The sequence below is a fragment of the Camellia sinensis genome, chromosome 7 (genome assembly GCF_055761805.1).
Source record: "Camellia sinensis isolate YWXY chromosome 7, ASM5576180v1, whole genome shotgun sequence".
Taxonomy (NCBI): Eukaryota; Viridiplantae; Streptophyta; class Magnoliopsida; order Ericales; family Theaceae; genus Camellia; species Camellia sinensis.
In genome coordinates, this window is record NC_138967.1 from 148,984,097 (window position 1) to 149,056,185 (window position 72,089).

Genomic DNA, 72,089 nt, shown 5'->3' on the forward strand with positions numbered 1-72,089 from the left:
ATTGCATGCTGTAGTTCACTGCGAGCACACCCGCACCCGATATCTGTTTGAATCTGAACACGTGTACACACGCTGTATTTTCATTGAACCACCTAAATACACTGATACATCATATGCTGTAGTTCACTGCGAGCACACCCGCACCCGATATCTGTTTGAATCTAAATACGTGCACATACGCTGTATTTTCACTAATTCTGAGCGTATTCAACACTGTATTTGTAACACTGCTTCACTACTGTTTGTTTTGACCACAGGGAATTCCCATGCCTTCCGGGGGTATAGGAACGTTACTGCCCGAGGTTGGTACATGGAGCTGCCCGACGCGGTTCGTCGTGTTGTCGACCGAGCCGGCTTTGGGACCTTCTGCATAGGACTCTCGTGCCTCACTGCGCGCAGGCCCCTTCTTGCTGCTCTGGTGGAGAGGTGGTGGGATACCACCGACTCTTTCCACCTTTCTGCCACTAGGGAGATGACGATGACTCCCTTCGACTTCTCCATGCTCACAGGCATTGGAGTGGGGGGCGATCCGATCCCCTTTGATACAAACATGGTCGAGTGGGACGCCGCTCAGTTATATTTTCTCGACACTCAGCCACCTCTCGCTCGAGCAGGGTTTGTGCGGTACTTGTGGTTCAAGGATCATTTCAGGATCCAGGCACCGACTACCCCGGAGGAGAAGGAGCAGTACGCTCGTGGCTTCATTATGTTCTTGCTGGGGACCATGCTCTTCGCCAACCGGGCGAACACTGTCGCCCTCTACCTGCTGAGCGCATTAGTGGACGTGACACGGATCCGCCGTTATGACTGGGGTGGCGCAGGCTTGGCCACTCTTTACGGGTACATGAGCTCATCTTCCCGCCTCAACGGGCAGTTACTTGGAGGCTACTGGCGAGCCTGGGAGGTACATGTTTCCTTTTCTGTCTTTTCAGTTCTGTTTTTCATTATATGTGCATCACACACACTGTGCATGCGCAATCTGCTTTACACTGGTTGTACATTGCACACACTGCACATACTGCTTTCTGCTTTATCTGTATACTGTTTTATCTGTATACTGCTTACTCATATCTGCTCTGTTGCATCCTGTAGTTGTGGGTGTATGCCTACTTCTCGAGGCTTACCCCAGTGCCAAATGAGGAGATCACTCTCCATGTTCCATTTTCTCACCGCTTTGATGTGAGATGCGAGCGGAGGCCACGGGAGTCCTTCATGTTTTTCCGCCGCTATTTTGACACCATCACCGCAGCCGAGGTATGTCAAACATTACAGTTCATTTAAGTTCGCTTTATTTTATTCTCAACATCAGTAGATAACAAACAGTGTTTTATTTGCAGATCACCTAACAGCCATGGGCCCCGTTGCCTGACGCAGTTCGGGAGCGGTATGCCGGTGCTCTAGAGACTGCCCATTTCAGAGTTCTGCTAGAGGGTCCAATCTGCCGCGTTGGGTACTTGGGTGAGCGCTTCTTGCGATAGACCCTCGACTTACCGAAGCAGGTAGTTCCAGCACCTCCTTCTACGACCATGAGGCAGACAGAGATGTACACCCCACAGGAGATGGCCGATTATACGATCGGTTGGGACTCGGAGGGCTTTAGAGACGAGAGCGACTACACCGAGTTTGTCCAGGCCTATCTGATGCTGCCTCTGAGTAGTGCTCGTCGAGCTAAGAAGGAGAGGCCTGCGGCGCCAGCGGCCGGAGCAGGAGCATCGAGGACGGCTCGGGCCCGTGGCAGTAGTGGGTCCCAGAGGAGACAGGGAGCTGAGTGGCCAGCACTGCCTACGATGATCATATGCCGAGGGCAGGGTGGGGAGACCTATCAAATTCCTTTTGCCCCTCCTCCGGCTGATTCTGAGCTCGTTGGAGTCCATGGCTCGACCCCGGTATGCACTACTAAACTTTGCATTTTGTACAGTCATTTCAATTCCTTTAATATCCCGCAGAATACTATTGACTTCAATACTTTTGCAGGCTTCCGTTGAGTACACTCGCCAGTCCCTAGAGTTGACTGCCTCAGCGGTAGGGATGCTGCTGCGGTGCTTCGATTTGTTGACCATCTACAATATCCCAGTTCTTTCAACTGCAGTTTCAAACTTTGCCTAATCTGTTTCATACATAATCTGATGCATCACACTATTGACACGACACTTGAAACACATCACTCACGGCACTGATGCACTGCAACCCATATACTGCTCATAGCGTTGCTCACGACATTCATACACTGTATTCAAACACTGTATCCTGTTTTATCTGCAACTGATGCATTTGCCATTTGTCCTTTTCAGGCCCTGTTCAAGATTTCGGCCGCAGGAGGCGCGTCAGCTGGACCATCTGTTCCTGCTCGGGGAGAAGGGGGAGTCAGGCGGAGGATGACTATCCATAGCTGAGGCAGACATAGGCGCACTCATGCTGAGAGCAGTTCCCGAGAGCCCACTCCAGATGACGATGAGTCAGATGAGGAGGCGACGTCGTCGCAGGGCGAGGCTGGAGATAGCTCAGACTCTGATTTTGGAGATGGCGGTGGTGATCCTGGACCTTCGTCCAAGAAGAGGACCAAGACCGACCCCCGTACTTGAGATGACTGATTTTGATCCAGACTTTCTGCTGCCTTTTTTCTTCTTTGCTCTGTTCGGACATTTTGTTGCTTTTCTCTCTCTTTTTTTTTGCTTTATCCTCTTTTTTTTGCTGGTAGATTGAGCACATTGTACTGCCTGAGGCAGGTTTTACTTTCTCAAAACTATGTATTTGAAAAGATGATGGAATGAAACAAGCTTTTTGCTGAAAAAGTGTTGCATTTGTACATCGTATTGCATCATATGACATAACAATGTAATCGAATGGAAATTGAACATGCATGTATTACCAGGTCAGGTAGACCAGCGTAACAAATAAAACAAATTAACTCAATAAGCAACAATAAGACCTTGACAAGTTTACAACTCGATAAGCAAAGAGCAACAACTCGATAAACAAAATCGCAACAACTTGGTAATCAAATGAGCAACAACTCGATAAGCAAATGAGTAAAACCTCGATAAGCAAATGAGCAACAACTCGATAAGCAAATTGAAGTAACACAGGTGTGACTTTGCAAAATCAACACCGGAACGCACTGGAAGTGGAACTAATCGCAAGTTCCTAACATGTTCAACACATAGACTGCTCATTTTGAACACACAGCTTGCAACACAGTACTCTGTTTATTTTGAACATACGGCTCATGCAGGACACTGCTGATTCTAAACACACAGCCCATTCTGAATATTGCTCATTCTGAACTCACTACCTATAACACAGCATTCTATTCATTTTGAACACACAGGATGCAAAGACGGAATTTACAGAAGTCGAAACAAACTTAGATGCTCCGAATCTTTACTCTTTTCTTTTGCATCGCAGTCTGGAACCTATAGCTTCAGATAGGTCCTGGTTCTACTGTTCTCATATGACCTGGGTTAAACCCTGTGGCTTTATGAAAGAACAAATTCTGTTTTGCACAAATGTGAAGAATGACACAGCACTCTAAGCACAAAACAACTCATTTTTGAAATTAAGAAATGAATTCTTAACCGGGGTATTGAGCCTACGGCTGACCACAGTCAAAATGACTCAACAAAGACAAACAAAAGATAAACAACCTAAACACATCGAGTAACACTTGAAACGACTCAAAAAAAGAATTGAGACCAACAAAAAAAAAGACACGACACTCAGACGTGTTACAAAGACGAAAGACCTCTTAGATCATGAGGAGCCGGTTTCTCCAGGTATTGTTTCCCACCCTTTCTCATTTGTGATTCTCACATCACTCGGCCCTCAGGCTCTGTTTTTTTTTTTTTTTTTTCTCAAAAAGCCCTTTTCTCACTTTTTCTCTCATCGCACATCTCTCTATTCTTCAGTCTCTCATTTTTCATCCGTCCCCTGGGTGGTTGATGGATAATCAAGAAGTTATGGGTTCATGCCCAACATTATTAGCTCGCATCTATTTCTTCTAGTGACGTTTAGTCGATGCCCCGGATGAGGGAGTGAAATGTCTCGATCCATCCCAATTCGTGCTTCGCACTTGGCTTGATACCTCGCTGCTTGGAGGGTATAAGAGCTTTCAGCCCTTTGTTGTTAGCTTCAGTCGTGCCCTTTTCCGGTAGGTATGATGCCTTTCCTGGTAAACATGTTGACAATGGGGAAAAGACAGAACACCTGACTCAACTGTGCCCCTAGTTCATCATTTTGACCGTTTTTGCTTTGGTTTTCTACTAAAACAATTTTGACCAATATGAGAGTCAGATTAACATGCTTGTTCGATTTTATGATTCAAAATCATGCAAGTTAGATTGTGAGCACTGAAAATTTTCCTTGGTCTGGTTATTTAAAAAAATGGAATAATTTTTGAGATAATTAGTCAACTTCAGTTAAAAATTCTCAAAAACTGTTTTTGCAAACGACCACTGCTCAATGAGCACGGAACCTACTCTTAAGATGCGCAACCTCGAACCGGGAGCAATGAAAAATTGCCCCTTGTCTGAAGGACACTGCATGGCAACGGCAAGTTGTCCCTTGTTTGAAAAGTACCGCAGCGCACTGTATGGCAACGGAAAGTTGCCCCTTTTTTGGATAGCGCCACAGCACACTATAATCAGTCCTCAAAGTGACGATCACAACCGAATTTTCGGATACAGAGAAGATAACGATGATTAGAACCATTGCATGGACACAGTCGATTTGGAAGTGTTTATAGCTGGACTTCAGAATGAAGTTGCCTACGTATCCCAAACATGGGAATCAAGCCTTACGTGGTTCAGGGATTAAGGTACACTCGGGTATTAACCTCTCCTTTTGCGCTCTAACTTTTTCCAAGGCCGCCCTTCCGGGTTTTCAACCTTGCGAGCTATGTTTTTCTTTTCATTTCATTTCTTTTCAATTCTTTTGCTTTTTCTTCTTTTCATTTCTTCTTTTCTTTTTTTCTTGCTCTAACTTTTACCTGGGTCGCCCTTCTGGGCTTTCGGCCCAGCGAGCCTCTCAAGGGTAAAAGTGTAGCTGGTCCATGTCAAATGGTTTTGAGATCTCGAAGCCATCTGAATCCAGGAGAGTGGCTGTTGTTTGCTGATGATGCCGGAGTCCATCCAATGGGGGCTGAATTTGCCCCTAGTGTTGTGGATAGGAACTCGGCTGTTCTCCGGCAGTACTTTCTTCTTTCCTCCATTCTGGGAGTTGGCATTCTTGCCGATCTTCGTCTTGGACTCTTCGAGTGCATTATCTGACGTCTTTTGCCCCTTGTTCGAGGGGTGCTTCTGATCTGGCTATACAAGCCTCACCTTGTGGTTGACCGTTGAACATTCTGAATGCAAGTTCAATTGTTTGAAAGCAAAAGGGGTCAAGTCTCGAGGCTGAGAGCGATCCTAAGTTGCACAATCTCAAGAGCGATTCCACATAGGTCTTCGCAGGACCGCGCAAAACATTTTTTGAAATTTTTTTAAGAAAGCGACTAATCGCTCGCGTTGAAGACAGTGCGGAACCAATCTGGATCAAGCTAGGATCCTTCTCAATACTCATGTTAACAAACATGATCTCATTCATTAAGCGCTTAGCATGCCTTTCTTTCTCTCAATTGATTAAATTTTCATAAATCCCGAGGAATTCCTTCCTCTTCATTTTTTTCATCATAATGTTTGAAAAGTTTTGAAAAACTTAGGTCAAATACAATGATTTCAAGGCACAGAAGAGCAGGTGAGATGTACGACCGTTTCAATCGAGACTTATTGGCACAACAGGCTCAGAGTAATAATAAGCACAAAAACATGACAGCCACAGCTGTTTCGTTCAGATTTCCGGGTTGCAACTGGCTCCACAACAGAGACAGACCCAAAAGAAAGCAAAAGACAAACACAAAACAAAACAATGATATCCGAGGTAACAACCCCGGAATCACCCGACTTCTATACAACAGGACTGACTCGATATAACAAGACAAACCTTTAAGCAAAAAGAACTGACTCAAAACAAAGAGACAGGCTCAAAATAAAACCACAGAACTGACTCAATACCCAAGTCAGAGAGTACAAAAACTAGCATTCGTGCAAAATGCTCAAAATGGTGCGTGCCAAATGCCACATCTGAAATAAACCGAGCGCTGCCCGCTGGTGGACCAACCCCTGATCACATACTTGTATTATCTTCAAAGTCCACAAACTCAGTAGTGACAGACTTTGCTGAGCTAGGTGGGAGGATGACCTCATCATCGATCAAGTCTTGCACTTCGTGGCGAAGACGAAAGCAATTGTCGGTGGTCTGACCAGACTGTTGATGGTACGCACAGTACTGGGTAGCATCATGTGAGAGAGGGAGGTTACTCGAGAGAGGCCGAGGCTCAAGAGGCTTGAGATGACCTTTTTCAGTGAGGATTCAAAGAGCCTTGGACAAAGGCATGTAGAGGGCATGAAAGACCCTACGACCTCGGGGCAGATACTTCGAAGTTTGTGGACCTTTGCTAGACGCACTAGCAAAAGGATCAGCAGGTGCTGCCTTGGCTCTCTGATCTTTTCCAGGTGCAGGGTTAGGATTGGGAGGAACTGTTCTGGTACGATGGTCCCTATCCCAGTTTTTCCTTTGGCTTGTACTGCTCTCGGTCTGAACGGGGAAAATGTCATCCACAGTCTTAGCCACAACCGCAAGTACTTGTTGCTTATTAAACCCCCAGACTTTCAGAGCCTCAACAGCTTGCTGGAGTTATGCATAAGGATCTGCGTCCACTTTTATCTTGTTCTTTCCACTAGCCTCAGCTTGGTGGGTGGTTTGGGTTGCTACTTCAGTACGAAGCCCCGTTGTCATCGACGTGTCATTGCCGAAGCTTGAGACAGCTTCAGGTTGGCTGAGTTCAATTACAATTCGCCCCAGTAGCGGGGGCTCTTGTGGCATGAAGTTCCCAGCATACGATGCAGTTGGTGGCGGGGCTAACATTATATAGGCTAGATCAGCCACAGATCTCTGCAGGTCGCCAATCATTCCCATTAACTCAAACGTGGCGGGTTCACAACCTTGAAACAACTGGGATTCCCAGATCGGGCGCGCAGCAGGCGACCTGGGCGGGTGTGGTACCTCAACATCGGTCTCACCCTGCAAGATGATCCCTTGGTTTAATGCGGCTGCCATAACCACAATTTCCTCTGAATTTTGTGCCATCATAAATCCGCTGAACTGAACGGAGGTGATGCGACCGGTGACTGACGGATCAGATGTCTGCCTTGATTCGGCGAAGGAGAACACTGGCTATTCTGAACCAAATCTCTAAATCTCCCCCCTCCTCCCTGAAAGAGAAGACAGGCAACATCTCAGCCCAATTTTATCCAAACAATCGTGGGCACAACTGAATAACTGCATTCGATCACTGATCACTGTTCCCAAATTACTTATCTGAAAATTGAATCTGATACCCGCAGATATAACTGATTTTCAAAACACTGATGCCCGCAGGCCTGATACCCAGACTTGCAAACTGATATGTGTATTCCTGTAGAGGTCAACTCAAAAAGCACATAACAAGAAAGTATGAGCCAAAAACACCCCTATATTGGGGTAGGGTTTCCCTGTCCTATTGTCAGGAGCTAGGGTTTCACTACGCACACAGCGGTTTCAAACAACCTAAAATTGGGTAAGCATCCTGTCCTAGTTTGGAATAGTCACTACGGATTCCGATATGCACTAGGTTGAATGGTCAAAAAGGGTGCCCTGGTGAGAACCGGGGTTTGTGTTTCCATCGTGGCAAAGTCTGTAACCGATCAACCTTATGGCACACTTCTCAAAGCGAGCCTCCGAAAAATCATTCAGGAATAGCAGATGGCAAACACGGTGTCCTAGGCGCACCGATGCAAATGCAATGCAAAGAAACACATAAGTGTAATCAAAACAAGATATCATGAGTTCGAGTCAAGTTCTCTAATTCCCCAACGGAGTCGCCAGAAACTGTGGACGCGCCCTCGGGCCTTATGCTACCACAGCTCGGACTCATTTGTCGTGGTTTTTAATCTGATCTCGCAATGTGCAATGCAAGACCGATAAATCACCAAAGAGTCCAAATCTGGCACATCGTTTTGGAAAATAGATTTTTAAGAAAGAAGTGCCAAACATGGACTGCTTTGCCAGATACAGAGTCGCCACCTAAATATTTTATTTTGGGAGAATTTAGGAAACCCTGACTCGTTGCCTAAGGCCACGTGTTCGTCATCACCAAAGTTGCCTCGGCTCGGGAACTCGGGTACGATAAAGGAAGGTCATCTATGAACACCCCGCTCGCCCGATCCGAAGATCGACCTGTACTAAGCATGATATCGAGTTTTTGAAAACACATGCATTCTTATTCCGGTTAATTAGCTAAAATTTACTATGTGATGCTCACAACACACAAGTATAGACTAGATCTCCTAATTTGGAACAAAGCATCGCATATCCATTTGTATGGAAAATGGTTTGAGGTTTGCTACTCTCGAGTAGGCTAAAGCACGGATTTTGATGAATTGATCCAATTCAAGTAATCCAACCTTCACCCACAGGCATTCAGGCAATTATATCACATAAGCAATTAGCCTCATAGCAAGCATGCTGTCATGTTAACACTCACATACATGCAAGATGCTAAAGCATAAACACTCACAGTGTACTCCAAGCCAAAACAAAGAACATGTTAGTAATCAAATGCATGATCCAAGTCCATGTTAAGATGGCTAATGCATCGTAGGAAAAAATGCAACTAGAATAGGTTCGACTAATCTAAAATGGCACGTGAGATGCAACAATTCAATACATATATTCAACTTGGAATTTAAATACAATGCAGCTAGTAGGATGCGCTGAGCCCGGTGCATGCAATACAGATGAATGATGCAAACATGCATAGCATAAAGATGCTAATTGAAACGTGCCCTAGAACTAACCATCGTAAGCGGTTAAGTAAAAGGGAGAAAGAAGTGGAGGTTGGAAGACATGCGTTACACACACGCACGCTTATTACACAATTACCAAAAAAATAATACAAATTAATTAACTAACAAGCTAATTAAATATTACACAACACTTAACTAATTAAACAAATTAACTAAGTTACTAAAGTAGTAAAGAGGCCTCGGGAAGAGGGACAAATGCATGCATGCTCGGCTTCACTCGGAAATCCATCACATACTCATTTTGCCTCTGTTTACACTACTCTGCACCTCTGAGGACTGCAAAAGTCTCAAGGATGCTTCTGGATCACCTTCCGGGTGCTGTAAGATGCCACCGGCCAAGATATGAAGTCACCGGCCATGGGAAAATGGTCATCGACCATTGGTAAGGCTCTCGACCAACAATAATTAGCTAATCGGCACTGCGGATAGCCGGTCGGCCATCTTTTCCTGCAGAATGTTGTTTTTCCTGCAGCAGAGGGCAAATAGAGCATGGCAATGCAATTTCAAGGAAATATTTGCACAACCACCCTCCTCATCATGTTTGAGACTCAAAGGAGTATGGTTCTCGACTCTCGGACCATCAATCATGCATTCCAATGCATGATGACCCAAGGTGCCAAATATGCATTTTGATGTCAAATGAAATGCACACAAATACATAGAAGAGCCCCAACCTCTATCATGATTTATCAAGAGGCAAGGGATGCAAACATGCACAATGTTATGCACCCTAAACATGCAAGCAAACCAATGCAACATGAGCATGTGAACAAACATGCAAACATGTAACAACATATCAAACATATGGCAAAATGCAAGCTAACGAGGATGCAAAATGCAACTTAAGCATGCAGTAACATGTAATGAGCCGAGTATGCAACAACATACAAGGCGAGCATGCAACAACATGCAAATGATGGACTTATACCAAGATGGACAGCTCTCTAATAGGTCCAAAACAGTGGCCAAAGTGAAGAATTAGAGGCATTAAAATGCAAAACAATCATGCACATGTAAGTGGTCCAACACTTAGGCAACCATGCACACTCCTCAAGCATGAGCAAGATGCGATAAATATGAGAATATGGAAATGCATTAAGCTCTTAAAATATGTAAGGAATGATGCCAAATCAACCAAGTAAAGCAAGCAAAGCATGCAAGAAAGTCCAAGGCCTAAGGCTAACCAAGAGGTTCAAACCATGGCCATACAAGGCAAGTCCCAAAGGGTGAAAGGGACTCAAAACAGTCCCAACGCAGGTCGAGACAAGGCCAAAAACACACTTAGATAGCATCCAAATGGCCTAAGCATGGAAGCATATGCAATGATCCGTTCAAGAAGCATAAGACCACAACTCATTAAGGCATTAAAGGAGTGATAAGTGTAAGTTTATAAGCATGGAATATGGACTGAAATAACATTACAAGTAATGCCAAACCACTGAAACGATCCAAATAGGGCATGCTAGCAACTTGGACACTTAAAGCTAACAAGCTAGATTGCATGGTAGCTATACAAAACAATGCAAGCATGACCAAAACAATGAAAAAAAGAGCTTAAGCATGCTACAACAAGGCTAAAAGCTTCATGGAGTTGAGCCAAAATCATGCTAAAAACACATGTTACAACATGATGTATGTTAAGGCCAAATCATGGGATTACAAGACAAGTGTATGAAACATACAAGGCATGTCTAAACCAACTCAAAACAGAGGTGTATCATGGAAAAACAAAGCCTAATACATACTGAAATGAAGCTAAAACAAGTTAAACACACATGCTACCACATAAGCCATTTATGCAAGCATTAAAGACAACAAGGAGAGGGGATGACCCTCTCCTATTTAGGACCTCAAAACCACCTCTCCACCACTGAAAATCCTCTGGATTTCAGTCGTACAGAGGTCATGCAAAGACCAAAACAATGGCCAAAAGGTATGGCCTAAAACAAGGCCTAAGAAGGCCTTGGAGGGGGGGAGACAACCCCAAACCTCAAAGTGACCTTAAACAAAGTTCTAAAGCACACAAAATCAAAACTTTTATCAGTTATAGTCGAAGCTTAAAACAATAAGCAAGAATGGCTACAAGCCTAAGCCAAAATGGGGTAACTAAAGTAAGGAACTCACCCTTGTAGAACCTCTTCAAGAACACCACTCCAGCAGGTTTCTCTGATCAAAATCAACTCAAGAACCATAACAACGACCCTCTAATGCCTCAACAATGCAAGGGTGGTGTAATGCTAGGTGTTCAAGTGCAAAAGTAAGACAAAAACTCACTTTTGAGGCACAAAATAGGATCAAACAAAGGAGTATAGATATACAACTATATCTCACTCTCTAACCCTAATTTTTTGAACCTTGGAGGAGGGAGGAGGGGCTCCCTCTTTATAGAGGCTCAAATCCTCAAGCTTCCAAGAGAAGCTAAACAAGAGGCAAATCCCTCCATACACGTGTATGGAGGAGGTGAATAATGCGTGCCAAAATATCTGTATAAAGCAGATGAATAGGGTTCGGCCAGCAAAAATGGCGGATCGACCAACACAATGGTCGGTCGACCAAATATAGTGCCGATCGGCCAGGACTCTTGGCTGCTGGCAAGAAAAAAGGGCTGATGGCCTTATTCCATGGCCTGTGGGTTGAGGGGATGGCAAACAAGCCACCCTCTTCCCTTAGAAGAAAAAAACACAGTGTTTGGTCCAAGACCAGGCACAAAACAGACACGTTGAGAGATCTTGAGGCAAGGCGCGTAGCCGAGACCTCCGAGAACTCAAAACGAACACGAACACGGATGATCATCGAGTGTTCAAACGATGACGTCCAAGTCTTGAGGACGGTCAAAAATGGGGTGTCTACAATCGGCCGGATTATCTGCAGTACTAATCTTTTGAAGCAGAATATCCCCTTCATTCACAATTTCTCGGATGAAATGGAAACGGACATCAATGTGGTTGATGCGGGAATGATGAACCTGGTTCTTTGCCAAACAAATGGCACTCTGACTGTCACAGAACACCTCAACGTGCTTCTGAACAATACCCAAGTCCTCAATTAACCCATGTAATGAAATAGTTTCCTTAAAGTCTTCTGTCACTGCCATGTACTCTGCCTCTGTAGTAGACAAAGCCACCGTTGACTGAAGCGTTGACCTCCAACTCACCGGCCCTTTAGCAAGCGTAAATAAATACCCTGTTGTTGATCGCCGTTTGTCCAAGTCACCAGCATAATCTGAGTCCACATATCCAACCAGATTCTGTCCGAGTCAGTTATAACTCTCGAACTTCAATCCCAGATTAACCGTGCCATATATGTACCTTAGGATCCATTTCACTGCCTTCTAGTGATCTTTTCCTGGATCATGCATATACCTGCTTACCATACTCACAGCATGTGAGATGTCAGGCCTTGTACAAACCATAGCATACATGGAACTTGTGCCATATGCTTCTGTTCTTCTTTTGTACGTGGAGACATCGAAGCACTGAGCTTAAAATGAGGGGCCAATGGTGTACTCACAGCTTTTGTTTTCTCATTTATGCCAAATCTGTCTAACACCCTTTTTAGATACTAGGTTTGTGTCAGACAAACCGTGCCCTTCTTCCTCTCTCTCATGATCTCCATGCCAAGAATTTTCTTTGCTTCTCCCAAATCCTTCATTTCAAACTCTCTTGCCAACTGTGCCTTGAGTTTGTCAATCTCCACCTTGCTCTTAGATGCAATTAACATATCATCCACATATAAGAGAAAATAGATGAAGGAACCATCTGGAAGCTTACGGAAATATACACAATGATCAAATTGACTTCTTGTGTATTCTTTCTCTATCATGAACCGATCATATCTTTTGTACCACTGTCTCAGGGATTGCTTCAATCCATACAACGATTTGTTCAGCATACAGGCCCAATTCTCTTTTCCAGCAACTTTGAAACCATCTGGCTGGGACATGTATATCTCCTCTTCAAGATCTCCATGTAAAAAGGCATTTTTAACATCGAGTTGGGCGAGCTCGAGATCAAACTGTGCAACCAAAGCTAGCAAGATATGAATAGACGTATGCTTCACAACAGGTAAGAATACCTCATTGTAGTCTATTCCTTCCTTCTGAGCATAGACTTTAGCTACCTATTTAGCTTTGAATCTGATGTTGTCTTTGCCTAGGATGCCTTCTTTCTTGGTGTAAACCCATTGTAGACACCCCATTTTTGACCGTCCTCAAGACTTGGACGTCACTGTTTGAACACTCAGTGATCATCCATGTTTGTGTTCGTCTTGAGTTCTCGGAGGTCTCGGCCACGCACCTTGCCTCAAGACTTCTCGACTTGCCTGTTTTGTGTTTGGTTTTGCAACAAACACTTGTGTTTTGCTTTTGACGAGCAGGGAATGGCTTGTTGGCCATCCCCACATCTCACCGACCATGGCTTGAGGCCACCCGCCATTGTTTTGTTTCCATCGGCCAAATGTTTGGTCGGTCGATCATTTATTTGATCAATTTGGCATTTTTGGCTGGCCGCCCACTGTGCATCTTATAGCGATCCCGGTTGTCCCTTTACTGGTCTGTTGTATTCTGGACTCGATTCCGTGAGGTTGGTAGTGGTATCTATCTTGTTGTCGTCCTTTAATTCTACTTGATTGAGTTTTAGGATGTTTTGGGCAGGGTTGTTACAAGTTGGTTAGGCCTTGGTTTCAATTCCTTGTTGCCCAGGTTTTTGGTGTTACGCTCGAGCGGGTCATTCTGCGCTCGAGCAGAGTTTGGTTTCTAGTCTAGCGCTCGAGCGGGTGTTCTGGCGCTCGAGCAGATATTGCACACTCCCAGTATTTCGTGTTCCTGCAAAACTTCTGCAGATGTGATTTCTGTGCTCGAGCGGGTTTCTTTACGCTCGAGCGATGGCGCTCGAGCGGGTTTGTTGGCGCTCGAGCGAGTAGTACTTTCTGGGTGTAAGTTCTGGGAGGTGGAAATTTACGCTCGAGCGGACTGGTTTTCACGCTCGAGCGGGAGTGCTTTGTTCTTGTGTCTTGGCGCTCGAGCGGGCCTTATTGCGCTCGAGCGTGTCCAGAGTTTTGTTCTTGGCGCTCGAGCGTCGTGTTCTCCGCTCGAGCGGATCATACGTATATGAGTTATCCGCTGGGTGATTTCAAATCACTTTTTGCTTTTCTTTCTCTCTCCTACTTTTTCTAAAAACCATTTTTTGAGAGCCTCTCTCTCTAGATACTCCCTTCTCTCTAGGGTTTGATCTAGTTAGAGTGTCCTCCTTCTCTTCGGCCTTTGTAAAAGTTGTGTTGATCGTCGAGGGCATCGTTTTAATCTGAAAATCTTGGTCTTTGGAGCACGTTGGTTTTTGATCTCTTCTCCATCCGAGCTCTAACTTCGAGGTAGGGATATCCTACTCCTCTTTATGGGCTTTGTCTTTAAATTTTAGTATTTTGAGATGTTGGGGTTGGTTTGGTAATTTTGTAAGAGTTTGGGGGCTTTTGTGTAAATTCACAAGAGTTGGGATTTTAACTATATAAAACCTAGATGCATGTTTGGCATAGAAAATGTGAAATTAATGTTAAGACATTAATGAAGATGGAACCTAAGGGTTGTAATGTAAATTGTGGAAAATGCCCTAATTACATTGGTTAATTAATTTGCATAATTAATTATGAGAAATGAGGAATTGATTTGGGAAGTCATGGGATAAAAGGGTGTAGTTGGATTATTTATCACTCACCTAGTTGGAATGTTGATTATATATCCATTGTTGCATTTATTTTCCGTATAGAAATAACTGCTTTGGGCTATCGGTGAAGGATAGTCTTGATTGTTGTAGACAATGCATGATGATTAGGCAAACTGAAACTAATCACTGGAATATGTCATTGAGATTGACGATTGAAAGAATACATTAAATTTATGTATTGTGTGATGATGTGTATAATTGTTGTTTATATGCATTGTGTTGTGTTGGAGGAGATAGGGGATGTACTCCACGGTTTAGGGAAAGATAGGGGATGGACCTCTAAACCGGATGTGTTGGGAGGAGATAGGGGATGGACTCCATAGATAGAGCTCATATGCTTATCTATTAATGTGTTGACAGAGCTCATATGCTTGTCATTGGAAGTGTGATAGTGCTCATATGCATATCTGTGGAATTGATGATATAGCTTGTATGCTTATCTGTTGTTGTGTGATATAGCTAGTATGCTTATCTATTATGAAATGGGAAGTGTTTGATATGAGTTACTGTGCCTGTTTGGCAGAAATTATAATCAGCTTATTTCAGCTTTCAGCTTAATTTAAGCTATTTTAATGTGTTTGGTTTAGCTTATAGTTTATACCTTATAGCTTTTTGGAAGTCAGAAATCAGCTTATTCTTTGAGTGGGGCAGGAGATACTTTAAGAATAAATCAGAAATCAGCTTATGTTCATAGTTATAAGCTATAAGCTGTTTAGGCATAAGCTATAAGCACTTTCCCACAGCTCTACCAAACAGGGCTACTGTCTCATATGAGTTGTTGGCCAGGTTCTGAGCCATGGTTGTAAATTGAGAACTGAAAGGAATTGAAAAATGGACTGTAATATGGACTTGTATGTCATGAAACCGTAAAGTGTGATAAGGGAAAGTATCTGTGTTGGCCATCTATCAACTGCTAATCTTTTAGTCATTGTTCATATTTGGTTTAGTATATTTCTACTGGGCTGTGGCTCACCCTATATGGGAATATCATTTTCAGGTACAGGTAGCATGCCACCTCCAAGGACGTAGCTTGGGAGGTTAGAGGCGGACACACTTTTGTTGTCTTATTTCTTTTGATGTATTACATGTAAATTCAAGTCAAGGGCTTAATGTGTAAATGAGTTAGCACTCTTTTGTTGTAACCAAGTGTTAACTTGGAAAGCTGTAAGCCTCTAGGGCACTTGCTTTTATTGTTAACATGTAATACTTTTTGTAACGAAACTCTGATGAATAAAAGAATGTGGAACTTTTGTAAATCAATGCATGTCTATATTGATGGGTTTTATGTTATTATTTTGAGGGCGTTACAACTTGGTATCAGAGCGTACCGGGTTCGAATACTTTGGGTACGTAGGAAGTGATTAGGATCACTATGGGTTTGTCTCGCTTGATAGAGACTTAGATGTAGTGTCATATGCTATGTGCTTAATTGATAACATGCTTATATGACTATGTGGGTATGAGATTTAGTTTCTAGGATGTTGATTGGATCCTTGGGTTTCTATGAGTCTTGTTGGAAAGGCACTTGATCAATGCTGTTTCTAACCGGAACTCTAGTAACGCCTCGGGACTATCATCATCCGGAGATGAAATTCGTAAGTACTTATGTGTTTATGTGCTTACGTGGAGTGAATTACAGTTGTCTATGCATTAGGACGTGAGTGTTTAGTTTTGGCACATTTATGAATGTGCTAACGTTCTGTATTACCTTTATTAGGATGTCAGGACGAGGAAGAGGTGCTAGGCGTGGTAGGCCTGCGAGGCAGGAAGTACCGTTACCGGAGGAGGTTCCGGCAGTACAGGAGGGAGTTGGTCAGGCCAACGTGGCCGAGCCAGTGGGTCAGCAGGCTATGAGTGCCTTGGCACGAGAGATAGCAGGGGCTTTGGGTATTCTCAGAGCAGGGAATCAGGCAGCTGAGGCAGGGCCTTCTTTCTTGAAGAGGGAGTTCTTCCGGTCTAATCCAGACGAGTTTGTTGGAGATCCAAAGGAGCCATTGAAGGCTAACGAGTGGTTAGAACAGATGAGTAAGACGTTCGAGATGCTTGGCATCGAGGACGGGGCACTGAAAGTGACCTTGGCATCCTTCCAGCTGAAGGGAGATGCGGGTCAATGGTGGAAGTACGAGAAGGCTCGTGTTGGTGGAACATGGGAGGCGTTTGTGAATGCTTTCCAGGAGAGGTTTTTGTCTGCAGTGGCTAGGGAGAAGCTGAGGGATCAGTTTAGCCGGCTTAATTAGCAGGGTATGTCTGTGGCAGAGTTTGAGGCCACTTTCACTAGTTTGTCCAGGTTTGCACCTGAGTTGGTGGCGTCCGAAGAACGCTGTTGCTATGAGTTTGAGCGGAAGTTGAGGCGGGGCCTCAAGCTGAGAGTTGGTGGGTCTTACATCCGAGAGTATAGACACTTAGTGGATGTTGCAGCTCATATGGAGCTCATGATGCAGGAGGAGGATGAGGGGCAGAAAGGCTCCAAAAGGAGTCAAGATGGTCAGGGTGATGGCAGGAGACAGAGGAGTTCTAACCCTCAGCAGTCTCAAGGTGGTGTGGCTAGATCGACCTTTCCGGTGCCGAGTGCAGGCTCGGGGAGAGGTAGTCAGGGAGGCTTGACTTGTTTTGCATGTGGCCAGCTTGGTCACAAGTCTTCGGTTTGCCCGCAGAAGGGAGGGGGTCAGCGAGCTGCTTCTTCTTCAGCTAGACCTCAGGGCCAGAGTCAGGGCAGGGGCCAGCCTTTGTCTTGTTACCAGTGTGGTCAGCCTGGGCACCTGAAGAGGTATTGCCCGCAGTTGAGTGCTACTTCAGGAGCGTCTGGTTCTAGACAGACGCAGAGTTATCAGTCAGCTCAGTCTGTGCAGGCCTCGAGGGCCAATCCGGGAGCTTCGTCCTCCCAGTCTGTGCAGCAGTCTTTTGCTCCTAGAGGTGAGCAAGTGGATCAGGGGCCTACAGGGCGCGTGTATGCTGTTACCGCGCAGGATTTAGTACCGGCTCCATCAGTAGTGAGAGGTACTTTTCTGTTTTGCAACTCGGTTGCTAGTGTGTTGATTGACACGGGTGCATCTCATTCTTTTGTATCTGCTACATTTGCATCTGTTTTGGAATTGGAGTTGGCACAATTAGCATCTCCTATTTGTGTGGCATCGCCTATTGGTGGTGAGTTGATCTTGAAACAGGGTGTTAGAGGTTGTGATATAGAGGTCGCCGACCATAGGCTTCCTTTTCCTTTTGTGGTCATGCCTATGAAGGGCTTTGATGTTATTTTGGGTATGGATTGGCTATCGTCATACCGGGCTGTTATCGATTGCTACCGCCAGAGGGTCACGTTATGTACCTTGAACGGGGAGTGGTTCCATTTCTTGGGAGACCGGGTTGGTAGTGTTTTGCCACCGAGGTATGATTCGCGAGGGCGAAGTGAGGTTAGTGGTCTACTTGCTAGCTTTGAGAGTGGTGAGTGTGGTGAGACCCAGCTTGTGTTGCCGAGGGTGGTTTGTGAGTATTCGGATGTCTTTCCCGAGGACCTTGTTAGTTTGCCACATCATCGAGAGATAGAGTTCTCTATTGATTTAGTGCCCGGCACGGCACCGATTTCTATGGCACCTTATCGTTTTGCTCCAGCAGAGTTGGTTGAGTTGAAAGTTCAGCTCCAGGAATTGCTAGATAAGGGTTTTGTTCGCCCTAGTGTTTTGCCGTGGAGAGCACCGGCCCTCTTTGCTAAAAAGAAAGATGGTGCCTTGAGATTGTGTATAGACTACCGGAAGTTGAATCGGGCTACGGTCAAGAATAAGTACCCTATGACCCGTATAGATGATCTGTTTGACCAGTTGAAGGGTTCCCGTTGTTTCTCTAAGATAGACTTGAGATCGGGTTACCACCAGTTGAGGGTCAGGGAGGAGGATATTAAGGTGTTTTGTTCATAGTTTTGCACACAAACACCTAGAGTTACACTTTCCTTTAGCTACTGAGGTACTAAGGATTGATTTTCAGAGTTTTTGGGTGGATTCAAGTTTGAGGAAGCAGCTAGAGTTCAGTTCTTGAAAGGGGTCTTCAAGGGTAAGAACTTTGCTCTTTATTCCCTATTTTTGCATAGGCTTTTAGCCATCCTTGCATCTGTTTTTAAGTTTAACTTATAACATATAAAAGTTCTGATTTTAAGTGTTTAAAATAGTTGTTTAAGGTTGTTTTGGTGTTTGGGGTTGTTTGACCCCTCTTAGGCCTTGTTTGGTCCCCATTTTGTGCTATTTTGGTGAGCTCCGGGACCACCTTGTTTGGGCCTCCTCACCATTGAAATCTAGAGGGATTTCAGTGGTGGGGATGGTGCTTTAAGGTCCTAAGAAGGAGAGGGTCATCCCCTCTCTTTGTTGCTTTCAAAAGTTGTCATTTTAGCCTCATGTGTGAGCACCATTGTTGAGTTCATGTTGGCCATGTCTTAGCTAGTATTTGTGCTTATTTTTCCATGATATAGCACTGTTTTAAGTTGGTTTAGACACACCATGCATGCTTAGCATGCTTGTCTTGTAATGCCATGAAATTGCCTTAACATGCTTTGTGCTTTGAGCCTTGTTTCTAGCATGATTTTGGCCTAGTTTTGTGAAGCTTTTATGCATGTTTTGGTGTGATTGAGGTTATTTTTTAGTTGCTCAGGTCATCCATGCTTTGCTTTGTATAGCTACCATACAATCTCCCTTGTAGGCCTTGAGTGTCGACCCCTCTAGCATGCTTTACTTGCTTTGTTTTAGTTGTTTGGAACCACTTATCATGTCATTTCAGTCCTTGTGGCATGCTTGTATGTTTGCATTTGATGCTCCTTTAATGCTTCAAGAGGTTGGTGTTTCATGCTCCATGTTTGGACCCTTTTTGCATACCTTTAGACTTAGGCCATTTAGATGCCATCTAGGTGTGCCTTTGACCTTCTTTTGGTCTGCTTTGGGGTGGTTTTGAGTCCCCATGGCCCTTTGGGACTTGCTTCATATAGCCATGGTTTAAGCCCCTTGGCTTGCCTTGAGTTTTGGACATAGTTGCATGCCTTGTTTGTCTTGTTTAGTTGGTTTGGCACCATCCTTAACATGATTTTTAGAGCTTAGTATGCTTGCCATATGCCCTTGTTTGCCCCTTTTAAGTGTGCTTAAAAGTTGCTTTTTTATGCTTAAGTCTTGAACCATGTATCTATGCATGGTTGTATGTGCATTTGCCTTCATGTGCTTAGCATATTAGCCACTGTTTTGGGCTTAAAAGTTACTCCCTCATGCTGAAGTTTTGGACCATTGTGTGCATGAATGCTTATGTGTACATTTGCCTTGCATATTGTCGTATACTTGGCCCATATGCATGTTGTCACATACTTGGCCCATGGCATGTTGTTGCATGCTTAAAGTTGTGTTGCATTTGGCATGCATTCCCCTTGTAGTTACTTAACATGTTGTCACATATCATTTGCATGCTTGTTAGCTTGCATACTTGTTACATGCTTGTACCTTCATGTTACTTATCCTCATGCTCATATTGCATACTTAGCTCATATGCTTAGGTTGCATTTGGCATGCATGCCTTGTCTCTTGATCAAGTGATAGAGGTTGGGCCTTATGTGTTTATTTGGTTTGCATTTCATTTGACATCAAAATGCATAACTTGGCCTCTTTGGCCATCACGCATTGAAATGCGCGATTGGTGGCCCGAGGGTCGAGGACTATCCTCCTTTGAGTCATGAACATGATAAGGAGGGTGTTTGTGCAAACATTTGCTTGAAATGCATTGCCATGCCATGTTTGCCTTCTGCTGTTGTCAAAATAAGATTCTGCAGGTATACATGGTCGGCCGACCATCTCTATTGCCGACCGACCAAACATTTGAGGTCGAGAGCTGAATATTTGGTCGATGACCCTTCTACCATGATCGGTGATGTTTCTCCTTGGTCGGTGATGCTCCACAGTGTTCAGAGAGTGTTCCTTGGGACTTGTGCAATTTTCAGAAGAGCAGAGCAGGGTAAACAGAGGCAGCTTGTGCATGGTGACGAATTTCCAAGCAAACCCGAGCACGCATGCATTGGACCCTCTTCCCGAGGCTGTTTTATTGCTTTCTTAGCTTAGTTAATTTGCTTAACTAGTTAAGTGGTCTGTAATAATTAATTAGCTTGTAGGTTAATTAATTTGTATTATTCTTTTGGTCCCTCCGAGCGAGGGCGAATGTGTAATAAGTGTGGGTGTGGGTGTGTGTGTGCATGTCTTCCAACCCCCATTTCTTTCTCCCTTTTACTTACCTGCTTTTGATGGTTAGTACTAGGGCATATTTAATTTAGCACACCTTATGTTATGCATGCGTGCATTCATTCATCAGTATTACATGCACCAGGCTCGGCGCATCATGCTAACTGCATAGTATTTCAAATCTAACTTGAATACATGTTACTTGTTGCATTTCACATACCATCCTAGGATTAGCCGAGCCTATTCTAGATTGCATTTCGTCTGTGATGCATTAGCCATTTAACATGGACTTAGATCATACGTTTGATTGCTAACATGTTCTTTGTTTTGGCTCGGAGTACGCTGTAAGTATTTATGCTTTAGCATCTCGCATGAGTGTGAATGTTAACATGACAACATGCTCACTATGTGGCTATGTGCTTATGTGATATTACTGCCTGAATGCCTGTGGGTGAAGGTTAGATTGTTTGAGTTGGAACAACTTGTCGAAATCCATGTTTTAGCCTACTTGCGAGTAGCAAATTTCAAACCGATTTCCAAACAAACGGATATGCGATGCTTTGTTCCAAATTAGGCGATGTCTATACTTTTGTGTTGTGCGCATCACATAGTAAGATTAGCTAATTAATTGGAATAAGAACACATAACGTTTTCAAAACTAGATATCATGGTTAGTAGAGGCCGATCTTCGGATCGGGCGAGCGGGGGTGCTCATAGCTGACCTTCCCCAATCGTACCTAAGTTCCCAAGCCGAGGCAACTTTGATGATGACGGACACGTGGCCTTAAGCAAACGAGTCAGGGTTTCCTAAATTCCCCCATAAAAAAATATTTAGGTGGAGACTCTGTATCTGGCAAAGCAATGCATGTTTGGCACTTCTTTCTTAAAAATCTGTTTTCTCAAAACGATTGGCCGGATTTGGACTCTTTGGTTCAGATTTAGAACCGTGACAATTTGAGTCCTGAACTGTAGTCAACCCACAAACGAACCGAACGGCGGGGATTCATCCCTCCCGGGACGTTCGGGGGGACGTCTACACCCACTTACACCCAATTGCTTTCTTGCCTTTTGGAAGTTGCACCAACTCCCAAGTCTGGTTCTTGTGAAGTGACCCGATCTCTTTATCCATAGCCTCCTTCCAATTGACACTTTCTACATGCTGCACAACTTCTTTGAAAGTGCAAGGAACATTGTCTTTAATGATCGGAAGTGCATAGGCTACCATATCGGTCATCCAACCAGGTTGCTTAGTAACCCTTTTTCCTTTCCTGATTGCAATGGGTTCTAATTGTTGTGGGACCTCTGGATCTTCATTTTCATCTGAACTCTCTTCAGAGCTATCCACTGAGACTTCTTCAGGATGGTTGATTGGCTGACTAGTCTTTGCTGGAGTTTCAAACTCCACCTGCACTGACTTCTTCAATGCTTCATCATTTTCTTGAGGATTTGGTTGCTTCAGCATTGTAGACTCATCAAAAGTAACGTCTCTTCTAGTGACAACTTTCTTTGATTCAGGGCACCAGAGTCTGTATCCCTTGACACCGTCATTGAAGCCCAAGAAGATGGCTTTCTTGGCTCTTGGATCCAACTTAGATTCTGTAACATGAAAATAAGCTGGACATCTAAAGATACGTAGCTGATCATAATCAGTAGCTGACACTCCTGACCATACCTCCATGGGAGTCTTGCCATCTAGTGCTGCAGTAGGTAGCGTGTTGACAACATGACGAGCATAGTTCAATGCCTCGCCCCATAATGCCTTGCTCAATCCTGAATGTGACAGCATACACCGGACCTTCTCCACCAAAGTGCGGTTCATGCGTTCTGCAACTCCATTTGCTGCGGTGTTCCAGGAACTGTGAAATGTCTCACTATCCCTGCATTCTGGCAAACCTCTAAGAAGGGATCTGATGTGTATTCCCCACCATTGTCAGATCTGAGCTTCTTGATCTTTCTGCCAGTCTGGGTCTCAATCATTTTCTTCCACATAAGAAAGATGTCTAAGACTTCGTCTTTGTGCTTCATTGTGTAAATCCAAACTCTTCTTGAGAAATCATCAATGAACGACACAAAGTAGTGTTTACCTCCCAATGAAGCATTCTTGGAAGGACCCCATACGTCAGTGTGAACGTAGTCTAGAATCCCTTTGGTACAATGAATAGCAGTACCAAACTTGATTCTTGTTTGCTTGCCCAGTACACAATGCTCGCAGAACTCAAGCTTCCCTGTTTTGGCACCTTTCAACAGGCCTTGCTTTACTAACCCTTGTAAAGCCTTCTCACTGACATGCCCTAGGCGCATGTGCCAAAGTCTGGAAGTTTCTGATACATCATCTTCTGAGCTGGTGGAGACAACCACTGTCCCTGTGACTGTAAAGCTGTCTAGGAAATATAAATTTCCCTTTCGAGTACCCTTCATTGCAACAAATGCTCCTCGAACAACTTTGAGGACTCCACCTTCCATAGTTACTCTGTAACCTTTGGAGTCTAAAACTCCCACTGAGATGAGATTCTTTGTCAAAGCTGGTACATACCGAACATCTTTAAGAATTCTGATTGTTCCATCATGTATATTCAGTCGAATTGTTCCAATCCCCTTTGTCTGGCAAGCTTGGTCGTTGCCCATCAGCACAACTCCTCCATCGAACTCTCGTAAGCTCGAGAACCACTGCTTGTTCGGACACATGTGGTAGGAACATCCGGAATCTATAATCCATTCATCAGACTGGCCATATGATGAACTGTGAAGGCTGATCCTTCACCATTATCTCCATCTCGTGCAACGTTCACCTTTTCTTCTTTCTTGTCTTTATTGGGACAATCTTTTGCCCAATGCCCCTTCTGGCGACAAGCAGCACACTCGTCTTTTGCAAGACGTCTTCTATCCGATGATTTCCCTCTGGATTTTGAGCGAGACTTTTCTCGCCCTGTATACCTCCTGTTATTTGTTCTGCCTCTAACCGTCAATGCCTCGGATGCTGAGTCCCTGTTTGCAGATTTATCTTCCATTCTGAACACATTATTTACCAAGGTGTTTGCAACATCAACATACTTGATCTTTTCTTTACCCTACAGTAAAGTGGTAGTGAGATGATCATATGAGTTAGGCAAGGAATTCAACAATAACAGTGCTTTATCTTCATCACCAATATGATCATCCAAGTTCTTCTAATCTTGTTGAAATTGTTTAGGTGTTCGTTCATCGAAATGCCTTTCTTGTAATCGAAATGAAACAACCTCTTCTTCAAGTAGAGCCAGTTCTCAATGCTCGTCTTCTCCTCTTTTGCAAGGCAAAGTCGGATGGAACTGCAGGCCAAGAGATTCACCTTCTCCCATTCTATCTCGTCCAGGTCATCTGGTTTGTCTCCCAGAGTGAAGTGCAGGTTCATCTGGACAAGCATATCTTTAACTTCGCATCTCCACATGTCGAAGTTGCTGCTTCCATCAAACATTTCTACCTCGAACTTAGCATGGGACACCAGGGTCCAACGCCTAGAGTTTCTTGTAGTCGCTGGATTACTTATGGACTCGGTTGATCTGGTCTCTATAGATTCTGCCGTTAAAATTGTTTTTTTTAGAAACTCCGATTCAAAAAATGGACCATACAGATGTGTCCGGAATACTCCAAATAGTTTGAAAACATTATTGGATCGTCAAAAACGGATTCCGAATGACTTAGATCTGGCCAAAACAGTTTAGGCGGTTCAGATCTACAGAATCTAGTGCGTTTGAGATGCACCGGATAATTACTTCGGAACGGCGCGGTCAACGGCGGCTCAGCGGCACGGCTTGACTGGCTGGGTCAACGGCTCAGTCAACGGCTCTGGCGATGACGTGGCAATCTTGCTGACGTAGCTGATGACGTGTCAGCTGACGTGGCTGACGACGTAGCGGCTGACGTGACAACTGACGTGGCGCTGACGTGGCTCATCTTCTCCCTGGAGACGCGTGTGTGGCGCGTGGATGCGCGTGGTGTGACGCGCTGACAGTAATCGGCGCGTAAGGGTGCGTGGTGAGAGTGGGCTTCACTCTCTTTCTTCAGAGGGCGCGTGACTGGTCTTCTGGGGCTAGTCGTTGTTGTTCTGGACTCCTCTCTTGGAGTTCTTGCTCCTGGTGTGCTCAAAAGTTGATTTCGAGCACTTCAAAATCTGGGCACTTTCGGAAAAAATTCGATTTTTCACCACCCGAGCTCTGATACCAATTGTTGGAGATCGGGGGCACACCAGGAAACACACACAAGCAATAACACAAGAGATTTAACGTGGTTCGACAAGTTGCCTACGTCCACGGGCAGCGGATTTCACTATATGGAGAAATGGAAGAATTACACACTGATAGTCACTCTCTGTATTCTCTTTTTGAACTCACCACTCACCACATTTTCCTCTACTCTCTCTACCTCTATTTATACACTGAGAAGGGAGAGAGCTGACTGGCCTTGCACATGGCCAGCTGGTCATTCAACAAAGGTGGATTGTCTACCTTTGCAGCTTGTCGGTTGGCAGCCGCAATCGAGGACATTGTTGGAGCTGACTTCACATTAGAAGGAAATCACCCCTCGCATGGGGTGATATCAACATGAATGACTCAAGTGCAATCTAGATTTGCGTCTTCAATTATCTATCCATTGTTGGTTATACCAAATTAGTTAAGGATGTGTTTAAATTATGGATTTGAATAGGAATTTAGAAAGAAAAAAAAAAAAAAAGGCGAGGAAAAGATGAATGAAATATAATTTTTTTTTTTTTTTCATTCACTTTCCCCTCTTTTTTTTTTTTTCTCTCTCTCTTTTAAAATTTTTATTCGAATCCATAAACATAGAGTAAGTGGTCTTGGTTTAAAAAATTAGATGGATTGAATTGGAGTGATTTTATTTTTAGTAGCTTGACTTCACTCACTCGCGTTGGGTGTGGTGGGTGGAGAAACATGGCCTGTGGAATGCAATAGGTCATTTAATATTCATGATGCATGTTATATGTTAGATATAATTATGAGCGGTGGTATTATATGTACTAATTAGTATATTAACTAATGTATCAATGTTAGTTATGATATTATTATTGACTTCTCTTATTATACAAATTACAAATACTAAAAATTTCTTAAATTATGTCATATCATCAATTAATCTATTAATTGGTATAATAATTGGTACATATACTAAAAACCTCAACGAATCATTTGACTATTATAGATTATTGTGGTAGTGAGACAGTAATTCTCATATATAACTTGGTTACATTTTATTATGGTGTTTGGTTATTTTCAAAGTAATATTGATTATGATTTATTGTGGTGGGTTTATTCATATTACTTTTTTCATATCTAACAATTGAAAGTATGGATATATTTTATATGTGTTTCCTTAGGTTGCTTCTTTAGGTTGCGTAAAAGGCAAGGAAATTGGAAAATGTGGAGATTGTGAATGACATATAAGTTAAATTTTTTTATTATTATTATTATTATTTTTTTATAGATTTTTATCCAAATCCATAATCTAAATATAGCATTAAAGATGAATATTGTAAAATTTATAATGGAATTTGTTTGGTTTGATTTTTAAAAAACAAATTTTCGATGGGTTTTCGTTTATCTTTAGTGATTCCTTTTTTATGTATATTTTATTTTAATACTTGTAATAAAAATAAAAATGGCTAAAATATTTATTAAAAAAATTCATTAAAAAGAAACAGAAATTTAACTAAAAATATTTTTTTTTTAAATCAAACTAAAGAGACTCTATTTTTATAAGTCTATTTTTTGGACACAGTTCTAAATTCAGTGATGTATCAAAAAGATAATTGATTGATAATTAAATATTTTACATTTATTAATCAATTATTTTTTTGATACATTACAGAATTTAATATGTAAATTTAATTTTTAAACCATAATAGCAATACTCTTTTCAGGAGCTTTCCCATTGCCATTGATTGGGTAAGAAGTCAGTCTTTCCACCATTCGAAAAGAGCTCGGCGTGTGATTTGAGATACAAGTCAATTGTTAGGCCGATTAAATTATATGTTATCATTACATACATTAAATTGAAAATAGATTTTATTGTACCAATTATATATAATTGTTTTTGGATAAACACTCACTTTGATATTTGAACAAAATATAATATATCTTTTCTCTTAATAAGGCTAAATAAATCTAAATTAATACAGATAATATGAAAATTTAAAGATATGCCAAGTAAAATATATATTATTATGTAAAAAGATGATAATATCATTTTTTTCATCTATATAACTATCAAATTATTGATAAAAATGAGACCAAGTGGTATTCAAATTAAAAACTTAAAGAAAGTCAATGTAATTATGTTAAAATTGTGAATTTTTTTGTATTTTTTTTTTCAAACCTTAAAAGTGTTTAGTGTAATTTATTTTAATTTTTTATATAAAAGTTTAGTGAGTCACAATTTTAAGGTTTTTATTTTTTGATATTTCAGTGACACTTTAGGGAGTGTTTGGCATGAATTTAATATTTCAGTGACACTCGTTAAAATAAACTTTGTTGCTAAACTTACTTGCAAAATTTTAGGTTCATTTGGGATGTGGGTTGGCTTTTTTGGCTATTTTAGCCTGGAGCTAAAAAGTCTTGTTTGGAATAAGCTTTTTTGACTTTTGTGAGAGAAAAAATAACATAATTATGATTTAAATGTGACATTTTGTCCTATTAGGCTAAAAACTTATTTTGTTTTTTCTGTGACTATTTTAACCAAAAAAATTCATTTTAGCTTATGTCAAACGAATGCTCTTTAACTTGCTGGCACCAATTGTTTATAGAAGGGTAGCAAATATCGATGGAATCGATAAATCGGTTTGGATTTATTCGAATTGTACGATTTTGTTGTTTTTCTTTTTCTTTTTTTTTTTTCAGAAGGTGATTTGGTTATAATTTTAAATAATCAAGAACCATTGATTAAAGAATATATTCAACCGGACCAATTTGTTAAGGTCTTGAAAGAAGAGATCAAATCTCAGAGTTTTCAATTAGCCTCACATGCATTAGTTAATCGATTTGTTCCAAATTGATTGAGATTGTCACACTAATAAATTTATATAATCAATATTTCTATACAAACACATACACATACGTAAAGAAAAATGCCTAACACCCCCAGTGGGGGTCACTGGGGGTCGCCCCTGATAGGCTGAAATATTTTTTTTTTTTTTTTTTTTTTTGAATTCCACCCAACGGCAGTGTGCCACCTGCCACTGGGGGTCACTGGGGGTGCCCCCAGCTGGGGGTCTGTAGCATAGCCCCATACGTAAATAAGTAATTTTATCCTACATATATATAACCAATATTTGTGTAGCAATAATAATATTTAAGTTGTTTCTATGATCTATTGTAATTAATTGATCCTTTGTTGATTAATAATTATAATTTTTTTTAAATAAATAAAATAGCCTAAAATCATAGAAACAAATTGATTATTATTATTTGGTTTTGGTTTGGTTATGTAGCTTCAACAATTTGGTTCTGGTTCTGATTATTTTTATACCATTTGGTAATCTACCGTGAAATAACACCAATTTGGTCCCGAAACCCCTAATTGTCTACTAGTTTTGTACCCACTCAAGACCCCTACATTTTAAAAAGGGTTATTTCACTTAAAATTCACATATTTTTACTAAAATTTTATTTTGACCCCACTTTCAGTTGTAATGGTCATGGTAAGGAAAGTAATACCATTTTGTAGTAAAAAAATATATATATATATAATTTTTTATAGTGTTTTTATGATGGGCACCTTTTAATGTATACATCCTTTTAGTATATACATAGCAGCCTTTCTTTGAACTTGTTTGTGCCTAACTTGTACCATCATTCTTCAATTTGCAACTACATCATTTATAAAAAGAAATCTAATAATTATAATTACACGATTTAATTATATTTGTGTTAAGAAATATAAAAGGCTTCCTTTTTTTTTTCTTTTTTCAAGATAAATTTAATGAAATTATGTGTCCACGATTATTGAATCATTATGAGTTTTTATAAATAATCTGCAATAAAGGCCTAAAGATGAATGGATTGGACCATCAGAGTGAGACCCGTGATGAGCTCACAAACTAGAATTGCACGATCCATTTTAGTTTAGGGGACTAGAGAGAAACTTAATTTTATTATTATTATTATTATTATTATAATATTGATTTAGATGACAAGAAATTAAATTGATTTGACAAGAAGTCTAAATTTTAAAAATGATATTGATAAAATTAAATTATTACAATAATATGAAAAAGATATTTTAAAGAGAATAAAAGTGTATTATATGTATAAAACCAATGAGCATCAGGATCACACCATTGTATCCATCTACTAATCTACAAACACAGCTTTTTCTTAGTGGTGGAGTCCATTCTAATGATGCCAAACCTTCCTCAAATATATCCCACAATTTGTCACTTTTGCTTGGACAATTATGGGGTTGTCCAGCCAACAAATCTCATCATATGAAGGTCAGGTTGGAAGGAACATCAAATGTGAGAGTTCCATGAGAGTGCAAGGAACAGATCAATCTCTGAAAATCTGAAGGCAAAACCATAACCAAACCAGAGAAATTTCTCACAAGGCGAACAATATGTCGGACAATCTACCAGAAGAAGTGGTGTTTGATATCTTGGCAAGACTACCTGTCAAGTCCCTGTTACAAATGAGGTGTGTATGCAAATCATGGAACTCTCTAATCAATAGTCCCAATTTCATCACATCACACACAAACCAAACTCTTGCAAACAACAACAATGAATTAGTACTACTTAGGCACCACACTGATGGCAAAGATCAGTTCACAGTGCATTGCAATAACAACACATTCAATGAGTGTACAACATTTGATTGCCCATTTACAAACTGGACAAAGTATTATTTGAGGGTAGTGGGTTCGTGTGACGGGTTAGTGTGCTTGTCGTCTCATGATCAAACTACGATTTTATGGAACCCATCAATCAAGAGATGTTTGAATCTTCCAACGCCTCGCATTACATATAAGTCTCACGGTTCTTATACGTTTATCCTTGGATTCGGATTTGATCCCTTGACTAACGATTTTAAGGTGGTGAGACTTGTATATTTTCACAAGAACTTTGGTTACAGGCTTCCAGCTGAGGTCGATGTTTATATGCTTAGCATAGGGACTTGGAGAACTGTTAATACTATTGCCCCATCATATAATTTGATGGAATGCGTTTCCCATGCTTTTGTGAACCGGGCTTGCCACTGGATTGGGTTTGAGGCAATGACGAAGGAAATAAGGCGCTATTTGATACTGTCATTCAACATCAGTACTGAAGTGTTTCATGAGATAAAGCTCCCGGATTGTGTTGCTAATGTGTTCAGACTAATTGCATCGGTTGCAGTGTATGAGGAATCGATTTGTTTGTTCCATTATGATAGGGATTGGGGGTATCCAAGTAAGAATTGTGATATATGGGTGATGAAAGAGTATGGTGTGGTTGAGTCTTGGACTAAATTGTTCACAATTGATTTTGGTATAAGCAATGCTGTAGGTTTTAGGAAGAATGGTGAATTTTTGGCAGAGGATAGAGAGGGGAAGTTGGTTACATATGATTTCAAGACCGGGCAAATAGTGTATCTTGGAATCCATGGGTTGAAACAATCATTTCATTTGGAGAATTACATGGAAAGCCTAGTTTTACTTATAGAAGGAAATGAAGTTTTAGAGGAGAAGGCAAAATCTTGTAATGCCCTTGACAAAGGTATAGAAGAAACGTCGGAATTGGGGAGCAGCATTAATCAACAAGGAAGTGGGTCACGCGGTAGGTTCTTTTGTTGTGCAATGCCTGGCTCTCTCACAAAAACTGGACTTCCTCGACCCTCTTACAGAAACTTGATTGATCGTCCACTTCAATTGGAAAGAAGCCTATCCCAATCAACAATGCTAGAGGAAGCCGAGAATAATAGGAAGTTGTAAAGGTAATTTACTTCCATTTTCAGTTGGTGGTGGTCTCTCTTCCATTCTAAATGTAGAGATATAATTGTCTTTCGACTTGTGATATGCAGATATGTTTGGCTTTTGATATTCATGATCAATGTAAAACTGCAGATATGAGAAGATTTGTTTGTTAGATTGTGGTTATCGGATCTTTATTTAATGTGCTATGGCTCGATTTGAAAGTCTATAATCTGAGATAAGGTGTGGTTCCAATTTTAAACATTGTAAATTTCAATTTAGTTTCATACTTGCCATTGGAAGGCCACCTTAGACTACTAATTTGGTGTCACTTTAACCTCATTGTTGTATTTAAACACAAGTACGTGAATGAATTATTGATCTGCCCTGTTGTTCATTTAGGCAGGCTATCTTCAATTGCTAGTGTTTGACAGTGAGTTGTTACAAAGAGTAAAAGGAATAATAATTAAAAGGGGGAAAAAACCACAAATAAGTCCTAAAAATACACTAATCATTTTCATAATATAACGCCTCTTGCTTTTGGAAGTTGTATTATAGACATCTTATTTTATTAAATCACATACAACCTTTTGACATTCAACAAAAATATACTGACACTTCTTGACATTTGGCAAAAAGATCACATACATCCCATTAATTTGTATAAATACATCTGATAATATTAATTCACTTATTTTTAAATATTTTTATAAGTGCATATATATATTGTACTATTAGTTCTTGTAGTTTAAATGAAATGTCACTTTAGATCCTGTAATTTCTCAATTTGAACCATACATTTTTAATTTCGTTGTAATGTGATCTCTCTATCACTTTATCATCAGAATTTTGAACAGAGAAAGATCATGTACAAAACTAGAGGGACTAAAATAGAATTCAAAATTACACCAATAGTTCCTATAGTTTTTTTTTTTAGTCCCTCTAGTTTTAAGCGTGATCTTTTCCGTTCAAAACATTAACGACACATGATGGAGAGATCATATTACAATAAATTGAAAATGTAAGATTTAAATTGTTCAAATTGAAATTAAGAGAATCAAAATGAAATTTCACTCAAACTAAAAAACCAATGGTGTAATTTATCCAAAATTATTTTAAAAAAATGCTGTGATGTTTGCAATATAAAAAAAATAAATTTTAATCCTATCATACTATGAAAGTATAATTTAAATAAATTTACGTGATCATTTAAATTAATTTATTTGTGTGTATGTTATATATTCGGACATATAAATTATTTGTTAAAAAAAAAATTGTAATATATGTAGGACAATAATTTTAACTTTATCATGTTATAAAAATTTAATTTAAAAAGGAAAAAATTATAAATACATTATCTGAGTGTTACTTAAATACTAATTGTGTTTTGTGGTTTTACAAATTACATCCCAAATAACTCCTATCATTAATCAATCATTAAGTCAGTTTCTAATAATGTCAGTAATATATTTCAATTAACAATTTTGATAATTGCATTGTTGTATAGGACATTTAGGAATTTCTTTTTGTTTTCCAATTCTCTTAAATGGCAAAGTCTAACGGGAAGATATTTGTAATTTTGATAATCACAATGAACAATATGTATTTTAAACAGACTTCAAGGATAACTTTAAATAAATATATATAATCTTAACTTATACCTAAATGGCAAGAATGTATTTTTGCTAAATAACTTAGATTATATATGAAAGATATGACACATTTATTAATTTCTTAGTGTAATGATGCTCTTATTTAGTAATTCTTTCTCTGGGTGGCAATATACGTGGTCACCAAATAAGGTATCCTAAATATAAAAAATAAAAAAATTAATAATGGATGACGTGGCTAAGCCCATAGAGGCCATAGCTCACTATAAACAATCCAAACCCATCACTTGAAGCCCAGTACATAACCTAGCGGTGGAGTCCAGAACAGTTGGAATCCAGCATGGCACAAAGAGCCAATGACATTCAGACACATGGCAGGCAAAGGACAAGCCACGTCAGCAGACAAAGATCTGTAAAGTTATTGCTACTGCACATCACCATTAATGCAGCCCATCACAGCATTTATTACGACAACACCTCTCCGTCAGAACAGGACCCCCTTATCCTGAACAAGGTAAGCTACAGTATAGACTTTCGGCGAGGAGGGCAGGTTGGAAGGGATAGCGAAATGAGTACCAAAGGATATAAGCAAATGTTGAAGACAAGAAGAAGGTTAAGTTTTTCTATCTCTAATCTCTTCCTCTATACTCTACTATTCTTCCTAACTTGCTCGTTGGAGGGTTCACTGGGAGACTATCCCGTTCCCCGTTGAACTTGCTTGCAGGTTATCCGGTGGGCTTGATCATTTAGACGTGGGCCTGAGGAACTTAGACCTGTCCGATCCATTCACTGGAACAAACTTTATTATCAATGGATATTATTGTCTTAAAAAAATCAATAAGTATATCATATTTAGTTTAAATCCTCAGCCAAAATTCTAATGGAAGGTGTGAAGTGGAATAAAATAATAATTTGAGATGTTAACTGTTATGTTTTAAAGTTCATGGAAGTAGAGTGCAAATGAGCCATAGATTGAAGAGATTTATTGTAATTTACCCTTTAATTAAATATAAGAAATATCACTCATACAAATAATATTATGGGTAAATCATAAATATATCCTTTGAGGTTTGTTTAAATTATAAATTACCTTGTATAATTTTAAAAATTACATTTCATCCATTCAAGTATTTTATTAATAAATTATCAATTCAAGTAATAGCTTTTAATGATATTAGAAATATATTTCAATTAACAATGCAGATAATTTCATTATTGTATAAAAGAGTAATTAGGAATTTTATTTTTCTATTAATTCTATTAAATACAAAAAATTGATAATGAGATATTTATAATTTTTAAAATCACAAGAGTAATTTATTTTTCAAACATATTATATTTTTTCCTAATATTAAAAGGTGTCCTAGGTTTATAGAGGTTTTTTTTTTTTAATATTCTAAAAAAAAATTAATTCAAAAAATTGGCCCACTTTTCAAACTATTTAGGAAACTAACCTACTTTTTGAAATCGAATTTTCAAAATGCGATTTTGAAATTGAAATTGCATTTTCAATATGCAATTTCACCTTAAAATCGCATATTGAAAATGCAATTTATGATGACATGGTGAAATTACATGTTCAACATGCGATTTCAAGATAAAATTGCACGTTGAAAATACAATTTCAATTTAAAAGTGCATCTTCAAAATGTGATTTTAAAAAATAGGTTAGTTTCCCAAATAGTTTAAAAAGTTAGTCAATTCTCTAAATTGTTTTTTTTTATATAGAATATTAAAAAAAAAAATCTAGGTTTATAGGGTTTGTGATTTTTACCCTAATAATAATAACAAGTGCAAATTATAAGGATGGTCCTTATGTTTTATTCCTTATATCTTTTTGGTTTATATATTTTTAATTGGTTTAATTTTCATTCTTAATTAAATTTTGTGTCAATTTGATACAATTGATATTATCGTTAGTATTTTTTTTTATAAAAAATTATAACTAAATTGGTTAAGAACTCATCAAGTGTAGTAAATTTATAATTTTACCCTTAAAAATATGACACATGACATTTATGTGCGTATTTTTCATAAAAATATGCTAAGAATTATAATCAATCAAATTAAATTAAAACAAAGTTATAAATTTAAGATTAATCAAGTTAATTAAAATTATAAAGATTAAAATAACAAAAAAACTAGAATATAAAACTACCGTCATAATTTGTCCGAATAGTAAAAAATCCACAACTATATATTATATTATTTTTCTTCACTCACACAAACCTATTTAAGCCCCAATCTTGTACCAACTGCCCAAGAAGTTGAAAAGAAAAAAAAGAATTGAAGAAATTTGGTTTCAATTTTTTGAATTTAATTTTTTGAATAAAAATAATTTTTTTTAATTAAATTTTTTATACACTTAATATAAATATGATTAAAAAGTATAATATTTAAAAAAATCACTAAATATAAAAAATATTAAAAAAATAAAAAATCAGTATTTTTTCATATATTTTTTGTATTTATTAATTTTTTTAAATATTTTACTTTTTAAATACATACATCTAAAACAAAAATTACTTAAAATATAAAATAATAAAAAAAATCACTAAAAAAAAAAACACAAAAGATAAAAAACTTAATTTAAAAAAAATTGGATAATGTTGAAGGAGGATTGCATACTTGAGGAAGTCTGGATGGAGATCCTTGCAAGACTACCAGTGCATTCTCTGCTTCGATTCAGGTCAGTCTGCAAGGCTTGGTACTCCTTAATCACTAGCCCAATTTTCGTCACCACGCACATCAATCAAACATAATCAGACCACTCTCCCAAACTGCTCATTAAGTGCGAATCCTAGAATCAAGATCGCTATATATCATGTATCAGCAATGATTCATCTCACTAAAAACATCACCACTAATAGCACTAATGCATTAAAAAAGTAAAAAAAAAAATAAAAATACAACTCCAAGACCAAAAGATCACATCATTAATGACGGACCACTGCCACCTAATTAGTGGGAGCACTAATTAGTGCTCCCAAGCATTTTTCATCATGTATAGATGACGAAACTTTTGGTAAAGCGTATCTTTTGCTCGAATCCCCATCTGGGTACTCTGTATTTTCATTCAACATTGTGGGTTCATGTAATGGGTTGTGTTTATTGGAATCTTTATGCCCAGGCAATTTGTTTTTACGGAACCCATCAATTAGAAAAATTGTAAAACTTCCTCCATCATTGACTCCAGTTACTAGTAATGTTCCTAAGCTACCTTCTATAGTTGGAACTGCTGTCGGCTTTGGGTTTGATCAGAGAAGTAATGACTACAAAGTTGTGAAAATTGGGTACCTTATTGATTACAAGAGCGGATTGGATGTTCCGTGGATGGTGGAGATTTACTTCCTTAGAGCATCAGCATCAGCTTTGAAGCTACTGTAGAAAGCAAAAGTCAAGAATACATTCATTTTGCCAACGCTACAATATCTCGCTAGAAGTACTGTTCATTGCTCGAGCAAGTGGATTAGGTGTTACCGGATTTTCGCCCAGAAGTCTGGCCGTTCAACCGGTCAACGGAATTTTTTTTTTTTTAAGAATTGTTTGGTTGGCAGCTCATCAATTTAACAAAAAAAGAAAAAATAACAAATGCAATAAGAAAATAATATTTTAATAAGATTGAGTTAGAATAAAGAGTTTGATGCAGTGGTACTGAAAAGGTGACTAGCTAAAATAGCAAAATAGCTTTTTAAGTTCAAATTTGACTAAAAATTTGAAGAGATTGGTGCGGATGCTCTTAGCACTCGCTCTTGGAGAAGATACAATTGTGTTGCTGATTTTTGTAGTGAAGCTTTTTGTTTCGGTGCATTCTCTGCGTTTGCGAATGGGGCAGTTCATTGGATTGCGTTTGTTTGTGGTATATGGAGTTTCATTGTTTTGGCATTTGATATGGGTGGTGAGGTGTTTACGGAGATGGCATTGCCGAACCATCTAGTTAAATTAAGAGATTCTACAACCATGTATGTTATGGTGTTGGGTGAGTCACTTGCTTGTACAATGTGACTATTATTCAAGTTCCCAGACTTTTCATATATGGGTAATGGAGGAATATGGTGTCAAGGAGTCGTGGACTAAACGATCCACAATCATTCAACTAGGAGAATTTTGGAGCGTAGTGGGTTTGCAGAAGAATGGCGATGTGTTAATGGTTGCAGAGGAAGAGAAGTTGGTTTGGAATGATCCCCAGAGCCAACAAATCAAGAAGCATCTTGGAGTAAATGGCTCTTATCACTCATTTTATGTTGTTACTTACATGGAGAGCTTAGTTGCATTAGATGCACCTAATGGAGTTGGGAAAGATAATCCCAATTCTCTTGATGCAGTTGTTAACAAAGAAGCATCAAGGCGAAAGAGAAAGAAGCAGCGAAAGAGAAAGAGACAAGATCAGTATCCCCACTTGTACTTCAGAATTTGAGCTTAATTGTTATAATTTGTAATTTTGTTCTTCTTAGATTCATGGTGATGATATGAGCTACATATATAATATGAACATCAACCTTGCATTGAACTATTTTTTTTTTTCAGATTGCAACATTATTGTCGTAATTGAGTGGGTATATGCATGAATGTCTATATAAAATTTCTTGTTCATTTTAAACACCTTGACATTGTCGATATCTCATTTGGGTGTACTACTTTTACAGAGCCATGGCTGAATCTGGGGATCAACTACAAGAAAGGAGGAGCATTAAATTAGAAGGTAGGTTTATGCAGAATTCTAGGTTGAAAGGAGGAGCCTTTCACATATTTTCATAATTCTAGGTTGAAATGTACTTCTTTCTTCTAATGTATGTGTGTAGGATAGTATATGTTGATTGGGAAGATACACTAGTAGAATTTTTGTATTGTCGCGTAGCATCTCTGGTTGGAAAACAGAAGAAAGGATTAAATTAAACTATATGACAATTGTCTATGATGCTATGCCGAAAATATATGTTTCTAATTCTCTGCTACTTTTTTATGCTATTATATTATCTTCTAATAGTGTGTTTTGTGCTTGTGTTGTATAATCATGGACAAATTTACATTGTGAAAAGTGACTTGGGTGGTTTAGTGACTCTAGTACATTTGACTTAGGTGAAAGATTAGGGTGTTGGCAATCAAAATTTTGAAAAATATTTCTACAAATATAATGAAGGTCTAATATCTCAATTAATATAACTGTTCAGTTAACTATTCTGATAATTCCAACTTATTTTCAGTAAACTGGTTTTCATGTTCCCTTAAATGACAAGTGTGAGTGAAGAAGATTTACAAGGTGATTGTATAGTATATTTGGTAAAGATCTAGCATCAAATCCATGTAATGATGGAACCACTGCCTATTTTCTGTTTAAGAAACAAATGTACTCTAAACTCGTTTTTAACAAGAAAACCCTTGAAGGAGTTCATTGAAACTTTCTTGTTTTTGCTATTTGCTATCTCAAGGATTATGTTTTTGACTGTAAGGCGCATAGTGAGTGAAACCATTTTCTGAAATAGCCAAGAAAATTAATTGGTTACGTCGCTTCGCGTCGCGTGCACCATTGGTTTCTAATGAGTTTTATTTTTTCCATCCCAACAGTTTCTTTGACTTGATTTGGGTGATTACTGGTCTTAAGGTCATTGCATGCCATTTGCACATGCACACACATATAACCAAAAAAAAAATACTTTTCTTTGGTGGTTGAAAGGACAGAATTTAGACAATCAGGTCTATGAATGGTTTTAAGCCTGTATCAATGGTCCATGATTCTCTTTATTTCCATAATCTTTGTGTAGAGGAAGAAAAAAGAATGATGGGCGACTACTTGCATTATGATCTCTTTAGTTGATGTCCCTCGCATTACAACCAGTCATATTCTTCAGCAATTCACGCGCATCTGCAAAACATTGTGCTTTTAATTCTCCGATCCTAGTTTTGCTGCTGAACACCTTAATCGCTCTCATGCTAAAACTAGGATCGCTTGCAAGTAGAGGGTTCTTTTCATTGTCCTTTTCTTTTGACTATCTAAACTAGTATATTGGTGTACACATTCTTGATATTCATAATTACTAATTTGTTTGTTAACATTAATCTGCAATAATCTGCAATATTATTGGTAGCAACTTGCCTATCTGTCTATCAACTCCGCTTTGCTGGTATTGCTTGGGTGGCTAAACATGCCAACACCTTCATTACCTCCTCTGTGCAGCAATGTGCACTGCCGCACTCATTGTTCACATTAATTTTTTCACTAACTATTTTATTTTCTACTCTTTTTTTTTTTCTTTTTTTTTTTTTCCTTTTTTCAAGGGTCAAAGATCTCTACACAGCTCCGGCTTTGATTCCAACCACTTTCCACTTTTATTTTCTCTCCCAAATTTTGCACTGCTGTTACATATCATTGGTGCAAAAAAGATGGTGAATGGTGGGCATAATCTATCTAGTTTTGCTGCACAATTTAGGATTCCTTTCACAGGTACAGTTTTTATTCCTTATGATTTGATAGAGAAACAATGGCAATGTTTTGGTAGAGTACATAGATAGTGAGTGACACCTATGAACGTTCTAGTGACACTCTTGCTCTTAATGTATTTTTACAAAATAAGTGTGATTTATAATTTTATACCGTTGCTTCGTTTTTTCATCAAATTTAATATAATTTGAGTTCTTGCCTCTGGGATGTTTAAATTTTAATTCTAGAATGTGGTTCCTCCTACCATTACTTTTAATAGAATATGAACATAGAAATTTAACCTCTAGACCAACGTCTTAGTATGTGGCTAGCCTCATCACCATGATGACCTTAAAACATAACTAACACCAATTTACTTCGTAACTACATCACTTTGAATATAACCAAAACTAACCAATACCACATTTATTATAACATGGCCACTTTAAATCATAGCTAGAACCACATTTGTCATAACCATGACTATCAAATTTGTATGGTCCCAATCTTATCCCATAATCTACAAGAGAAGATGCGAAAAGTCTTTGGGCACCACTGTGATGAGTTGATCATTGATATATATATATATATAACCCAAGTAGGAATGGCAATGGGGGGCAATGGGGTGGATATTAATTTTCCATCCCCATTTCCCTATAATAAATTTTTCCCATTCCCCATTCCCCATGGGTACCACTCTCCCCATTTTTTAATGGGTATGGATTTTCTCCAACCCACTTTAATCCCCATTTTTATTTTTTATATTTAATGTTAACAACCACTTTTTTTTTTTTTTTTTTTTTTTTAAGGTTCACAACAAAAACTAAATATACCTTCAATCTTTTTTCTTTCTTTTTAAATATATTTAATGTTAACATTTTTTTTTTACTTATTTTTTTATTTTTTTAAGGTTCACAACAAAAGCTAAATACACATTCAATCTTATTTTATTTTATTTGGTTCAACAACAAAATCAAATACACATTAATTAATTAATTAAAAAGTTTGTTTTATAATAATCAAATATATAATTTTGAGACAATCAAAAAGTTTATTTGAAGAAAGTGTTATAAGACTCATATTAAATTGCATCAGGGCATAAACAAGGAATTGTTAGCCACGGACAATTTAGACATTAAACCATCTTTCTCTTAGCAAATTTGAACAATTCATTTTAATTTATCCAAAATCTAATTTCACAACACCATCACCACTATTCTCACTTTCACTGTCACACTACCATCACCATAGCCACTACCATCATCACTGCCGCCATCACCCCACCACTATGTAACAATTTCTACTTTCACCTTCGTTCCATCACCACCACCACCAAATATAAAAAAATATATTTTGAATTTTTTTTATAAAAAATATTTTTCATTAAAAAATATTTTCTATCTAAATAAATGAAGCATAACATTGGGAAACAAGCTGATTTCAGTTAAATCTGTTCATAACTAGAAAAAATTCTTTTAATTTAAAAAAAAAATTATTTAGTATGACTTTGTATCCCCTTTTTGTTTTTCTAGCAAATAAATCTATGTACCCATCATTTCTAACCAATCACAACTCATGCTTGTTTTGATTCTCTACAATTTCCTTATTTTCAAATACATTTATATATATATATATATATATGTTGTATAAATTGTGTGATAACATAAAACAAATAGATTCATACTCGTTAATTGAAATTTCAGAACAAGCAAACCATTATGAAAATTACAATATACAACAAAATAAAATAACATAGAAAAGCAAACCGAAATTTACACTGGACAGTGTCCTTAATTTTTTTTAAATAAATTTAAAAAATTCTAGATATGCATAAAATTTGACAAGAATAATGTGACAATGTTAATTAATGTGTATTTGATTTTATTGTTGAGCCAAATAAAATAAAATAAGATTGAATGTATAGCTTTGGTTGTGAATCTTTAAAAAAAAAAAAATGGTTGTGAACCTTAAAAAAAAAGAAAAAAAAATTAAATGTATATTTAGCTTTGGTTGTGAATCTTTAAAAAAAAAAAAAAATTGGTTGTGAACCTTAAAAAAAAAATTAAAAAAAGAAAAAAGATTAAATGTATATTTAGCTTTGGTTGTGAATTTTAAAAATTTAAAAAAAAAATGGTTGTGAACCTTCAAAAAAAAAAAAAAAAGATTGGAGGTATATTTAGCTTTGGTTGTGGATCTTTAAAAAAAAAAAAAAAAAAAAAAAAAAAAAAAAAATTGGTTGTGAACCTGAAAAAATAAATAAATAAATAAAAGAAAAAAGATTGAATGTATATTTAGTTTTAGTTGTGAATCTAAAAAAAAAAAAAAAAAAAAAAAAAAAAAAAAAAAAAAAACATATGGGGAAATTAGTGGGTACCCATCCCCAACCCATCCCCTGTGGATATTTAAAGAATATCACCTACCCTATCCAATGGATAAGAAAAAGAGGGGAAAACCCATGTATTTGGGTTGGGTCTCCATGAATACCCACAGGGTAGGTTATCCATTGTCATCGCTAAACCCAAGACAAAGACCCTCTATAAAAAAACTATTGTATTGATAAATCTTAAGCTCTCCATCTTTACTCTCTGTAAATCTAGACGTCTAACAAAGGCATCAAAACATCTTTGGCCGGCACCACACCAGTGCCCTAAAGACTCATCTCATCTTCTTTTACAAGTCATCAAATTGAATCCATACAATTTGATTATCATGAAATATAATCTCATTTTCATAACAAAAATCAATTTCATAGTAATCAAGTGGCACTTGTCAATGCTCACTCTAATCCATAAACTAATTGATTGTTAACATAAAAGAAGAGATAATATACTACCAATCCATTAACTAATGGATCATGAAATAATAATAAAAAATAAAAAATTGCAGAAGAAATCGGTTCAGTGGGTAATCCATTTTTGTTATTAGAATATTTAAAGTTTTTATTTTTATTTTTATCATTTTATTATTATTTTTAAATCTAATGGTCCAAAAATAAGGCGCATAACGTCTGTTTAAGGGGGTGTATTGCTAAAAATAAAACCATTTTTTTTTTTTTGTTACTTCACTATCTTCCTAATCCAACATATCCTTAAGGCCATGTTTTGGATAAAGGGGAATTGTAATTTATCGAACTATTAATCCGTAAATATATTGTCTTTGAACTATTTAGTTGAAAAGAATGTGTATCCCATGCTTATTTTCTCATGGGATTAGATGTCTACAAATGACTATTTTAATGAATCCAATGTTTGATTGAAATATTATAAAGAAAGATAAATGATAGTCTTTTCAATTTTTTACTAAGTAATAGCAATACTAATCTATCTTTAATATTTTTATTTTTTTTGGCAAGATTAAATAAAAATTTGTTTTATTTTATTTTTTAAAAATTAAATAAATTTATTTTTTAAATTAAATAAATTGAATAAATAAAACATCAATAAAAATTTTTGTTATTTTTTAAATAAAATTATTTTAAAAAATAATGAAATTAAATAATAAAATTAAATAAAATACCAACAAAAATTTTAAATAGAACATCAATAATTAAATATATTTATTTTATTTTTTAATTGAGATTTTTATATATTATTTTATTTTACTAAATACAATATATAATGAAATCAAATACTTGGAGAGCAAATATATCATTTTATAATTTAATCTGATGGAATTACAATTGCACCATTTCTACCACTCATTCCCCTGGGGCATAATAATCCAATATATTTGGAATTCATAATTCGGTGAGACTCCTAATCTGATTTACAAATTTTGAACCAAACAATGCACTCCGTGATGAATTGGAGATGGACTCTAATCCCACCCTCCAATCACGTGTTTGGGATCTACCTAAAAATGTAACATATTTTTCAGCATTTTTTTGCCGTGATTTCTTTTTAAAATTTTTGTCAATTTTTTTAAACTTTTTTTTTCTGGTTTGTCCTATGTTAAAATAAATCTCAAATAGTGATCTTATGAATTGTTTGGTCATCTATTTTTTCTTTTGAATCCAAAGGTCCTTTTCTAGCGTGAATTACATAAAAAAAACCAAGTATAAAACACTAGTGTGTTATGTGTGTTGAGAGATATATGTAGATTTTCTTATAATGTTGAAATTACTTAACGTAACATTCCAAAAAAAATTCTTTAATGTACTTTTTTCAAACGTAACTCCAAAAATATAACACTCTAATATAAAATACTAAGGGTGTGTTTGGTTTGTGTTTTGAGATAAATTTTTAAAAATAAATTTTGGGAAGAGAACTTAGAAATTTTTTTAATTTATTTGATTGTATATTTTGAAAATAGTTTTGGAGTTTGGGAGTTTGGAATGATTTGATATTTTGTTGTAATTGAGTACATGCGTGTGAGAGAAAAAATGATTGAGAAAGAAAGAGGGGAAAGAAAAAGTGATTAATTGATGTGTAATAGAGAGAAGTAATTTTGAATTTTTTTTGAAAAAATTTGTAACCAAATATGTTTTTGGAAATTTTTTTCCAAAAACATGTTTCAAAACACAAACCAAACACACCCTAAAACTCTTTAGTATATTTTTCTCAAACGTAACAATCTAAAAAAACTCCATAGTATATTTTTTTTTTCAAACATAACACTCAAATTAATGTAACACACAAAAATTCCTTAATATATTTTTTCTTAACGTAGCACTCCAATAGAAAACCAGAAAACCATACTAATACCCCTCAAAAAAGCTCATTAGATTTTCACGCTCAACAATCAACCCTTCAGCTACTAGTCCCCTCCAAAAAAGAATCTTCCACATCTCAACTTTCCATTCTCATCCCAAAAACAAATCAGAAAATTGGAAAAATAAACCACATAAGAACATTCACTTAAACTCAAATGTCACCAAATCAAATAAATACAACTTTTCAAAACAAAGGGACTAATTGGTTCATCAAAAAAAAAAATAATAATAACAAGTCTTAATATTAAATGGATCAACATTCTCTTGTATAAAATTTATAAGTAAATTTTTCTAAATTTTTCTAAAAATAATTCACTAAAGATTAAAAACAAAAAAACAAAAACAAAAAGCCAACTGCTTTTGGCTCCTCCCTTTTTTTTTCTTTTTTTTTTTTTTGTCTTTAAGATTTTTTTTTTTTTTTTAATTTTTGTTTTTACTTTATTATCCGTCAAATTGAGTAGAATTCAAAAATATCAATTTTTGAGACAATTACAAAAAAAATCCTAAGATTGGACCTTAATAACAAATAAAATCTCACATTTTCAATTGTATCAATTTAAACCCTGATTTTTTTTTTTTTTTTTTTTTTATAAAAAAAATAGACTCAATGCCAACCATCCGTTAAATAAACTAACTTAAATTTTGTTTGTAACACACGTGTCACTTTATTAAACGGAGATGAACGGAAGGGTAGGATTATATAAATGGAGATGACCAGGTCAGGTGGTAAAAATTGTATATAATTTTTAACTGTAGGATTTAAATTGAAACAATTACAAATGTGGGATTTTATTTGTTATTGAAGTCAAAATTTTGAATTTTTTTTTTGTAATTTTCCCTAAAATTTTATAACAATCTTTTACAAAAATTCACTAAAAACAAAGATCAATGTAAAAGTTATAATAGGACATTACTATACAAGTTTAAAAATTAGACCTAATTTTTAAGTCTAATTATAACAATTACATAGACGTAGGAAATGAGTTTAAAATGTGGAATTGTATCCATTTTCCGTAAGAATGCATATCACCTATGAGCAGTGCCTTATACCCCCAGTGGGGGTCGCACCCCCAGTGAGGTAAAACAATTTTTTTCGCCCCAATCACGGGCCGCCACCTCACTGGGGGTCGACCCCCAGTGGGGGTATAATGCATTTTCGATCACCTATCCAATGAATTGAACTTTTCGTGTCCCAACATCAAACTCAGATTTTATTTTTATTTTTTTTAAATGACGAATTACACTAATAAGGCTTATAGTTCGGGACGTATATCACTTTGGTTCATGAATTTTTAATTGTGATACTTTTGGCTACAATCACAGTTTAACACGTGGCAGGATGAGAGTAATATGAGAAGACAATTCAAATCTTCAATCGTAATCACACACATGGCAATTAGTATTGATTATTGTCGATTTACATAGCATTGAATCAGCAGAGAGGTGGAAGATGACGTGGTTTTAACGGTTACTCATATTTAAATTCAAAAAATCAGGAGAGAAGCCTAACTGCAGACATGGCGTAGTAGAGCTAACTATGAGAAAACATGATCAGCAATCATGGAGGGATGATTCGATGGTTAGAAGCTCATTTCGGCGGTTATCATTGAGAAGTATAAAATATGAGAGAAGGTTCCAGAAAGAGCCCCTAAACTCAAATCCAAAAAACTTTCAATTTTTACATTTCTTGTTCTTTACATTTCTGTACTTCAAATTCTTGCACCGAACTTCATTCATAGGAGTAGCTTCAAGTAGTTTGTTACTGTAAACCTCTACAAGGTTGATTTGGATCTTTGTAAGTCTTCCATTTTACTTAATGAAATACTACAATTGTTCTTCATTTAATCATTGTTTACTTAATTCTCCTAAACAAAACCACCAGTAAAAGTCCTCTTCATTGTGACTAAAAGAACTAAAACACAATCGTCTGATAATTAGTTGGCAATTAATATTCTGTAAGGACTGATTGATCTTTGTTGGCATGCTCAAAATTACAATAATAACCTTCGAAAGCCAAAAAAATCAACATATATTTTTGGCATGCCCAGTGGGACTAATTGAAATGGCTAGACGTAGGAAACAATGAGAAAATGAACGCTTGAAAGAAGGCGTGGAAGGAGAGGTAGAAATACCTAATACAGAGGATAATGTGATAACTCATCCTGTGGAAGTACTTGTTTTATCAGAACCTATGATCGAACAGACCAGCACTTCGGAACAAGTACCACATGTTCAAAATATTGGACGAAGCCAAGGAATTGGACCATCCACTGTTCCATCTACTTAACCAATGAATCCGTAGGATGGCCTAGTAGATGCCATAGGATAGCAGTTAATGAACACAATGGAAAGGTGGGCAACATCCTTCATGGATCGAATGAATACCCATCAACCAACAAACACAAGACATATGAAGGAAATTTCAAATGTCCCTCAGCAAAGATTGGCTAGAGATAAACAACCTATGTAAAATAATGGACATTCTAATGGTCAAACTAGTAACTAAAACTATGAAAGACCATCACCTCAGTCTTGGTATGAACCTCTTTCGAGGCCTGTGACAAATCAAAATGCCTCATTACTTAACACTGAAGCCATGCAAATTGGTGGATCTGGCCCAACACAAGAAAATGGGATAAGGATGTTTCAAAATCCCATGTTCGAAGTCATACCTAGCACAAGGGGTTTCACTAATCCATTGTTTGAATTTATACCCGGGGGGTTGGAAGGGTTTCCTGCAATTGGAAGAGACACAACACCTGTTTCAACACCTTTCGCAGGTCCTTTCGCAGGACAGGCTCAGAGGGGTTACCCAAACCCTCAATAGCAGATAGCACCACAGGGACAACCAGTCCCAAATGTGCCACCTTATGGACCAAGAAGACCTTAGGCACAAGGTTGTCCACCAAATCCTGTGTTTGTTCCTCTAGTAATGGTTCAACAAGCACAAAATATGGTTCCTAGGGACCAAATTGCTGATATTGTTAGAGAGATGTGAGGATCGATGGCTCAGGGGGTTCAAACTCCTGTGTACAGAAACCATATCCAGAATGAGTAGATAGGGTACATGAATACCCAAGAGGATTTAGGATACCAGACTTTGCTCTTTTTTATGGGAATGGAAACCAGTCAATGGTGGAGCATATTGCTAAGTTTGCTGCTCAATGTGGTGAATTTACCAATAATGATTACATGAAGTTAAGACTGTTTCTAAATTCTCTAATTGGGGCAGCTTTTATATGGTACATTAACCTTACGCCTGGCTCTATCCAAGCTTGGCAACAAATGGAGGAGACATTTCATGCCCAATTCTTCCAAACGGAGCCAGAAGTTTCCATGGCAGACTTGGCAAGGTTGTGTCAAAGGCCCGATAAGAAGGCTGCTTAATTTATTGCTAGATTCAAAAGAGTACGAAACAAGTGTAGGATTATCCTACCAGAGCCTGAGTTCGTGAGATTGGCTCAAAATGGTCTGGAGTTTAAGCTTCGAAAGAAGTTTGACTCAATTGAGTTTAGAGACTTAATGGAACTAACCTATAAGGTGTCTAGGTATGAAGCATTACTAGAAAAAGAACAAGATCGAAGTAATGCATCATACAAGACGTACTATAGAGATCCTAATTATGAGATTGATGCAGCAGAGATTGTAGGGAAAGAACCTGTGGTATATAAAGCATTAATTCATAAAGACACAACAATGGACCAGCAGTTTAAAAAGAAAGACTTTCATAGGAAATACTCTTTCAATTTAACAAAGGCAGATGACATTTTTGATCATTTGCTTGCGACAAACTTCCTAAAGTTACCAAAAGGAGTCAAAATTTCGTCTCCAGAGGAACTTAAAGGAAAAATATATTGTAAATGGCATAATTCTTGGTCTCACTCAACTAAAAACTGCATTGTTTTTCGAGACAAGATCCCAAAGCAGATTCGAAAGGGGAGTTTAAAATTCCCAGCTAAAGCAGAAAAGGCCATGGGGATTGACACTAATCCATTCCCAGAAATTGAAGAAGTGGCAGCCAATGTTATTGTGTCAAACTTCCAGAACTTATCCTTGAAAGAATTGGAAGAGGTCAATGTGCAAATGGATGTTGCCAGCTGGACTACTGTCAAGAAAGATGCTAAAAGTTTACTAGCTGTTGGACAAGGTTTTGCAGACCAGAGGGAAGACTCTGACGAAGAGGTACTGGATGATGATTCTTTGGAGGTAGCTATTAGGCAAAGAATGTGTCCCAGATGCAGGTTGAGCTACAAGTGGTTAAAAGGGCTTCCGATTGATGGGAAGCAATATTGCAAGGATGTACAGAGGCGTCCTAAACCAACCAGTACTTATAAAAAAAGGTCATATCCAACTGATATTAGGCAGCAGCCATTAATGGCTGAGCCAACAACCACTAGAGTGTATTCCAATGGCAAGAGACCTCTACATGAATCCAAACCACCTAACTATTACAGAATAGAGGGCAATCATTCTGAGAGGAAACTTGAAGTGGGTTCAAGTCATGGGATCAAAGCCAGAGATTAGCCCCCTAGACCAGCCTCACATAAAAAAGAAAGTGGCCACCTTCATAGAAGGCTTGAATTAGGCCCAAAACAGGTAGTCAGGGCCAGATAGTGGCCTTCACAGCCAGCTTCAAAGCTGGCTTTGAAGGAAGAAAGAGACAGTTCAACAACTAGGTTAATGGGTTCATGGGTACCTAGAGTTCCAGGTTGGTTTGTCATACAGAACAAACCTAGGGAAATGTCTACCCAAAGAAATGTTGTTGGAGACCAAGGTAGGATGGTTAAACCTCCTTTGGTGGCTCCAAATAATTGGGTGTTACTTAAGCATCCAAAACAAAGGAACCAAATATGGTCCCAGTGATTTCTAGGTCCCAAAGGAGGAAGATCCAACAGAGGTACACTCAGTACCAGAAGGATCTGAAAGAAAGTGGAGAAAGCTCTTCATTGGTCCAGCCAAAGGGCTAGGCAAAGAGAGAAAAAAGTTCAAAGTTAGATCATAATCCAATCTCGACTCCTCAGGACAAAAAGAGTTGCAACAGAGAGTAATTGGCCAAAGTTCATTCTGAACTGAAAGCCAAAGAAAGATCCAGTTCGGCAGGATTGGAAAAGGTTTTGATGGAATGTGATAGTGAGACAGAGGGAGAAGTTGGCCTAGGCCAAAGGAAGGAGATGGTTGAGGAAGAAATGTTTGAAGCCTTTATGGCTGAACAGACATTTTTTGTTGAAAAACCAACAGAAACAGACCATTCGAAGGAGGTTATTAGTAATGAAGTGCCATAATGTAGCATGGAAGATGCTTCTGAAGTAATTGAACAAGCTGGCCAGGAAAAGAAACAGGTACAACCAGTCGTCCAATTTGGCTCGTTTCCTCCTGTGTCAGTGAATATGGTGCATATACTACCACAAGAGTTTCAAGCTGAAGATGAAAACTAAGGTCAGGAGATTGACCCAATTCCAGTTTCTAGTGAAAACTCACAAATGAGTATGGTGCAAGACGAATCTGATGTGGCCACACCAATGGAAACTGGAGATGAGAGTGAGGAAGAAATAAGTATTAACCTCTCATACCCTTTTGAGTATCCCACGACGTCCATGACACAGCATGTCAAACCCTTGTATATCAAGGCCTTCTTCGATGGGATACAGATGAACCAGGTATTGGTGGATAATGGGGAGCAGTGAACCTACTTCAAAAATCTTCTTTGAAGAAACTAGGAAAGAGGAACTCCAGACTAATCCCAACCAGTACAACCATTGCTGGTTTCGCTGGAGACAAACAGATGGCTCAAGGCATTTTGCCCATCAACGTGAGTGTGGAAACCAGGGACTGCATGACGGCATTCTTCGTTATTGACAGTAATGCTAAGTATAATGCTCTACTTGGAAGGGATTGGATTCACACCAACAAATGTGTGCCTTCCTCTTTACATCAGAAGATCATGATGGCCTTGTGCAATGGAAAGACAGAGGAGATAAATACAAACCCTCAACCCTTCATAGCTTGTATAGATTTTGCAGAGGCCAAATTGTATACTGAAGGAGTGACACCACTCAATATACTGAGAAAACCTGATGGATCAGCCGAAGTGACGGCTGATGAGGAATTAGCACACCTGAAGCACTTAGTCCAGGAAAGTATGAAGAGTTTGTCGCTAAGGATGACAATGATGCCTGGTTGTAGGCAAAGAGATGAAACCCAGGAGGCCAGATCTTTGGCTTCAATTAAGTTCTCAGTATTGGATGTAAAATCAATAGTCCAAAAGGTGCAAGAGCAAGAGAAAGAAGCCATGATAATTGGCTGCAAACAGGAGCAGCAATAGGTCAGATTTTTGGCCTTGGATAAATACTGTGCTTTGGACATTGAAACAAAAATCCAGGAGATATAAGAAGAAAAAGCCTTATGGACAGACTTTGTCTATGAGGATGAGGGTAAAGATGTTGAATCAAGGAAACTGGGAGCAGGACAAAGCAAGGAGATTACTTCAAAGTCAGAAGGAATAAAAAAAGAAGCATCAGTGAGTTCTCAGATACAAGACCCCTTGGAAAAAGTCAACCCAAGGGAAGGTCCTACACAGCAACCCACCTACATTAGTGCTTGGTTAAGTGTTTTTGGCAAGGACCAGTTGTTGGTACTCTTGAAGAGATATAAAGATTGCTTTGTATGGTCTTACAATGAACTACCAGTGTTGTACAAGTCATTAGTAAAACATAGGCTCCCCATGAAGCCTAATTTCAAGCCATACAGACAAAAACCAAGAAGGATGAGTCCTGAAGTGATTCATAAGGTCAAGGAGGAAATTCTTAGGCTCCTTAAAGCAGGCTTTATTAGGACAGCCAGATATGTTGAATGGCTATCCAATATTGTGCCTGTAATTAAGAAAAATGATAAAATGAGGGTATGCATCGATTTCAGAAACTTGAATTTAGCAACTCCAAAAGATGAGTACCCTATGCCCATAGTAGATTTATTGGTGGATAGTTCAGCAAGGCACAAGATTTTATCAATGATGGATGGGCACTCTAGTTATAACCAAATCTGCATTGCAGAAGAGAATATCCACAAGACAGCATTCAGATGTCCGGGGAACATTGGTACCTTCAAATGGGTTAAAATGCCATTTGGTCTGAAGAATGCTGGGGCTACATACCAAAGAGCTATGAACACTATCTGTCATGATCTCATTGGAGGATATTTAGAGTATTACATTGATGACATTATAGTAAAGTCTTAATCCATAGAGGAACATTTGTTTCACTTGGAAGCAGCTTTTGAAAGAATGAGAAAGTTCAAGTTGAAACTTAATCCTCTCAAATGTACTTTTGGCATATCAGCTGGAAACTTCTTGGGCTATGTAGTACACAAGAAGGGAATACAGATTGATCAGAACAAAGCCAAAGCTATCATTGAAGCGCAAGATAGCATTCAGATGTCCGGGGAACATTGGTACCTTCAAATGGGTTAAAATGCCATTTGGTCTGAAGAATGCTGGGGCTACATACCAAAGAGCTATGAACACTATCTTTCATGATCTCATTGAAGGATATTTAGAGTATTACATTGATGACATTGTAGTAAAGTCTTAATCCATGGAGGAACATTTGTTTCACTTGGAAGCAGCTTTTGAAAGAATGAGAAAATTCAAGTTAAAACTTAATCCTCTCAAATGTGCTTTTGGCATATCAACTGGAAACTTCTTAGGCTATGTAGTACACAAAAAGGGAATACAGATTGATCAGAACAAAGCCAAAGCTATCATTGAAGCCAAACCTCCCGCAAGTAAAAAAGAATTACAAAAATTCCTTAAGCAGGTTAATTTTCTTCGAAGATTTATTTCTAATACTGCAGGGAAAACGAAAGTATTTTTTTCTTTATTAAGGTTGCGAGATGAAGAGGAATTTGTGTGGACAGTAGAGCATCAAACTGCTTTCGAAGGAATCAAAGCCTACTTCGCCAACCCTGCAGTGCTGATGCCACCAAAGGGTGATAAGCCCTTGAAGTTGTATATAGCTGCAACAGAAGATTCGCTGAGAGTTTTCTTAGCACAGGACAATGAAGAAGGCAAAGAACAAGCAGTTTATTACCTTAGTAGGTTTCTAAATTCTTGTGAATGTAATATTCAGCTATAGAAAAGCTGTGCCTTACATTGTATTTTGCTGCAATGAAATTAAGATACTATCTTTTGCTTACAACTGTCTTGGTAATTACAACCACAGATTTGGTTAAATATATGTTATCTAGACCTATGTTGAGAGAAAGAATTGGCAAATGGGTACTAACTTTATCAGAATTTCATCTAGAATATGTCCCCCAAAAGGCAGTAAAAGGACAAGTTTTAGCTAATTTCTTGGTAGACCATCCATGTCAAACGGAAAGCCAAGAGATAATGGAATTTGATATGGTTAGTGTTGAACAATGGCAAATGTGGTTTGATAGATCAAAAGTCAATGATCTAACTGCAATTGGTGTGGTGATTAAGTCACCACAAGGGGTAGAAACCACACATGGTTTCAGAGTGGATGAAATTTCTTGATCCAATAATCAAGCTGAATATGAAGCTTTAATATTGGGACCAGAACTACTTATTGGATTACAAGCTCATGCAGTTGATATATTTGGAGATTCTCAATTGGTGGTTAACCAGGTGAAAGGAATTTTCAAATGTCAAAGTGTAAGCATGTTGCCACACTATGTTGTTGCATTACATTTGCTTTCTCAATTTCAGATAGCAAATGTAACTTATGTCCCAAGATTCTTGAATAATAAAGCTAATGATGCTCAGAAAGTTTCAAATTTCAAGAGAAGGGATAACACTCAAAGGAACATAAGTCAAATAACATATAAAAAAGTAATACCACCATTGAAAAAAAGGAATATGGTCTTAGAAGTCAATCATAATGACTTATAAGAACAAGATTGGAGGCATCCAATAATGTAGTATCTAGCTGGCCCATCTTCGAAAGCCAGCAGAAAAATCAAATTGCAATCTATGCAATACATAATGTATGGCAATGCTCTCTACAAAATGGGGGGCAGATAGGTTATTATTGGAATGTTTAGGTCTAAAGGAAGCATTGACAGCCATGGCTGAGGTTCATGAAGGCATCTGTGGTGTTCATCAGCCTAATGTGAAGATGAGATGGCTGCTTCAAAGACATTCTTACTATTGGCCAACCATCCTTAAAGATTGCATAGAATATGCTAGAGGTTGCTAGGCATGCCAGAAACATGGCACCATAAGACATGTACCCATAACTGATCTGCATGCGGTTGTAAAACCTTGGCCATTTAGAGGATGAGCTATGGATATGATAGGAAAAATACATCCACCCTGTTCGAAACATCATTGTTTCATTTTAGTGGCCACATATTACTTTACTAAGTGGGTCGAAGCTAAGCTATATAAGGCTGTAGACCAGATTGAAGTCATTGGATTTGGCATCCCACTGACTATAACTATTGATAATAGGACTGTATTTGATGGGAAAATGGTAAAGTCTTTTGTGGCAGAGCTTGGAATTAGCCTTGTTAATTCTACCCCCTATTATGCACAAGCCAATGGTCAAGCGGAATCATCCAATAAGTCTTTGACGAAAGGAATATAGAGGATTTTATTTCATAATGAGTTGAATACATGTAGCCATAGATTGGTCCAAAAGTCAGTACAATGTTTTAGTTGTTCCTTTACAATAGATTCTCTACTCTTAAGAGATGGGAACAACTGAATGGCCATAGCCATCTCCTGCTTTCGATCAGCCAGTCCTTGATTAGTGATTTGCAGCTTGGTAGCAGTTCAATCTAAAGCTTGGTTGACTGCTGATAACTCTTCTTCAAGTTGAGCTTTCTTCTCCAATAGTTGAGCTCGAAATTGGGAGAGAGAGGAATGTTGCTCTTTCAGTTCTGACACTTCAGCATGTATTTTGGAAACAAAATTCTAGTCTCTCAGAAATTTCTTCTATGCAGCCTTGGCAACATGGTAGATGTTGATGTAAAAATCAATGGTGGCTGCCGCCTGAGATAAATGACTTGAAACAGTCATGTTGGATTGCTCAACAATCTTGTAGCACTGGAGGAAGCCATTCTTGATTATAGGCCTTTGTAAGGCTTCGAAAGGAATCCTTGAAAAGGATGTCAGCAGCTCTAAACAGCTGGCCAAGTCTATTGAAGGCAAGAAAGTCTTACCACTGGAGGAAGATATCTCAAAAATTTCTAGTAGAGAATCAGCTAGGACTAATGGCTTAGTTTTATTGCTAGCTGTTGGACTGGTGGAAGGTATGTCAAAAAGACTAGCTAGCCTAGTTTCGAAGATGTCCACATCATCTGTTAACATGAAGGGTGCAGAAAAAACTCTAGTAGAAGGAAGAAATGGCTACATAGGAATATGAGAAGAATGTGAAGTATCCCTAGCAGTCTCCATGGTCTTGGTTACCAGTAGGTCAAGAGAAGAGGGACTGGAGCTAGGTAGAGATAATGGACAAGGAATTGGTGAGCTACCAGTGTATTCTCTACGGGAATCAACTATCACTGGAGATGAAGTAATAGCTGAAGTAATAGCTAGAACTTCCTCAGAAGAATAAGGAACAACAAGGCTTAAAGGGAGAGCAAATTGAGTAAAATTGAAAGATAGGTGAGGAAAGTATGGAGTCAAGCCAAAAGATAGGGATGCAGGAATGCTTGGCCTCAAGAAAGGCATGGAAAATGTAAGACCAGGAAGCGGGAGTATTGCTTGAATTGGCTCTACGTTGTAAGGTCTTTCAACTTTAGATGAAACTGAAGGAGTCCTTATTGAAGGAGAGTTCAGAGTAACTGTTGCTACAAAGGAAGAAATACAAAGTAATGTTAAGTCTCAGTATCAAAAATTTGAGAAAGGAGAATAGAGGCACGAAGGAAATTACTGGTTTCAGAAGTAGTGACTATGATCGGAGAGCTGCGAAGAGTATAATGTCCAGCAGTTTGTTGTTTTCTTACAACTTTTCTTTGGAGTGCATCAGCAGCATTAGCTTCATCCCTAAGCATTTGTTGTTGCCTCCTCTTCTCAGCCCTTTGAAATACAATAAGCTCTTTGGAATGACCTGCTTCCACTGCTTTAGCAGATGCTTCGTGAATGGGATCTCCAGTAAAATTAGACAGAGAGACAGTCATTTTCTTCATTCTCTTTAAGGGTGTCTTTTGCTCTTTTTCTATCTCTTCTTGTTCTGCTACCGTTTCTCCTATACGAACCTCAGGTATCTCCTCTTCAAGGTCAAGTAAGAACTTTCTTTTCCTTTTTTGTTGTTGTTTGCTCTTGAGAAGATTTAGAGCTTGAACCTTTTGGGGAGAATCTCCTTGAGAGGCACCCGCACCACCTATACCAAAGAAAGAGTTATAAGTAAGGACAAGAGCATCATAAAGGAGAAAGGGAAAAAAGAAATAGGAGTACATACTTTTTTTCGAGGCAGCTCGAGTAACTCTAGAAGGAGTTGAGGCAACATGAACAAACTTTGTGGTGACAGGCGCAAGAACTGAAGTAACAGGAGCAGTGGAAGAGGTAACAGCTCCAGCCCCTTTGGACTTGGTTTGAGGTACATCCAGTACCATTAACAGATCTTGAGGAGGAATGGCCAAATGTACCTCCATATTGGCCATTAACTATCACTTTGAGGCTTAAATTGGTCTGATTGCCGAGAGGTATTGGGATCACAGGGCCCTCCCTTTTATTCTCAGCCTTGACAAAGTCACTATAGGATGAGTTTAGAGAGGGGAGGGAAAACGGGGTTTTGAGGTCAGGATAGTCTGGACCAATGGGAGTACTAGTAGGAGACAATCCTAATAGATGGCAGATGTCAAGAACAGTAGAAGCTATCATCCCACATCTGAATTGAAAGAAATTAAAAGCAAAATTCCAAAAGCAAAGGGCAGCAGGTATTAAAAAGGGTCCTCCGAAATTGTGAACTTGGATAATTAGAGGGCGTCGAAAAGGCAGAGCTCCTCAAGATCCAGAGTCCTATCAGGGACGACCCGATCATACCATTCCTTCCACTCTGGTCTCACTGTGGGCCAGCAGCGATGGAGGAGATTCATCCTCCAGCTTCCCCAGTCAAGACCACCTTCATAAAGGAGACAATGATCTTCTAGACATAGATATAGAGCTGGAAGCTCAGTAGGAATCTCCTTAAAGATGGGCCCAAGCACATACTCTTATTGCTCATGACGACGAGAAATGAAGATGCGTCCGTCAATGGCACTTTTCCCACCAGACTTGTACTTTTCACACTCTTCATCAATGATCCTTTTCAAGGCTACAGATGGACTCGCACGCTCCACAGCCTGTATTTTCAAGGAAAAAGAAGCCATTGATAGAGAGTTTTTTCAGAAGACAAAGTTAGGAAAGAGAGTAAAAGGAAAGAGAAAGCCAACAAAGGATGAAGGGTTTGTGTGTTAGGCAAACGAGTGAATTTAAAGCACGAAATAAAAAGGGTTTTAAAACCTTTGTGTTTGAAAAATATACCCAATCGTTTTTTATGTAGGCGGAATTCATAAAGAAGTACTAAAGGTACGAATGCGAAGAGTTTCCTTCAATATTGATAGTTATGGAGGGAAACGTATCTCAAATACTAATGTCAACTTCGAAATAAAATATTTAGCTTCGAAGCCAAATTTTGGTGCCAAAATCAAATAACAAATGGCTTCAAAAGTAGGAAGTCGACTTCGAAGCACATTCCACACCTAAGGATGCAAGAATGCTCAAGTATTTGTTTACTTCAAGATGATTAAAGACCTGTTTTTAGGTTTCTTAGTGAGAGTAAAATCCTTCGAAACAAAACTTGAAATACCTTACGGTTAGAAATTGTTTGTTCTAAGTTTCAAACCAATAGTTGGTTTGATAGTATACAAAAAAAATCACTTTTTTAGAATAAAACAGTGCAGTTCTTAGAAGAGGTTTCCATATTTTGAAAAATATAGACTGTTTGTTTGAAACAAAATTAATTGATTTGAAATTACTTGATTGTATTAACTATATGTTGGGGAATTAAATATGATCAAATCAAGTTTCAAAGGGCAAAGTTGTTTAATTTGAAGCTGATAGCTGAAGAATTATGTTAGGTCTAGGGTCGGTATGTGAGGCGATAATTATTTTCTTAAAAGGAAGATTTCACACTTTGGAAGAGTTTGAGCTAGGATGGAGTTAAAGCACACCAACCTTATAGTTAAGTTTACAATTGGAGTGGTAAATCAGAGTCTGACAAATGAAATTCGGAAAGCCCAGTTTTATTGATAAGTGTTGTTTACACTGAGATTCATTTGATTACATTCTCGATTTCGTAGTAATATGGAATGGACAAAGTTACAAGGTCATGAAATTTAGTCCAACAAAATTCAATAAATGAATACTCTTTTTCTACTCTATCCTCTATCTTGTCCAGGTTTGGTTTATCTAATTGATAAGCCCTTAATTGAGAAGAGAGTTGTTGGGCCTTCATTTCAAATTCAATCTATTTTAGAGCTTTATCTGTGGCATCCATCTCCTCTTCTTCATGCACTTCGTTCATAGCAACATCCTCCCCATACTCAAAATCCTGGCTCCTGAAGGCTTCATATTCATCAAGGAGGTTTTCTGCCTCATACTGAGCATGGATTCAAGCAAAAATGGCTTCATCCAGAACTTCACTGGTAATTGAAGCATGGAAGTGTCAGTTGAGCAGGAGAGGAAGTTGGTCTAAAAAGGTATAAAACTGTATTTGGGCCATAGGGTTAGAAGATGACTTCGAGACATAATGTTACAAGCCCATAGAAAGTTGTTGTGGGGAATGTTATCTCAAAGGACTTCAAAGGATAAATGAGAAAAGGTAGCAAGTAGGTCTAAGCCCTGAATTGCTGATAAGAAATTGAAGGTGCCAGAACCCAGTAAGGGGGAAGGATTGGCCCTCAGAGAGAGTGAGTCTCAACTCATCAATCCAATTTGGATTAGGAGGCAGAAGAGAAGTAGTTGAAGGTTCCTTGAGCGAATCTAGAAATTCAGGTCTGGCCACACATTCTAGCCAATCAGAGGTATAAAGTTTTTCTTTTTTGGCTAAAAGCGCAGGGTTGATCCCTAAAACTTCATCAGGACGTGGGACACCTCGAACCATACGAGATGGCAAGGTAGAAGTATACCATGATGTAAGTAGATTGTCTTCAAGACTGCGTTTATGGTTAATATGAACATATGGATATACTACAAAACTGCATTTGACAGGGGGGATTTCAAGAGAGTCATCGAATTCAGGGAAACGATGATGAATGCGTTCCCTCATCTGAGGTTGAGTAGGGGTAGGTCAAGTTCCCTAGCCAGAGGTCGTAGAAGAAGAAGAAGAAGCAACAATAGCTTCGTCCCACGCGGATGGCTTTGTTGCAGAAGAAAAGCTTCCGATATCCATGGTCTCAAATTTGTGTTCCAAAGTAGGTTCTTGGTTCGAAGGTCGATGATTTGTGAAAACTTTCATAACTTGTATAAATGGAAGTGGATAAAGGTGGCTAATCAATGCATGAAGGTTCTTTCGAGGATGAACAGCATTATCAAATAACTCTTCGTATGCTTGATCAATGTAAGAAAATACTTGCTTGGCCATGAAAGATGTATCAGTCTTTTCGAATACTAAGATAGTGGGGATGATCAAAGGATAGAAGAGAATTTAATGCAAATGTTTCATTAATGAATGACGGTTGCATTTCTAAAAAGTGCAAAGCCCATGCACGTTCTAAGACATGGGTAAAATATCTCAATCCACTAATATCACCAAGTATTGGGTATATTAGTGTGGTGGGTAATGTTGGCTACATATTTTGTATAGGCCAATCACAGTTTAACACGTGGCAGGATGAGGGTAATATGGGAAGACAATTCAAATCTTCAATCGTAATCATACACGTGGCAATTAGTATTGGTTATTGTGGATCTACATAGAGATGTAAGATGACGTGACTTTAACGGTTACTCATATTTAAATTCAAAAAATCAAGAGAGAAGCCTAACTGCAGACATGGCGTAGTGGAGCTAACTGTGAGGAAACATGATCAGCAATCATGGAGGAATGATTTGACGGTTAGAAACTCATTTCGACGGTTTTCATTGAGAAGTATAAATAGCAAAGAAAGTCCCAGAAAGAGCCCCTAGATTCAGATCCAAAAAATCAATTTTATCTACTTTATTTTCCTTCCAGTTTTTACATTTCTTGTTCTTTACATTCCTGTACTTCAAATTCCTGTACTGCACTTCATTCATAGAAGTAGTTTCAAGTAGTTTGTTACTATAAACCTCTACGAGGCTAATTTGGATCTTTGTAAGTCTTCCATTTTACTTAATAAAATGCTACAATTATTCTTCATTTAATCATTGTTTACTTAATTCTTCTAAACAAAGCCAGCAGTAAAAGTCCTATTCATTGAGATTGAAAGAACTAAAACGCAATTGTCTGATAATTGGTTGGCAATTAATATTCTGTAAGAACTGATTGATCCTTACTGGCACGTTCAAAATTACAATCATAACCTTCGAAAGCCAAAAAAGCCAACAGATACATTTAATTTTGAATTTTGAATTTTGAATTTCGTTCTAAATAAGGACAATCTAAGATACTATTGGCAAAATAGTCAATTTAATAAAATATAAATTAGTTTGCCAAAAATAAATGTTAAAAAATTATTTTTAAATTTTCAAAAAATATTTCAACACACCAAAGATAAAATTATATAAAAATAATAAATCTTTTACATTTTTATTTTTTTACCAAATTAATTTTTAGTATATGATGAGCGGTTATATTTGTTGATGTTTTCGGATGATTATTATGTAATAGATAATTGTATTTGTTGTTAACATATATTTTTGAATGATTATCATGTAATGGATGGTTATTAAACTTTTAATGTGTAATAAATATGCTTAACATACAAAATGTTTTTAATTTTAGATTTTTTAATTTAATGGATTGGTTTAATAAGGATATCAAAATTTTCACCATGTTTGACTTTCGAAAAAATAAAAACTAATTTTACAAAATAAAAATATCAAAAAAAATTATTAAAAAAAAATTATTTCTACCCTCTCAAAAGATAAAATTATATAAATATGATGTGTTTTTAATTTTTTTTTACCAATTTAATTTTTAGTTTCTTAAAAAAATTGAAAATAGATTTGGAAAACCAAACCGAACATAACTTTATAATGAATAAAGTTATAACATTATTCATTAAAAAAAAAAAAGTCTATTACATTTCAAACATACATACAAGTTAACCACCACAAAATAAATTGTATGACAACTTTACCCTTAAAATAGATCATTTGTAAAGAAAATATCTTTGATTATTCTTATTTGAAACAAGATTCAAAATTTAGGATCCAATGTATCACAATTAAACACAAGCCCCTAAAAGGACTAATTCATCCTTAAAAAAAAAATTAAACCTCAACCATACAATATATATATATATATATATATACTAGTTTAAAACTTTTAAGTTTTATATTTTGATAATTTTTTAAAAATTTCAATGATTGTTTTATGAAATTGAATAAAATAAATCATAAGATATATCATAGAAATATGGTATGATATGTATCATTTTTTGATTTGTTATACACCTAATAATGTAGACTCCAATTCTATTACTATATCATTTTGAGTGAATTTATGAGTCTTTAATATTTCTTCCAAATTTATAAAAAAAAAAAAATCATGGTGTATAGCTTTTCTCAACAGATAAATATAAAATAAATACTAAGATAATTCTCCCTTCTAAAAACACTATTAAGATAATTTACTGAACTAATAAAAAAGTAGAAGAAAACAAACACACACACACACACACATATATATATATATATATACAAATGACTAATTTTATTAATACATAAATCATACTCGCATAACAAATGATCAATTTTATTAATAAGTAAATCATTAAGTAAATTAATAATTTTTAATGATATGAAAAATATTTTTCAGTTAACCATTTTGTTAATAAATAAATCATTACGTCAATTAACATTTTTTTAATGATATGAGAAATATTTTTCAATAAATAATTTTGATAATTTATTAATGCATAGGACAATAGTTTTTTTTCCCTGAGTATTGTGTTAAATTAAAATTTATAACAAATGATAGTTGTAATTTTTAGTATTTTTGAACCGATTCATATTTTAAATAAACCTTATGAGTGTATTTGTAATTTGTTAAAAAATAAAAAATTTATGTTTCATAATTGACCAAGAATGTTTGCATAATTCTAGAAAAACCTATTTCATAATTGACCAAGAATGTTTGCGTAATTACGAAAAAACCTTCACTCAACAAGGAGACCACCCTTTGTAAATTATTCAGCCTCCGTTTGGGAAGTGGACTGGCTTTTTAGCTTTTTGACTTTTTGGCTATTTTAGCCTGAGGCTAAAAAGTCTGATTTGGGAAGGATTTTTTAGCTTTTTAGCGTTTTTGACTTTTTTTGTGAGAGATGAGTGTAATGATTATGGGTTGGATTTGATGTTTTATTTTTTGTGCCTAAAATAGCCTATTTTGTTTTTTGTGAATATTTTAGCCCATAACCCACCAAAACCAACTTCCCAAACTATGTCTCCATGTGAAAGGACAAAATCAAAAAGAAAAGACGAACCTCAAGCAGCTAAGCAGTTCTTATATATATATATATCCTTGCACAGGATATTATTATAGTATGTTTAAGGTTTATATTTTGATAATTGTTTTTTAAAATTTCATCTATTGTTTTATGAAATTGAAAAGAATAAATCATTAGATATATCATAAAATTATGTGGTATGATATGTATCATTTTTTGATTTGTTATATACCCAATGATGTCTACTCAATTCTATCACAATATCATTTTAGGTGAATTTATGAGTTTTTAATATTTCTTCCAAATTTATAAATAAATAAATAAAAAACAAAAACAAAACAAAAACAAAATTATAGTGTGTAACTTTTCTCAGCAGATAAATATAAAACAAATACTAAGATAATTCTCTCATATAAAAAAAACTACTAAGATAAACGACTGAACTAATAAAGAAACAGAAGAATATACATCCATACAATGACTAATTTTATTAATACATAAATCATACTCGCATAATAAATGATTAATTTTATTCATAAGTAAACTAACAATTTTTAATGATATGAAAAATATTTTTCAGTTAATCATTTTGTTAATAAATAAATCATTAAGTCAATTAATAATTTTTCATGATATGAGAAATATTTTTCAATAAAATTTTTTGGTACTTTGTTTTCCCTTGGGTATTGTGTTAAATTAAAATTTATAACAACTAATAATTATAATTTCTAGTGTTATAAGACCGATTTATATTTTAAACAAACTTTATGGGTGTATTTGTAATTTGTTAAAAATAAAAGATTTATGGTTCATAATTGACCAAGAATATTTGTATAATTACGAAAAAACCTGTTTCATAATTGACCAAGAATATTTATGTAATTAAGAAAAAAATTGTTGCATAATTGACGGAAAAATGTTTGTATAATTATGGAAAAAACTTTTACTCAACATATAGGCAATCATTAGTAAATTATTCAAAATGAAAGAACAAAATAAGAAAAAAAAGAGGAGCCATGGAGAAGAAAGAGCTTCTTGTATATCTAGATATATACAGGATTTCAAAAATCAGATGGCAATTCAGTGTTTCAATCCAACTGTAACTATAACTCCAACTTATCATCAATTTTACAAAACCTAAACAACACAAATTCACGCTAACTAGAATTCTATGATATATATACTCTAGATTCTCCCCTGATACTTTTGTATCCGATCCACCATGGATTTCAAAAAGAGCAGCAAGAAAACAAAAACAAACCATGAAAACACCGATGAACCAACAACTGCTATGATAGAGAGCCTACCTCTTGATTTAGCCATCGACATAGTTTCAAGGCTACCCATAACCTCTCTCATTAGATTGCGATTCGCAAGTCGAACCTTTCAAATATTATCAAACTATCCTCATCTCGCTGAACTTCAATATTACCGGACATCGAAGAACAACCCGTGTCTGATGTTCCATAGTTATGATCCAATCCACAACCAGCTTTGCTTTGCAGAACTCTCCGATCACAACAATCAGATTGTGAGAAAACTCAGCACGCCTTTCTCCGATGTGTTGTTGCCTGAGTTCAACATAATAGGTTCTTGTAATGGTTTGTTATGCTTATCAGACAACGTAAATGGCGATACAATGTATATATGCAATCCTTTTACAAGGGAATTCAAAGAGCTGCCAAGAACAATAGAGTTTGGGGAGCAAAAGGTCGTGTGTGGATTTGGGTTCGATCATGTGAGTCATGTGTACAAGGTTGTTAAAGTAATTTACTATTGGAAAAGACATAACAAAAACCCGCCTTCCCCCTATTTTAGAATCCATAATTACCGTGCACGATCAGAGGTCTTCGTATACAGTAGTTGGAGTCCTGGTTGGAGAAGTCTCGGACGGGTACATTTACCTCACAAGCTCGAGCAACGATCATCAGAAGCACTGGTGAATGGAAGACTTCATTGGTTGACTTTGCGGCATAAATGTGAAAGTCGTTATGCACGGAGCATAGTATCTTTCGATTTAGGTGATGAAAAGTTTAGAGAGGTCCCGAGACCAGGTGGGCAAGAACGGTGTGACTATCATTTGACAGTGTTAAGAAAATGTCTTTCCGTGGCATTTTGTAATTACGAGGATTTGGAGATTTGGGTTATGAGAGTGTACGATGTGAAAGAGTCTTGGATCAAGGAGTTCAACATTGGAACTAGTTCTGTGCCTCGGGTGGTGTTGAAACCAGAATTGAAGCAATCGTATGCGATTTGGAGGAAGATTTCGCAGGTGAGACCTGCTCAAGTTCTCTGTCTTTTAAAGAATGGCAATGTTTTGGTACAGCATAGAGGTAGAGTTTTGATGTCTTATGATCCAGAGAGTGGAAAATTTGAGAAGCTAATGTTTCAGGGGATGCCAGAACTGTTTCAAACAATTGTTCATTTTGGCAGCCTAGCTTAATTCAGTTGATACTCCTATCATTGTTTTTGCTCTTTATCAAAAATGATATAATTTGAGTTTTCTTAAGCATTGCTTTGTATGAATTCTCAATGATTCATCCATGGTTTTCAATATTGGCCAATTTGCATCGCATAATTGATCCTATTTAGTTATACTAGGGTGTGCTATTAAATTTGTAAAATATAAAATTTGATTTTGAATTAGAAATATATGTAGTGCTTGTTGATCAAGTGGTGAGGCTGTTATTTTTCAAACTTAAGATCTTAGGTTCAAATCTTGTGCACTTCACTTTATAATTTTTCTTTTTCTTTTTTGATATAAAAACATCCACTTGGTAAAAGGAGAGAGTAGGCTTCAAGAGACTAAAGTGAGTTGTTCATATATATAATAACTAGCGGTTGCCACACGCGATGCATGTGCTATTCAAATAAATAAAAATAAAATAAAAAATTTATTATATGTTATGTGCTAGTCAAGTGGTTAGAGTCTTATTCATTTAATATAAGTCTAAAGTTCAAGTATACACCACTTATATATTTATTTATTTTTTAATTTTAAATAAAAAAGTGAACGCGTGGCAGCATAAGAAACAAAGCTTCAGGACACCGTAAGAGGTGTTCACTTTATAATAGTATAGATAGATAGATATAGCAGATGCATATCCAAAATACATATAGTCAATTCACGAGGCAATTCACAGCCGATGAGGGTGAGTGAAAGAGTTTTACTACGTATGTAGCGAATACAATGAGTCTGCTTGCTCAAGTCCTAACACGATCCTTTGTAACAAAAGCTTTCAATACTATAAAACTGAAATAAGCTAATACATAACCAGGATTCAACAAATAGAAAATTGGGTCAAAATAGACCCAAATACAAATAACACTTTGGACCTAGCAACATTTGTGACCGTTGTCAATAATGGATAATAAGCATAATTGAGATTGAATTTGAGCCACATCCACAATAAATCTGATCATATTGGATTCACAACTGTTTATGTAGTTCCAGTGCAACTCTGCCTAGACAAGCATGACATATTCTGTGTGTGTTTTGAAGATATCAAAAGAATGACATTAGTTTCCCATATCAGATCATGAGTGTATGGAACTTCCTATGAACTCCATAAAATTGTCACATTTACAAGTCAACTTAGCAAACATGGAGGGTTAGAGCATGATTTGGAGCAGAAGAACAGAGTAGCATTGTTTTTGTACCAGGCAAACTCAACAGTACAAAAAAGTGATAATCTCTACTTTCTTATGTTACATACCAATAGGAGTATTCATCCAATTGAGGCTGCCCACATGAGCAAACAACAGTACAAAACCAATTTGGCATCCCCTGAACTATGATCCAATCCTTGAATGTACCGTTCACTGGATCATAATTAATCAGCCAAATGAAGTCAAAGAAACTATTAGGAATTTAGGATGAAAAACATAAAACTCATTGGAAATCAATGGTGGATAAAGCTACCAAGAAATTTTCTTGCCCATTTGAGAAAATGATTCTCTTGCAGTGTTCCATATAGTCAAAGCCTAATTCATGAGATAGCAATTGGCAAATATAAGAAAATTTCAATGAACTCTACCAAGGGTCATCTTGTCTCTTAAAAACAAGTTTCAAAGTACATTTGTTTTTGAAATAGGTAGTGGTTCCATTATTACATGGTAATGATGCTAGATCTTTGGCAAATATATTGTTCAACCTCATTGCAAATCTTCTTCACTAATACTTGTGAGTCATTTAAGGGAACGGGATAAACAGTTTTCGATTACAAGTTAGAAGTATCAGAACAGTTATATTTTGGGTATACAGTATAATTGAGATATCAAACCTTCATTACATTTGTATTGTAGATATATTTTTTGAACTTATGATTGCCTACTTCCTAATCTTTCACATTAATCTAATGTACATGAGTCACTAAACCACCCAAGTTACTTTTCACAAAGTAGATTGATCCATGATTATACAACACAAGCACAAACACAGTTTAGTAGGAAACAATTCATCAAAAAGCAGCAGAGAATGACAAACATATATTTTTGGTATAACATCAAAGACAATCGGTATGACAGTACAAAATTCTTCCAATCAATATACACTACTCCTAAACACACATACATCAGATGAAGGCAGTACAATTCAACCTAGAATTATAGAAAATATGAGAAAAAGCACCTACCCTTTTATGCTGTTTGTAAGAAGTTCCTCATCCCCATATCCAGCAACAACACTGTAAAATGAGGTATCAAAAATTTCAAGGTGTTAGGAACAGAATTTCAATACTCCACTTGACCTTATCTTTACATATATAGAGGTACTTTACACTGAATAAGAAATTTTATGTAAGCATGTATGCATATACCCAATCAGTTATGAACAATATTCCAATCAAGAAAAAATATTTTGATGCAAGATTGATGTTCAAATTATATATATACATATATATGTAGCTTATGTAATTACCGTGAATCTAAGAGGAACAAAATTACAAACTATAACAGTCAAGTGTTAAAATTCTAAAGTACAAGCAGGGGATCAACTTGCCTCTCTCTTTCGCCTTGATGCTTTCTTGTTGGCAACTGTGACAGTTCCATCTAATCCAACTAAGCTCTCTATGTAAGAAACAACCTGAAAACAGTAATGATAGCCTCGGACTCCAAGATGCCTGATCTGTTGGCTTTGGGAGTCACATAAAACCAACTCATTATCTCCTTCTCCCTCTGCAACCATTAGCACATCACCATTCTTCCTCAAACCCACAACCCTCCAAAATTCCCCTTGTAGAACGATTGTGGATCGTTTAGTCCACGACTCCACGACACCATATTCTTCCATTACCCATATATCAAAAGTTCTGGGATTTATATCTAGGTCAGATTGGATTACAGCAAGCGACTCACCCAATATCGCGACACGCATCATTTCACAAGGACTTACGTTAAATACATGGTTTGGACTTCCACGAACAAGACGGTTCGGCAATGCCATCTCCCTGAAAACTTGATCACTCATATCAAACGCCACAACCATAAAAGCCGTTAAACGACGAACCGATGCAACCCAATGAACAGCCCCATTCAAAAACACATAAGGTGTATTGCGAAAAATTTCATACCGAAAACAACCAACACCATGAATGGATCTCCAAGAGTGAGTACTAAGCTCATAAAGCTCCACACCCTGACAAACATAGCGTAAACTGATGGATCTAAACAAATACCTAATCAACACCACTTTGTAGTCATTACTGTTCTGATCAAACCCAAATCCAACAGCAACGCCATCGGTATAGCTATGATCAGGAAAAGTAGTAACCTTAATCGGAGGAAGTGTTAGGATTTTTTTAATTGATGGGTTCCACAGAAAGAAATCAACTTCGCATGAAGCTTTCAATAAACACAAGCCATTATATGAACCCAAAATATCGAAGAATTTGACAGAGATGTCAAATGGAGATTCAAGTTCCTCATACTTAACACCAAACGTTTCGTCATCGAAACATGACAAGTAGTGCTGTTGATACGCAGATTCGCACTTGATGAGTAGTTGGGGGAGAGCTGTGTTTGATTTCTTAGTTCGATTGAGGTGTGTGGTTATGAAACTTGGTTTCGAAATTAACGAGTACCAGGATTTGCAGACTAACCTCAATCGAATCAAAGACTTCACCGGTAGTCTTGCAAAGATATCTATCAACAATTCTTCAGGTATGTAATCCGACATTATTCTGTTCGTCCTTCCTTCGTCAGCTCTGCTGTCGGGAAGTTTTTCACCAGTTTAGTTTGCCGATCCGAATATTCCCTCGGCGCAGTGCTGGTTAGAAGGGTGGCTCCACTACGTAAGTCCGGAATTAAGCTTATCTAAATCGACAGTCTAATGGATGGGTGCCACGTGTGCATGCTGTTGTCAAAGGCATGTGATTGTAACAAAATTCCGGCGGCAGGTTTTTAAAAGGAAGCTGCAATCATGATTTTAATTCTGATTTGACCAAACTCTAAAAGATAAGGAACAAGGCCAGAGGCTTCCTTCTCCGTCTCCTAATTGGATATATGGGAATATGTGGATATTAATATTAATATACTAGATACATGTGGATATTGGAAAGATTCAAACGGCTCAGGAAGGAGGACATGTGGCATAGATCCAACGGGTGCAGTATCTTTGTCAAGTGATCCAATAGTTACATTTCAAAAATATGTAACGTATCTTACAAAAGAGGCGTGTGTTGACCAAGTTAGAACAGGTGGCATCCATTCAAGACTCTTACCGTAACAATCTTGATTTGTAATTAGGTCATAATTCATGATTAAAAATGTTAATTAAGTTCTAAGAATGAAATTATATGTTAATTAGTGTGATTTGCATGTTATTTGAATTCCTATTTGTTAGTCAGTCGTAGGAATATTTATTCAAAATTTTACTTTGTTCTGTTAATTGAAGGACTTATCGGCATCCGAATATGAAATTGCTTAAATTTACGTGTTGTTTAGAATTTTATAATAAGTTTAATTAGAATTCAATTCAGAATCAAATAATTAGAATAAATTAAGTAAATTAAACTAGATTGACTAGTTTTAATCACTCTTAATTAGTCAATGCTAAGTAAACCTATATAAGGCTAATGTTGGCTCAAGAACATTCTATATACACTCTACACTTCATCTCTTTGGTGTCAAAACGTGGGGAGAGAGTAGGAGACAATTTGAGATCAAAGAAGAGACAAGGAAGAACTGCTAGAGAATTGAAGAAAATTAGAGAGCTTATTCAAGAATTGCTAGAAAATTGTAGACTCTAGGTAAAAATTCAACTCTCATTTGAGATAGGAAGCTACCTTACATAAGAATTTATAGGAATTTAGAGATATACACTTGAATTGAACTAAGAGTGATGGAATTTGAGTCAAATCATGCATGCATGCATAATTCACCAAGTTTTGAATTTAAATTTCAACAAAAACTCACATGCATGGTGTTCTTCATGCTCAAGTTTGAGAAGCCAGCATGTTTTTACACTTTTCACTCCATGAATCCATGTCTTGGTTCATATCATTACATGCATATGATTGTATAAAAAGTTTCAATTTGGTTTTGAAGAATTGACAAGCTTTTAGGCTTTGATTTTGCGAAATGATTTTCAATTCATGATGTTCTATGAGTTTTTAAGAGTTTTCTTAAATTTTGGCCCAAAAGAATATGTTTTAATGCAAAGAAGTTGAGTTTTGGTGTTGAACTAAAATCTGGAAACAAATCAACTTTGCATGAAGCTTTTAATAAACACAAACCATTACATGAACCCTTAATATCGAAGAATTTCACAGAGATGTCAAATGGGGATTCAAGTTCCTCATACTTAACCCCAAACATTTCGTCATCGAAACATGGCAAGTAGTGCTGTTGATACACAGATTCGCACTTGATGAGTAGTTGGGGAAGAGTTGTGTTTGATTTCTTAGTTCGGTTGAGGTGTGTGTTTATGAAACTTGGGCTCGAAATTAAGGAGTACCAGGAATTACAAACTGACCTCAATCGAATCAGAGACTTCACTGGTAGTCTTGCAAAGATATCCATCAACAATTCTTCAGGCATGTAATCCGACATTCTTTTCGTCCTTTCTTTGTCAGCCTTGCTTGTGGGAAGCTTTTCCCTAGTTTATTTTGGCGATCCGAATATTCTCTAGGCGCACCGTTGGTTGAGAGGGCGCCCCCACTACCAGTAAATCTCAACCATACAATGTAGCACTGTAGGAAACTTTAGAGAAATTTCACTCTAGAGGATCCTTGGTGCCTTAATTAAGCTTACTAATCGACAATCTAATGAATGGGTGCCACATGTACATGCTGTTGTCAAAGGCATGTGATTGTAGCAAAATTCCGGTGGCAAGTTTTGAAAAAGGAGGCTACAATCATAATTATAACAATAATGCTTGAGATCACTAAAAGTGGTGCTCTAAAAGCACCACTAGTAATGTGGCAGTGGACGGGGCCCACTGCTTGTGCCTTGTTTTTTTTTTTTATTTAAAGTGCTTGCCAACTCATTAGTGGTGCTTTAAAACACCACTTTTAGTGGGATGCATCATTACCGTAATTATAATTCTAATTTGATCAAATCTCAAAAGATAAGGACAAGGCCACAGGCTTCCTTCTCCTTCTCTTAATTGGATATATGAGAATATATGTATTTGTATATTAATATTAATATATTAGATACATGTGGATATTGGAAAGGTTCAAACGGTTCAAGAAGGAGGACATGTGGCATAGATCCAATGGGTCCTACATCTTTGCCAAAAGTGATCCAATAGTTACATTTTACAAATATGTAATGGTTCCTAAAAAAAAAGTGTGTTGACCAAGTCAAAACAGATGGCATCCATCCAAGACCTCCATCCACCATCTAATGGTCCAGATTGAAAGAGGATTTGATCAACCCTATCTAAGAGGAACAAACTAACCACCTGCTGAAAAGAATAAGGGAGTTGGGACAGATGTCCACTTTAGGAGGCTCTCCAGCAAAGTAACTCTCAAGATTTTATGGAGATTTTCAAAAGGCAGCTGTAGATTTTTAGGAGGCAACCACGATTTTCAAGAGGCTCCAGCATTTATAAATATAAGAAATGAAGATAGAGCAAAGTCCAATTAATCCAACATTCAACACAACTTAGTATATAGTCCAGTGTTATTTATGTTTAGTTTAGCCCTAGTTCAACTTATGAGTAGACTTAAAAGGCATCTTTACTATAGATTTAGCTTTAGTTTTCTTAGTTTTTCATGACATTCGTGTCAAATTAATAGTTTTTGGCCTTCCTACGCATTGTTTTGAGACTTAAATTGTGTTTCAATTTCTTTTTGTAATTCAATTGAATGTTTTTACGCTTATTTTCATATTTTTATTTGTTCAATCCAATGAATTTACCTCTCTTTTTAACATTAAAAACTCTTTGGAGATTTTAAGTTCTCTTAATTGAGGCAAAACAAGAACCAACAGGTTTTTTTTTTATCTCTTTGAGCCTCACGCAAACTATTTTAGAAGTCGAATTTTTCCAAGTATGTTTTTATAACTTAGACATTGTTGCCTTGGCACGCCTACAAATCGCGCAAAACCTCTTGATTTTAGTCAAAACTTTGTGCTCAAATCATGAAAAAATTCTTGATTCAAGGAGGACATGTGGCAAAGATATAATGGGTGCCACATCTTTGCCAGAAGTGATCCAATAGTTACATTTCAAAACTATGTAACGGCTCCTACAAAAGAGGCGTGTGTTGACCAAGTTAGAAAAAATGGCATCCATTGGATCTATCCCTAGTTTGATAGCGGAGTTAAGTGGAGAAGTAACTAGGAGAATCAAGACAAGCAATACAGGAAGGAAGAGAAGAAATAGAATCCTGGCCCTAGGAGAAGTGGAAAAAGTTAGGGAAACACTACATCACATCCATTCCTGAATGGCACTACCTGACCTGCGTGGAAAGGAATAATAGACTTACATCACGATAGACTAAAAAAGTTGCACTTCGATACCGGGGGGCTTTTCTCAAAAGAGCTTGACCATGAATTGAACTAACTCATAAGAAAATGACTTATAGGAATTAGATTTATCCATTTCACACCTCTGGATTTGGTTAGTTATGTTTCATTGGACCAATTGACCTTGTCCTAGCTTTTCTCTTTGAATGTATTATGACATAGCATAAATGGTTCACCCTACTAAAGGTAGGAAAAGGGTTTCCCTCTTACAAGGCAAAACCTAATGGATCAAACTAACTGTCTGACAACAAGGGATAAATATGCCCATGTCTGTATCGAGATGGACCTCAAAAAGCCATTGATCCCTCAACTGGCAATTGGTAAGTATAATTATGTTGTTGAATATGAACACATTCATACTTTTTTGTTCGTTGACCGCATGAGGGCGATCCATCTTCATGACGAATTCTACAATAATAAGAAATATTTATTAATCATTTGATGTCTGGTCGTTCTCCCCTCTTTAATTCACAATGAAAAACATAATCTTCACCTATCATTTGTTTAATTTGGTTGACTTCTAAGCTTGTGTTGTGAGCCTTTGCGTTAACATTACCGTTGATTTGAACTTGTTCTTCTGCTTGAACCCAAGTGGTCTTCATTTCTCACAATTATTTACTTTATTAATCATCCAAACAAGTAATGAGAAATCTCATATCTTCAATTATTTTCTTTTCTCGCCAAACTACTTACTCCGAACGGAGGCACTGTTTGGTATCCCCTATATTAATATACTTTTTTTTTTTAATCTTTTTATCTTTTTTAAGTCACATCACCTTTATACTTTTAGCATATTTTTTCGTAAAAAGACAAAAAGTATAATTTAGATTATCCCAAACACCCTCTTCTGAGATGTCCCATGCTTTCATATTCACTTATATATATATATATATATAATTTTATTATAAAGTGTGTTTAGATATGAAATTAAAACAATTTTTTTTTTTAAATGTCGAGAAATTCATTTCTAAGGGAGTATATGGCATTAAGTTTAAGGATTGCT

At 37.1% G+C, this 72,089-nt stretch overlaps 4 protein-coding genes across 8 annotated transcripts; 3 read left to right on the forward strand and 1 right to left on the reverse strand.

The window, feature by feature from the left end:
- The first annotated feature begins 29,310 nt into the window (after window positions 1-29,310).
- On the forward strand, window positions 29,311-30,828 carry LOC114258798 (F-box protein CPR1-like). The gene has a single exon (XM_028198790.2). It carries the CDS (start codon window positions 29,449-29,451, stop codon window positions 30,799-30,801), a length of 1,353 nt encoding a protein of 450 aa, XP_028054591.2. The 5' UTR covers window positions 29,311-29,448; the 3' UTR covers window positions 30,802-30,828.
- Window positions 30,829-32,761: 1,933 nt separating this feature from the next.
- LOC114315348 (uncharacterized) lies at window positions 32,762-36,395 on the forward strand. Its single transcript, XM_082881239.1, has 4 exons — window positions 32,762-32,802; window positions 35,006-35,079; window positions 35,521-35,773; window positions 36,179-36,395. Exons 1-4 carry the CDS (start codon window positions 32,762-32,764, stop codon window positions 36,393-36,395), a joined length of 585 nt encoding a protein of 194 aa, XP_082737365.1.
- Window positions 36,396-62,131: 25,736 nt separating this feature from the next.
- On the reverse strand, window positions 62,132-67,623 carry LOC114315353 (F-box protein At3g07870). Of its 5 annotated transcripts, XR_003647756.2 has the most exons (4): window positions 66,114-67,578; window positions 65,749-65,799; window positions 64,831-64,936; window positions 62,132-62,685 (listed from the first exon to the last, which is right to left on the reverse strand). XR_003647756.2 is itself a non-coding variant. In XM_028261968.2 (3 exons), exons 1-2 carry the CDS (start codon window positions 67,287-67,289, stop codon window positions 65,776-65,778), a joined length of 1,200 nt encoding a protein of 399 aa, XP_028117769.1. In that variant the 5' UTR covers window positions 67,290-67,623; the 3' UTR covers window positions 62,132-62,685; window positions 65,749-65,775. The 5 variants fall into 5 exon arrangements, 4 of the variants coding, with proteins under 4 accessions (XP_028117769.1, XP_028117771.1, XP_028117770.1 ...); XM_028261968.2 differs by lacking the exon at window positions 64,831-64,936 and having other exon boundaries at window positions 66,114-67,623; XM_028261970.2 differs by lacking the exons at window positions 62,132-62,685; window positions 64,831-64,936 and adding an exon at window positions 64,268-64,599 and having other exon boundaries at window positions 66,114-67,584.
- Window positions 62,337-63,557, forward strand: LOC114315349 (F-box protein At3g07870). The gene has a single exon (XM_028261963.2). It carries the CDS (start codon window positions 62,337-62,339, stop codon window positions 63,555-63,557), a length of 1,221 nt encoding a protein of 406 aa, XP_028117764.2.
- Window positions 67,624-72,089: the final 4,466 nt, after the last annotated feature.

What these genes read in the sequence shown, in the direction of transcription:
- LOC114315348 (XM_082881239.1), top strand. Translation starts at nt 32,762, where the DNA reads ATGGCAGGCAAAGGACAAGCCACGTCAGCAGACAAAGATCT. An exon ending in ACGTCAGCAGACAAAGATCT is followed by an intron (nt 32,803 to 35,005) that starts GTAAAGTTATTG and finishes ATAATGTTGAAG; the next exon opens with GAGGATTGCATACTTGAGGA. An exon ending in GCATCAGCTTTGAAGCTACT is followed by an intron (nt 35,774 to 36,178) that starts GTAGAAAGCAAA and finishes TGATTTTTGTAG; the next exon opens with TGAAGCTTTTTGTTTCGGTG.
- LOC114258798 (XM_028198790.2), top strand. Translation starts at nt 29,449, where the DNA reads ATGTCGGACAATCTACCAGAAGAAGTGGTGTTTGATATCTTGGCAAGA.
- LOC114315349 (XM_028261963.2), top strand. Translation starts at nt 62,337, where the DNA reads ATGGATTTCAAAAAGAGCAGCAAGAAAACAAAAACAAACCATGAAAAC.
- LOC114315353 (XM_028261968.2), bottom strand. Translation starts at nt 67,289, where the DNA reads ATGTCGGATTACATACCTGAAGAATTGTTGATAGATATCTTTGCAAGA. An exon ending in CATCAAGGCGAAAGAGAGAG is followed by an intron (nt 65,800 to 66,113) that starts GCAAGTTGATCC and finishes CTCATTTTACAG; the next exon opens with TGTTGTTGCTGGATATGGGG.